The sequence below is a fragment of the Hemitrygon akajei genome, unplaced genomic scaffold (assembly GCF_048418815.1).
Source record: "Hemitrygon akajei unplaced genomic scaffold, sHemAka1.3 Scf000071, whole genome shotgun sequence".
Classification (NCBI taxonomy): Eukaryota; Metazoa; Chordata; class Chondrichthyes; order Myliobatiformes; family Dasyatidae; genus Hemitrygon; species Hemitrygon akajei.
The window spans coordinates 1,044,481-1,116,569 of record NW_027331957.1 but is presented as its reverse complement, the minus strand read 5'-3'; the positions used below and the strand labels follow the sequence as shown (position 1 = coordinate 1,116,569).

The 72,089-nt window shown below is 47.9% G+C and overlaps 2 protein-coding genes across 2 annotated transcripts in view; both read left to right on the top strand.

Annotated features, from left to right (window-relative positions):
• Window positions 1-3,608, top strand: part of LOC140722156 (C-type lectin domain family 17, member A-like) — a 10,703-nt gene extending 7,095 nt beyond the window's left edge. The window contains exon 4 of the mRNA XM_073036946.1: window positions 3,239-3,608. Within this exon, the coding sequence (XP_072893047.1) occupies window positions 3,239-3,431 (193 nt within the window). The 3' untranslated portion in view covers window positions 3,432-3,608. The remainder of the gene's footprint in view (window positions 1-3,238) is intronic.
• A 27,086-nt stretch (window positions 3,609-30,694) lies between these two features.
• On the top strand, window positions 30,695-64,840 carry LOC140722179 (oxidized low-density lipoprotein receptor 1-like). Its single transcript, XM_073036970.1, has 9 exons — window positions 30,695-30,752; window positions 33,388-33,477; window positions 34,216-34,287; window positions 35,547-35,666; window positions 39,514-39,630; window positions 55,745-55,888; window positions 62,053-62,195; window positions 62,536-62,600; window positions 63,880-64,840. Exons 2-9 carry the CDS (start codon window positions 33,411-33,413, stop codon window positions 64,058-64,060), a joined length of 909 nt encoding a protein of 302 aa, XP_072893071.1. The 5' UTR covers window positions 30,695-30,752; window positions 33,388-33,410; the 3' UTR covers window positions 64,061-64,840.
• The last annotated feature ends 7,249 nt before the right edge of the window (window positions 64,841-72,089 follow it).

The window sequence follows — 72,089 nt, the reverse complement described above, 5'->3', positions numbered from 1 at the left end:
GCTCTCTCAAACTTTTAAACTTTCCTTTCAACCTAACAGGAACATAAAACATTCTGTACCCTCAAATTTTCAACTTTAAATGACGTCCATTTCTCTATTACGATCGCCCCATAAAACAAATCGTCCCAATCCACTCCATCTAAATCCATTCGCATCTGCTCAAAGTTAGCCTTTCTCCAATCAAAGATCTCAACTCTGGGTCCAGTTCTTTCTCCATAATTATATTGAATCTAATGGTATTGTGATCACTGGACCCGAAGTGATCTCCGAATCATAGCTCGGTCACCAGACCTATCTCATTCCCTAACAGGAGATACAACACTGCCCCTTCTCCAGTTGGTACCTCTATGTCTTCCATTAAAAAAAAAATATCCAGCACACATTTTACAAACTCCAAACCATCCAGCCCTTTAACAGAATCGGCTTCCCAGGCTATGTGTGGAAAATTAAAATCTCCCACAATCACTACAAATATCTGTTATCTGCTTACAAATTTGTTGCTCCAATTCTGGATCCCCATTAGGTTGTCTGCAATTGTTACTACACCATTCCCATTCCTCAATTCCACACAGATAGTCTCCCTAGACGAACCCTCTAGTCTATCCTGCCTTGCCACCTCTGTAATATTTTCTTTGACAAGCAATGCCACACATCCCTCTCTTTCCCCTCCGATTCAGTCACACCAGAAGCAACGAAATCCACGAATATTTAGTTGCCAATCACACCCCTCCTGCAACCATTTTTCACTAATTGCTACATCATATTTCCAAGTATCAATCCGTACTATAAGCTCATCCACCTTTCTTACAATTCTGCTAGCATTAGAATAGACGCATTTAAGAAACTCTCCACCTCTTCCTCTCTGTTTATCCCTAACAGTGCAAACAACTTTATTATCTTTTTCTTCCTTCTCCCCTACATCTTTGGTCTGTGCGCTCCCCTTCTCTATCACCAGCTTATCCTCCCCACAGACTGTTTACTAGCTTTCTCTATTTGTGAACTAACCTCCTCTCTCCTATTTTCTGCAGATTGATTCCCATCCCCAGCCATTCTAGTTGAAAGTCTCCCCGGGAGCATTAGTAAAACTCCCGGCCAGGATTTTTGCCCCCTTAGGATTCAAGTGTAACCCATCCTTTTTGTACAGGTCACGCCTGCCCCAAAAGAGGTCCCAATAATCCAGAAACTTGAATCACTGTCCTCTCTCCAATACTTCCGCCACGCATTTATCCTCCAACTCATTCCATCCCTACTGTCACTGTCGCGTGGCACAGGCAGTTTTCCCGAGATTCCTGCGTTTGCGGTCCTTCTTCTCAACTCCCTTCCTTTCTCCCTATCTTCGCCTTTCAGGACAATTTCCCTTGTCCTACCTACGTCATTGGTACCGATATGTACCACAACTTCTGGTTACTCACTATCCCACTTCAGGATATCCTGGTCGCGATCAGAAACATCGCGGACCCTGTCACGTGGGAGGCAAACTATCATCCGGGTCTCCTGACAGCGTCCACAGAATCGCCTAAATGACCCTCTAACTATCGAGTCCCCTATTAATACTGCCTTCCTCTTCCTTTCCCTACCCTTCTGAACTACATGGCCAGACTCTTTGAGCCAATGGCAAGGCCACTGTCGTTTTCCCCAGGTAGGTTGCTTCCCCTCCCCCCCCCCCCAAACAGTACTCAAACTGGAGTACTTATTGTCAAGGGGTACAGCCACTGGGGTACTCTCTAGTACCTGACTCTTCCCCTTCCCTCCCCTAACCCTGACCCACCTGTCTGCCTCCCGTGGCCCTGGTGTGAACACCTGCCTGTAACTCCTCTCTATCATCTTCTTCCTCTCCCGGACCAGACGAAGATCATGGAGCGACATCTCCAGTTCCCCAACACGGTCCCTTAGGAGCTGCAGCTCAGCGCAGCTGACGCAGATGTACACGTCCCGGAGGCTGGGAGACTCCGGGACCTCCCACATCCGAACACCGGAACAACAAGCTGCCCTCACACTCATAATTCCCCCCTTTCCTCAAATAGCAGGGAAAATTAAAAACTGAACCTACTTTCCCTCGCCCGTTTCCGCCTAAGCCCGTTGAGGCAAAGCCCTTAAGCCTTCACTCTGCTCCTGGCTCACACCGCTGCCCGCAAAACGACGCTGCCCGCTGTATAAAGCTGTGTTCCTTTCAAATCTTCCCCGCCTCACTGCCCAATGACACACGCATGCGCAGTCCCGCCTCTCTTAACTCCGATGAGAAGAAGAATAAATCAAAATGGCTCCAGCCGCACTCCCGTTCTGATCCTCACACTTCCTTCTCCAAATGTGGAAACTGACATAGGCTGTGGGAAGAGAGGGCGAAGTCAGTCTTTTGGTGGTTGACACAGATTTTTAGGGAGAAGGCTAGGGATTGGGATTATGGTGGGGACTCGCACGGGAACTTGGGGTGAGAGTGGGAAGTGCAAGTATTTTGGGGACTAGCATGGGGCTGTGTGGAGAGAGTGGAGCTATGGAGATCTTTTTGGGAACTGACTCAGGATGTGGGAGAGAGTGAGGCAGTGGGAGTACTTTGGGGCCTGGCACATGTCTGTGGGGAGAGAATGAGGGAGGGGTGTACTTTGGGGACGGACACAGATCTGTGGGGAGAGAATGGTTCAGTGGAATACTCTGGGGACTGAGACACGTCCGTGGGGAGAGCATGAGAAGCGGGAAATGTTTTGGTGATTGACACAGGTCTATAAGAAGAGGGTTGAGCAGTGGGATTATTTCGGGGACCGGCACGGGGCTGTGGGGAGAGAGTCAGGCAGTGGATGTAGTTTGGACTGACACTGATCTGTGGGGTGGGAGTGGTGAGTGTGAGTACTTGGGGAGAAAACACAGGCCTGTGGGGAGACAGTAAAGAAGTGGGAGCATTTTGAGGACTGACATGGGGCCCTGGGAGACACTAGCGCTGTGGGAATATTTAGGGGACCGACACGGGCCTGTGAGGAGAAGGTTGGGTACTGTTATAATTCTGGTCTCTGACACCGATCTGTGGGTAGAGAGTGGGGCAAGGGATTACTTTGGTGACTGACACAAGGCTGCAGGCAGAGCGTGGGTCAGTGGGAGTATTCTGGAGACTGACACAGGGCTGTGCTGGGAAAGTGGGGTTGTGGAATATGTTGGGGTGCCACAGGTCATTTGCGAGGGAGGGTATCAGTGGTTTTGGAGACTGACTGCTGCAGGTGCGTTGACATTGTTTACCCCTCTTTGACAGGAAAGTGGCTTCAAATGTCGTGTACCGGATAAGCGGATTAGACCGCACGTGCGGTGTATGTACACAGAACACAGAGAATAAAACCTGCATTCAGGTTCGTTATCCCTTCATCTGTGAGAAGTCTGCCCCTTTGTGCACAGATATTTCTGAGAAGATCCAGGATCTCTGTCAACAACCACTGGGACCGACTTGAATATAATGATAAAACCCTCTTTCTCCCCATTTCTCTTAACCACTCCACTACCCCTTCCGCGCCGCTGCTCCTCACTCTTATCCTATTCTCCACTTTCCTTCTATCGCAATCTTACTCATTATCTTGCTCTCTCTTTACCCTCGTCCCTGTAAAGTCTCGCTCTGATCCCTCCCCATTCTCTCCTCCTCATCACCATTCATCTCCATTTTCCTTACCCCGCTTTCCTGCCTCTCTCTCCCCCGATTCCCCCTTCTGTTCCCGGTCTCTCCCTCAATTCTCTACTCTGTCTCTACCCACTCTCCCCATCCCACTGTGTCACTTTTATCTAACCCAACTCGCTCCCCGCTTCTTTCTTTAGCTACTGTCACCTCAATCAAGTGCGTTAATGTTCTCTATACCGCATTCCTGGGGAAATAGAGTGCTCGCATTCGCCTGATCTATGTCCCTCCTGGTTTTGTACACCTCTGTAAGGTCACCGAAAAAAGTCTCAGAATTCCCAACATCGCTCCATAACTCAGTCCCTCCTGTCCATGCAACATCCTCGGAAATCTCCCTCTGCAATCTTTCCAGTTCGTTGAGATTTTTCTTCGAGCAAGGCAAGCAGAACTGAACTCCATACTCCAAGTGCGGCCTGACCGACGTCATCTGCAACTGCAACGTGACCTCCGACCCCCGTACTCAGTGTCCTGACTGATGAAGGTCAGCGTGTCAAATGTCCTGTCCACCGCATCTAAGTCATCGCATCTTTTCTACCGGATTCACGGTCTGTTTCATTATCTATGACTTAGACCAACTGAGATTTGTTCTTTTGAAGAATCAGTCGGGCGCAAATATGTAAAATTATTGTCAAATGCAAAAAGCTAATAAATGCCACAAAAATGTGGAGGTGGTGCTGGTGCGTTCAAGAATATGCTGGCGGAGGGGAAGAAGGTGTTCCTGGTTCATTGAGTTTTCAGTCTCCTGTTCGTCGTCAGCCCTCCTTACCAGCCGACCATCCTCGTCACCGTCATCCACGACTTCCCCTGCAGCCCTTCCCGTTTCCGCCACCGCCATCTTCTTCTACATACCCTGTCTCCATCACCCCTCCTTCCCCTACACACAGTGCCTTCTCCGTTATCTCCTCCTTCCCCAACTCCTCTCCCCGTGTTCCTGTACCGCTCCATCCACTAAAGGTCCTCCACGGTACCATTAACCCTCTCCCTCCTCTACACGTCTCCCTCTCTCTCTGTTTATATGGAATTATGGGGAGAAAGGGGGAGAGGTGACGTCTGTTGTTAAACCACCCTGCCCCCTTCCACCGGATATCGATATCTCGGTTCTGAGCCTCTGCACTGTTCTGTGTGAACAAGCCGATCGTTTGTTTCGATACCACTTCAACCCAGTGACTAGCATTTCACCACCAATTCCGTGCTCCCACCAAAACAAGCCCCTCTTCCAATTCCATCCTGTTCCCTGCACATCCACTGAACAGAAACACACGCACATTCTCCGAGCCAGCACACAATTCAAGACTTCAGGAACGGCGGAGTTTTGGGGATTGGTGAGAGGGAAGGAGCTTCGGAACATCGGAGTTTCTGAAGGGACCCGGGGGAGTGAGCTTCAATTTGTGTCTAAATCCGGGTGTGTGCGATAGGACGGTCCGGAGAAAGTGTCACCCAGTGTCTAATGTCTAACTTCAGGAGTGCGTGACGGGACGGTGTGGAGAGATTTTCACTCACTGTTTTAATGTGTGTGTGTGTGTGTGTGTGTGTGTGTGTGTGTGTGTGTGTGTGTGTGTGTGTGTGTGTGTGTGTGTGTGTGTGTGTGTGTGTGTGTGTGTGTGTGTGTGTGTGTGATGAGCCGGACTCGAGGGAAAGATTGGCGGGAATTGGATTTGAGTGGAAATTAGAGAGTTTATCTGTTTATCTCTTTGAATCTTCAAAGAGGAGAGTCTTGAGTGAGGGAAGGCACATAAGTGTTGGTTCACTTGTTTTCAGTTTAATTTTTTTTTTATCATTATAATCGCAAAGTCAGAGCAGTAGCAATGTCTGGCAGGAGAGTTAAATACTCCTTTACGAGATGTGGGAAGGCATGGGGACCTCGAGAACCGCTGACAACTTCACCTGTAAGAAGGTCATCCAGCTGCACCTTCTAACACTCTGCGTTACAGAGTTGGAACTGGAAATGGATGAACTCGGGATCATTCGGGAAGCCAAGTGGAGATAAGGAGGACATATAGAGAGGTATTTACATACAATGTGCAGGACACAGGAAACTGGGTGACAGACAGGAAGGTGAAAGGTATTAATCAGCCCGACCCAGTGCAGAGACCCCTTGTGGCCAGCCCGCTCAATAACAGGTAGACCACTTTGGATACTTCTGGATGGGAGGAGAGATGTGCAAATGACCAAGCAAAGTCTCACCGGTCAGGTCTCTGGAACAGACTATGGTTCTGTGGCTGAGCAAGAAAGGGTTTAAAATGTGCCCAGCTGTATCGATAGGGTTATCTTTGTTAGGAGAACGGGAAAAAAATGGTACTGTGGACGAGAACGAGATTCCTCGATGGTATGCGGTCGTTATCGTCGCCAGTATTTAGGTAAGAAAAGGGAACGGGTTCTTCAAACTTATGTATGTGCATGTGTGGCCAAACTTAGAAAGAACATTCAGATTAAAATGTGGCTAACGAGTTAGGGTTGGAACGAGGACTTCAGATATGTGCATCACTGGGCTCTCTTCCTCGGAAAGTGCGGCCTCTACAGACGAGACGGTTTTATTTCATTTCAAGGCAATTCAATTTAAGTTTAATTTCAATTCCATCACACATGAATGCCCATGAATACAGCCAGGACCAAGCTGCAAAATACAATAGCAACTGTCACACGAGGCACAGAGCACACATGTGTGTAAAATTTAAAGATAGCAAGCATATGTAGGATATCAGAAAAAATACTTCAACGCATTATGTACACAGGCGAGCGCGCGCACACACACACACACACACACACACACACGCATACACGCGTGCACGCGCCCACGCGTACGCGTATATATAAGCAGCTTGAGGTTCTGCGCACTATGAAAGCAACCGTAATCTACAAACTACAACTGAGCTTGTCTTCTGCCGAGCGAACACCGGGGGGCAGTACAGAGTCCTGCCGGGAGGCCGCGCCACATCGCCCCACGTTGTGCAGCTCCTTCATTTTCCCCGCCATCGAGCAATTCTCTCAGTTTACACCTGAACCGGAGTGGAACTAATGCCCCAACGGGAAGGCTTGTCGTTAAAAAAGGGGTCGTTGTGGTTTTTTAAGCTAGAGTTGCAGGGGGATGATAACCAGAATGTTTGAACAGATAGTGGAGTCTTTGTTGGGGTAAATGTTGTCAAGACCTCAGACAAAGTCAGCAAGCAAAAGTTTGCGCCTGCTGGGACTTATGCTCTGAGCTGCGTACGTTTCAATGCAGGAAGTATTGTACGAAAGGCAGATGTGCTCAGGGTCGTGGCCAACGACCGGAAGCATGATAGTTTAGCCATTAGTAAGACTTGGTTGCAGGAGCGGCTGTTCTGTTAGCTCAACCTTCCAGTTTCCCGCTGTTTTATTCGTGCTAATGAATATATAATTTAGGCTGAGGAGAGGCTTTAAAGGTGGAAGTGGAAAATAAGAAGTTATGAACTCGTTCATGGGGCTACATTATCGAGCACCGAACAGTCCTGGGGAATTAGAGGAACAGATCGGTGGAGAGTTCGGTGTCTGTTGTAAGAGACATCAGTTTGTGACATTGGGTGATTTTAACATTCTTGGTATTGACTGTGAGCCTCACACTGTGAAAGGACCACTGGCATAGTCTTCTAAATCAGTTAAGAAAGTTTCCTGAATCAGTGGATAGAAATTCCCAATGAGAGAGTGCAATACCTGATCTCATCCTATCGAATAGGACAAGCCAGGGGACAGAAGTTTGTGTCGGTGATCACTTTGCATCTAGTGATGGTAATGCCGTTAGATACAGGGTAATTACGGAAAAGGATAGGTGCAACCTCGAGTTAAATTTCTTTTTGAGATGTATAACAATACGAGACGCAAGTTGACCAGCTAGCTTGTATCTGTTACCCCCAGGGTGGAAATGTCTTATATCACAGAACCTGCATTCACGTGAGATGACGTAGGTTCAAAGGAGATGATGGTGGCAAGTTTTAGTTTTCACAGAGATTGGGGGGGGGGGGTGATTGGAACGTGCTGGCAGCACTGGTGGTGGAAGCGTTTAAGTGGTTCTTTAACAGGCACGTGGGTGTGCAGGGAATGGAGGGAGACGGATGTTGTGTCGGCAGAAGGAATTCAGTTTAATTGGTATATCACAACTCTTGGACCGAAGAGTCTGCTGTGTTGTGTGATTTACGTTCTCTGCTGTGCAGAAAGAGCAGAGTGATTTCAGCTCATCGGGTGGGAATTGCTGGGGGTTGGGTAGAACAAGGAATTTGACGATTTGTCTACAATCAGAGGGAACGATCAATTCTCGGACGGCATAGGCCGTGAAAGTGTCTCACACCGACACCATCTTCAAAGGGACACTGAAAAACCCCTTACAGTGTTTCTGTGTCACCGACACAACCCTCGTCGTGATACCAACACGCCCCTTATCGTGACTCCCACACACTGGTAGACCCTGCACTGCAACAAGGAAACTTCCTCGCTGTGTGCATAACCACCTCCCTCCACAAAACCCCTCCCCGAATCCGTCAAACACTCCCTCTCCTACACTACTCCTCGACCCCGTCACACATTCCCTCCACTACATCACTCCCGTCTCCATCACCCGTCCTCCCTTACGAGCTGTCCCGTCTCCGTGACACAGTCTCTACCCTGACCACATTCTCCATCTGTGTCATCCCCAACATTCACTATGCTCCTCCCCGTCCGCCTGACCCACCCCATCACGTAAACCCCAACCCGTCTTCCTCACCCTCTCCTTCACCTGCACTACTCCCTGTCTCTGTCACACACTCCTCACACAACGCCGATTCACTTTCAGTCAGCCTCCCTCGCTTACAGGCTACCCCGTCTCCGTGACCCATTCGTTTTCCTGCATACGTCCCGTCTCCGTTATCCCCTAACTTCCTCGGGCACCTCCCACGTCTTTGTTCGTTCCTCAATCACCTAAAACTATCCCTACCTCTGTCACCGACCCATTAGCTTCCCTTACTGCGTTCACAGGCAATTGTGACTATGAGAGAGAAATAGTGTCTGTTACTACACTTCCCGCCTTCCACTGGATATCTATCACCAGGTCCTGAGCGTATCCACAACTCTGCCTGCATAGGCTGCCTTGTGGTTCCAACACCACTTGAATCAGTGACTGAAATCTCACCTCACTTACCCTGACCTCCCCTCTCCTCCCCTTCTTTCCTCTTCCATCAGCACTCCATCCAGTCACACACACACCACCTCCGAGAGTCACACATAATTCGGGAGTACTGGACCACCGAAGATCCGGGTTTTGGAGAGAGAGGAGACTGGGGTTTGGGGGGGGGGGATGGGATGGAGGGAGCTTCGCAGTCGTCTCCAGCAGCCCTCCGTCCCCTACAGACCATGCCATCTCCGTTATCTCCTCCTTCCCCATCTCCTCCCTCCATCACCCTGACCCGCTCCATCCCCTACACTCTCCACGTTTCAATCAACCCTGAAGCCCCTCTACACCCCTCGGTTCATCTGGAATTCTAGGGAGGAAGGGGGAGAGGTGATGTCTGGTGTTACAACACCCAACCCCCTCCTCCGGATGTCGATTTCTCGGTTCTGATCCCGTTCACTGCTCTGTGTGGACAGGCCAGTCTTGCGGTTCCACACTACTTTCTCCCAGTGACCACTATCTCAACACCACGTCCCTACTCCCTTCCCCTCAACCTCTTCCACTTCTCTGCTCTTCCCTGCTGACCATCTGAACTCAAACACACGCACAGTCTCCGAGACAGACACATAATGAGGGAAACTAGAACGGCGGAGTGCTGGGGATGGGGAGAGGAAAGCAGCTTCTGATCCCCGGAGTGTGTGAAGGGACCGGAGGGAGGGAGCTTCAGTCTGTGCCTGACCCCGGGTCTGGGTGATGGGACGGTGTGTGGTGAATTTCATTCATTGTTTGAATCTGTATCCGTGTGATGAACCGGAGCAGAGGAGGCATACCTCGGAGTAAAGAGGTGGGCAATCGCAGCAGCCATTGTTAGAGTAAACAGTATTTGACGTGAAAGATGGAGGGCTTATCAATTTAATGCCTTAAGGAGGAGAGACCCCGGTGCGAGAAGGCGCAAAACTGTTGGCAAATGTGTTTTTCATTTTATTAATTGTTTCGTTTATAATTGCAGTTAGAAAGAGCAGTAAGCATGTCTGACAGGAGAGTTGACTGCTTGCCTTGCGGGTTGTGGGACGGCATGGAGACCTCCAGAGTCCCTGACAAATTCACCTGTAAGAAGGTCATCCAGCTGCAACTTCAAACACTGTGCGTAACAGCGTTGAAACTAGAACTGGATGAACGCGGGATCATTCGGGAAGCTGAGCGGGTGATAGGGAGGACATATAGAGAGGTATTTACACAAGGTGTAGGGCGCAGGAGTCTAGGTGACAGACAGGAAGGTGAAAGGGGTTACACAGCCAAATCCAGTGCAGAGACCCCTTGTGGCCAAACTGATCAATAACAAGTAGACCAATTTGGATACTTCTGGATTGGAGGAGAGAGGTGCAAATGCCCAAGCAGGGGAAAGTCTCACCGGTCAGGTCTCTGGCACTGACTATAGTTCTATGGCTTCGAAAGGAGGGGATGAAATGTGTTGAGCTGTATCGATACGGTTGTCTTTGTTAGTGGAAGAGAAAGGAAGGATCTGTGGACGAGAAAGTGATTCCTTGATGGTATGCGGTCACGACAGATATTAGTGAGACTAGATTGCAAGTGGGACAGTACCGTTTGCATAAGCTATGAAAGAGACACACAACTCTCACTGTGACACGGGGATGTTCTTCGGGACACTCAGAGGGTTTCGATGTCGCTGCCACAACCCACATCTGACATGAACACGCCCCTCATCGTGACACTGACACACTGACAGGCTCTGCACCACAGCAGGATCTCACCACTCAACGATACCAACACAGAGTCAGGCCCTGCACTGTAACACGAATACAGTCCTCCCCGTATGCATAGCACCCTCCCTCTCCAAAACCACAACCCAACTCCATCACCCTACTCCTACACGATTCTCAGTCACTGTCACACAGATTGCATTACAACACTCCCGTCTCCGTCACCCATCCCTCGCCTACAAGCAACACCTTCTCAGTGACCCGCATCCACTCCTGCACAACCCACACAAAGTGCTGGTGGAACACAGCAGGCCAGGCAGCGTCGGTAAGGAGAAGCACTGTCGACGTTTCGGGCCGAGATCCTTCGTCAGGACTAACTGAAAGGAAAGATAGTAAGAGATTTGAAAGTAGTGGGGGGGGGGTGTGGAGAGGGGGAAATGCGAAACGATAGGAGAAGACCAGAGGGGTTGGGATGTAGCTAAGAGCTGGAAAGGTGATTGGCGAAAGTGATACAGAGCTGGAGAAGGGAAAGGATCATGAGACGGGAGGCCAAGGGCGAAAGAAAGTGGGAGGGGAGAACGAGAGGGAGATGGAGAACAGGCGAAGAGTGATGGGCAGAGAGAGAGAAAAACACAAACAACCAAATATGTCAAGGATGGGGTAAGAAGGGGAGGAGGGGCACTAACGGAAGTTAGAATAGTCAATGTTTATGCTACCAGGTTGGAGGCCACCCAGCCGGTATATAAGGTGTTGTTCCTCCAACCTGAGTGTGGCTTCATCTTGACAGTAGAGGAGGTCGTCGATAGACATATCAGAATGGGAATGGGACGTGGAATTAAAATGTGTGGCCACTGGGAGATCCTGCTTTCTCTGCCGGACAGAGTGTAGGTGTTCAGCGAAACGGTCTCCCAGTCTGTGTCGGGTCTCACCAATATATAGAAGGCAACACCGGGAGCACCGGACGAAGTATACCACACCAGCCGACTCACAGGTGAAGTGTCGCCTCACCTGCAGGTTAGTCCTGACGAAGGGTCTCGACCGGAAACGTCCACAGTGCTTCTCCTTAGAGATGCCGCCTGGCCTGCTGTGTTCCACCAGCATTTTGTGTGTGTTGTGCAGGAGTGGATGTTGTTTGAATTTCCAGCATCTGCAGCTTTCCTCCTGTTTGGTCCGTGGGTAAGTTAGGGACATGTTCAGCACAGATCTATGTTGCCTATGTTATAGACACCAGTATATAAGAACGAAGAGTGAGCCATTTCTGCAAACTTATGTATGTGCTGGTGTGGCCAAAAATAAAAAGAACTTTCAGTTTAACATTAGGGTTGGAATGAGAACTTCAGATATGTGTATCACTAGATTCTCTTCCACTGAAGGTGCGAAATCTACAGACGGAACAGTTTCATTTCATTTCAATTAATTTCAATTTAAGTTTCATTGTAATTCCATCACACGGGACTGCCCATGAATACAGCCCGGACCTGCTGTTAATTACAATACCAACAGTCCCACATGGCACAAAGCACACACAATACGTATAAAATAGAAAAATAGCAAGCATATGTAGGATATCAAGAAAACTCTTTCACGCATTACGTACACGCGCGCGCGCGCACACACACACACACACGCACACATACACACATACACACACACACACACACGCACACACGTACACATACACACATACACACACACACACACGCACACACGTACACACACACACACACACGTACACACACACACACACACACACACACACACACACACACACACACACACACACACACACACACACACACACACACGCACACACGTACACACACACACACACACATTTATGCAGCTTGAAGCCCCTGGGCAATTTGAATACACTGTGATCTACAATTGTTCACAAAGAGATTGTCTTCTGCCGAGCGAACAGTAGGGGGCAGCATAGACTCCTGCCTGAGGGCAGCGCCTCACCGCCTCCATCTTGCGCAGCGCCTTCATTTACTCTCCGATGAGCAACCCTCTCACTTTACATCCGAACTTTATTGGAACTAATGTACGAAAGACCGATGAGTTTAGGGCAGGGATCGATGGCTGGAATTATGATATTGTAGACATGAGTAAGACGTCGTTGCATGGCGGGCAGGAGCGTCAGCTCAAAATTCCCGGTTTCGGTTGTATTTGTCGTGATGAAGCGGGAAGCATTCAAATTTGAGGGCCGTCTTTACTAGTCACATGGGATTCATTGACAAACTCAGAGAGTGAGGGGTTCATATGCCTCTTTGACAGGGACGTTAAAGTGCAGGGAATACAGATAGATGGTTGTTGTGCAGTGAGAAGTGATTTAGCTCAATTGGCATATCACAACATTGTGGGCCGAAGGGTCTGGTCTGTTCGGTAATTTACGTTCACTGCTCTGCAGGAGAGGCAAAAAGACAGATTTAACTCATCGAGTGGGCAGATAAGTGGGTGAGGTAGATCAAGGACTTTGACGATAGATTGCGAAACACAGAGAACAACCACTTCACAGACAGCATAGGCAGTGAGCGAGCCACACACTGTGACACCTACACACCCCTCACCATGGCATGGACACAACCCCGAATGGACGCTAAACGACCCCATACCGTGACACCAACACGCATCTCGCCGTGACACTCTGCGGAACAGCGTTGGAACTTGAACTGAATGAACTCGGGATCGTTCGGGAAGCTGAGGGGGTGGTAGGGAAGACATATAGAAAGGCATTTGCACCCACCGTGTGGGGTACAGGAAACTGGGTGACGGATAGGAAGGGGTTAAACAGACAGAAGCAGTGCAGTGACCCCTTGAGGCCAACCCGCTCAATAACAGGTAGACCTCTTTGGATATTTCTGGATGGGAGGAGAGAGGTGCAAATGACCAAGCAGGGGAAAGTCTCACCGGTCAGGTCTCTGGCACTGACTATGATTCTGTGGCTCAGCAGGGAAAGGAGTGAAATATGGCGTGTTGTAGCGATAGGGTTGTCTTTGTTAGGGGAACGGAAAAGGGGTACTGTGGACGAGAACGAGATTCCTCGATGGTAAGCAGTCGTTACCGTCACCAGTATATTGGTAGAGAAAAGGAGCCGACTCTCCAAACTTATTTACGTGCAGGTGTGGAAAAAATTAGAAAACAGACATTCAGTTTATAATGTAGCTAAAGTGTTGTGGGTGGAGCGTACATAATATATATATAAAATATCAAGATAGCAAGCATATGCAGGATATCATTCACGCATTATTTACACACACACACACACACACACACACACACACACACACACACACACACACACACACACACACACACACTCACACACACACACACACACACACACACACACACACATCACATTTATGCAGCTTGATGTCACTGGGCATTTTGAATGCCACGGTAATCTACAATTGTTCACAATAGAGACTGTCCTCTGCCGAGCGAACACTAGGGGGCAGCACAGACTCCTGCCTGGAGGCCGCGCCACACCGCCCCCACCTTGCTCAGCTCCTTCATTTCCTCTCCCATGAGCAACTCTCTCAGTTTACAGCTGAACTGGACTCGAACTGATATCCCAGCGGTAATGTTTGCCATTAGAAGGGGAGAGTGGTGGTATAAACTAGAGTTGCAGTGACATGTAAACAAGAACGCCATTGCAGATAGTTGAGTGGTTGTTCTGACAGGTATTACTAAGACTTCTGAAAAATTCAGGAAGCAAAAGTTTGAGCCTGCTGGGACTCATGTTCTGAGCTGCGTACGTTTCAATACAGTAAGTATTGTTTGAAGGGCAGATGCGCTCAGGTCAGGGGTCAACGCCTCTAAGCCTGACACGGCAGATATTAGTGAGACTTGATTGCAGGCGGGACAGGACCGTTTGCATAAGCTATGAACCAGACACACAACCCTCACTGTGACACGGAGATGTTCTTCAATGGGACACTGAAAGTGCTTCGGTGTCACAGCCACAACCCACATCTGACATGAACACGCCCCTCATCGTGACACTGCCAGGCTCTGCACCACAGCAGGATCTCACCACTCAACGATACAAACACAGAGTCAGACTCTGTATTGTAAATCGAATACAGCCCTTCATAACATACAGTTATGTCCTCCATAACTATACAGTTATATACATTCCTCCACAACAGTCCTCATGCATAACACCCTCCCTCTCCAAAACCACACCTCCACTCCGTCACCCTCCTCCTACACGATTCCCAGTCACTGTCACAGAGATTGCATTACACCACTCCCGTCTCCGTCACCCATCCCTCGCCTACAAGCAACCCTGTCTCCGTGATCCACAACCTCTCCTACACAACACACACAAAATGCTGGTGGAACACAGCAGGCCAGGCAGCATCTATAAGCAGAAGCACTGTCGACGTTTCGGGCCAAAACCCTTCGTCAGGACTAACTGAAAGGAAAGTTTGTAAGAGATTTGAAAGTAAGGGGGGCGAGGGGGGAATGCGAAATGATAGAAGACCGGAAGGGGTGGAATGGAGCTAAGAGCCGGGAAGGTGATTGGCGAAAGTGATACAGAGCTGCAGAAGGGAAAGGATGATGGGACGGGAGGCCTCGGGAGAAAGAAAGGGAGAGGTGGGGGAGCGCCAGAGGGAGATGGAAAACAGGCAGTGTGATGCGCAGACAGAGAAAAAACAAACAAACAACTAAATATGTCAGGGATGGGGTAAGAAGGGGAAGAGGGGCATTAACGGAAGTTAGAGAAGTCAATGTTTATGCCATCAGGTTGGAGGCTACCCAGCCGTTAATGCCCCTCCCCTGCTTACTCCATCCCTGATACATTTAGTTGTTTTTTTCTCTCTCTCTGTATTACACCTCCCCGCGTTCCACCGGATATCGATCGCCAGGATCTGAGCCTCTCCACAACTCTGCATGCACAGGCCGGTCACGTGCTTCCACACCACTTGCATCAGTGTTTGCATTCTCACCACCCTTTCCTTGGCCTCCTCTCTCCTCCCCTTCCTTCCTCTAACGGCAGCACACAATCCGCTCACAGACACACACACACACCATCTCCGAGAGACACACACTACTCAAGACTTCTGGAAAGCCGAAAGGCTGGGTATTGGTGAGTGGGGAGACCGGAGGAGGGAGAGGGCTGCGCACTTTTGCTGACTCCGGTAGGGTGTGTTGCTGTGGTGCGGGAGGTATTTCACATGTCTGAGTACGGGAGTGTGATGGGATAATATTTAGGGAGCTTCGCTGGTTATCCGACCCAGGAACTGCGTGTTTGGACGGTGTGGACGAGCTTCACTCTGTGTGTGATCCCGGAGTGCGTGTTGAAACAATATGGAGAGAGTTGCACTCTGCGTATGATCCCGGAGTGTGTGTTGAAACAATATGGAGGGAGTTGCACTCTGTGTATGTTCCCGGTGGTGTGTGCTGGATCGTTGCGGAGGGAGCATTACTCAGTGTATGTTTCCAGGAGTGTGTGATGGGATTTTATGGAAGGTTTCTCACTCTGTCTGTGTCTCCTGGCCAAGGGTCAGTGGATTTCGGCGTTTAAACAGACTCAGATCAGAGATAGGGAGCAAGAAAATGGTGCCTCACACGTTCTGCTCCAACGGCTGCAAACTGAACACCCTTTCTGTGGCCCCACTCTCCTCCCCTTCCTTCCTCTTTTCTCTATGATTCTTTTTTATTTGTAATATATGTTATATTGAAGAAAGGTCACTGTACAGAATAATAATGGATTACATTTTCCTCCATTTTGCTTTTGTATCTGACCCCGAAACAAACCTCCCCTCACCCGCCCTCCCCGAACATACAATGACAGCTAATGTATTTACAATACAACACTTCACAAATACAAGTACGGACATTTCACAGCCATACCCCCACACTACTTCAAGACGAAGTCCTACACACATCTACAACATCTCAGATGATCCAGAATACACTCATATTACAATTCATCAACCACCCTGTGAGGTAAACCATATGCGTGTTAAAATGGAAGCAACTTCCCAAGTACAATCAAATGTCCTCAACTAGTAGGTAATTCCTTAAGACTCTCAAAGTAGGACAAGAAGGGACCCCATTTCGAATAGAACTTTCCCACAGACGCCTTCAGTGTGAATTTAATCTTTTCTATTTTTTGAAAAAAAACATTCCGTCCTCTAACCAAGCAGCGGCAGATTGGGGAGTGGCAGATTTCCAGACCAGCAAGATTCTCCTACGGGCCAAAAGCGATGTAAGTGAAATGATATCCAACTGGTTTGCATTTAAACACAAAACATCATCTGCCAGATCAAATAAAGCTATAAGCGGGCAAGGTCTCAGTGTCAGCCCCAAAACCTCCCTGATAATTTTACAAACCAGTGCCCAGTAGCCATCAAACCGAGGGCAAGACCAAAATGCATGCACTAAACCAGCCGGAGAGCAGGAACACCTGTCACAGCCAGCGTCTGTCCCAGGATATATGTCAGCACGCCTGGCTTTACTTAAGTGTACCCTGTGTAAAACTTTAAAATGTATGAGCCCGAGTCTAGCACATGAAGACGAGGAATGAACCCTATTCAGTACTTTTGCCCAATATCCCTCAGCCAGATCCACACCAAGGTCATCCTCCCACCTGGTCTTTGTAAGGTCAGGGATTTAGCTTCTAAATTAAAGGACAGGACCTCCACCCGTCCCAGTGTGCCCAGACCTAGGAAGACCATACAGTTTAGCACGTGGCTCAAGCTACGGTGCAGATGGGAGGGCGTCAAATTTCATTGTGTTTATTCCAAGGAACGTGAGATCTGTACAGAAGAGAACATAGTCAGTTTACATATAAACTGGAGTGCAACTGATATCCTAGCCAGAAGGTTTGACAGCACTGTGCATGAGAGTTTTTGGGAGAGTTGCTGAAGTCGAATTGCAGGGAGGATGGGATTCAGATTTCGAGAGCAGACAGCGGATATGTTTCTCAGCCCAGTTTTGCATCTATCAATGTCCCGGTGTAACTTCTGACAGCCCGCCACTCTATCCACAACACCTCCAAACTTTGTGTCATCAGCAATCTTAATAACCCATCCCTTCACTTCCTCACCCAGGTCATTTATAAAAGTCAGGAAGAGTGAAGGTCCCAGAACAGATCCCTGAGGCACACCGCTGATCTCCGTCCTCCATGCAGAATATGACCCGTCTACAGCCACGATGGGCGACCGCTTCTGTGGGCAAGCCAGTTCTGGATCCACAAAGTAAGTCCCCTTGGATCCCATGCTTCCTTAGTTTCTCAATATGCCTTGCTTGGAGTACTTTAACAAATGCTTTGCTGAAATCCATATACACTGCATCTACTGTTCTTCCTTCATCAATGGGAATGAGAAAATGAGGAATCAGAAATGCATTGGCATGACATTGGAGCTACATTGTAGACCTGCGAACAGTCTGCTGGAAGAGGAGTAACAGATCTTCAGAGAGATCGCAGTCTGTTAGAACCATAGAACCATAGAATATTACAGCAGAGAAACAGGCCTTTAGGCTCTTCCTGGCTGTGCTGAAACATTTCTCTGCCTAGTCCCACTGACCTGCAGCTGGACCATATCCCTCCATACACCTCTCATACATGTACCTGCCCAAGTTTTTCTTAAATGTTAAAAGTGAGCCCGCATTTAACAATTCATCTGGCAGCTCATTCCACACTCGCACCACTCTGTGTGAAGAAGTCCCCCCCCCATGTTCCATTTAAACTTTCCCCCCTTCACCCTTAAACCATGTCCTCTTTTTTTTCTCACCTAGCCTCAGTGGAAAAAACCTGCTTGCATTCACTCTATCTATACCCATCATAATTTTATATACCTCTATCAAATCACCCCTCATTCTCCTAAGCTCCAGGGAATAAAGTAATAACCTATTCAACTTTCTCTGCAACTCAGATTCTCAAGTCCCGGCAACATCCTTGTAAACCTTGACAGCCTTTCACCCTTATTAATATCCTTCCTGTAAGCTGGTGATCAAAACTTTACATAATACACCGAATTCGGTCTCACCAATGTCTTATGCAACCTCCCAATACCACTCCAAATCTTATACTTAATACTTTAATTGATAAAGGCCAAGGTACCTAAAGCTCTCTTCACGAACCTGGGTACCTGTGAAGGCACTTTTACGGAATTTTGTATCTGTATTCCTAGATCCCTCTGTTCTACTGCACTCTGCAGCGCCCTACCATTTACCTGGTATGTTCTACTTTGATTTGTCCTTCCAAAATGCAATACCTCACACTTGTCTGTATTAAGCTCCATCTGCCATTTTCAGTCATGTTTTCCATCTGGCCGAAATCCCTCTCCAATCGTTGATTCGTCAGCAAATTTGTTGATCCAATTTGCGACATTTTCATCAAGATCATTGATATAGATGACAAACAACAATGGCCCCAATACTGATCCTTTTGGCACACCACTAGTCACAGGCCTCCGCGCAGAGAAGCAATCCTCCACGACCACTCTCTGGCTTCTCCCTCTCCGTCAATGTCTAATCCAATTAACCACCTCATCGTGTATACCTAGCGACTGGATCTTCCTAACTTATCTCCCATGCGGGACATTGTCAAAGGCCTTACTGAAGTCTATGTAGACAACATCCAGTGCCTTCCCTTCATCTAATTTACTGGTAACCTCCTCGATAAACTCCAATAGACTTGTTAAACATGTCTTATCACAAACTAAGCCACTGTGACTCTGCCTAATAATTCCCTGTCTATCCAAAGACTTGCAGATGCTATCTCTTAGTACTCCATCCCATAATTTACCTACACAGACGTCAGACATTCCGGCCAATAATTTCCCGGATTACTTTTAGAGCCTTTTTAAACAACGGAACAACATGAGTTCTCCTCCAATCCTCCGGCACCTCAGCCGTAGATACCGACATTTTAAACATATCTGCCAGGGCCCCTGCAATTTCAACACCAGTCTCCTTTAATGTCCGAGGGAATACCCTGTCAGATCCTGCGGATTTATCTACTCTGATTTGCCTCAAGATAGCAAGCACCTTCTCCTTTTCAACCTGCATATGTTCCATGACTTCACTACTTGCTTTCCTTATTTCAATTGATGCCATGCCAGCTTCCTTAGTAAATGCACATTAAAGAACATTTAAAATCTTCCCCATTTATTTTTGTTCCAAACGTAGAGGACCACTATGATCTTTAAGAGGACCAATTTTATTCCTTACTATCCTTTTGCTCTTAACATACCTGTAGAAGCTCTTTGGATTATCCTTTACCTTGTCTGCCAAAGCAACCTCATGTTTTCTTTTAGCCCATCTGATTTATTTCATAAAGAATGTTTTTTTTCACTTTTTGTACTCGTCAAGTACCTTATTTGCTCCTTGTTTCCTATACATGATTTATATCTCTCACTTCTTCTTCATCAGAGTTCCAATTTCCATTGAGAACCAGGGTTCCTTATTCATATTCACTTTGACTTTATTCCTGACAGGAACATAGAAACTGAAAATTTCTCCTTTGAAGGCCTCCCACTTACCAATCACATTCTTGCCAGAGATCAATTGCCCCAATCCACGGTTTTGCATTCCTATTTCTTCAAATATAGCCTTTTTCCAGGTTAGAACTTCAGCCCGAGGACCAGATCTGCCTTGTACATGATCAAGTTCAAACTAAAGGCGTTATCATCACTTTAACCAAAGTGCCTCCCTATACACAATTTCGTCACCTGTCCAAACTTGTTTCCTAATAAGAGATCTAATATTGCATCCTCTCCAGTTGGTACCTCTATATAATGATTTAGGAAAATTTCCTGAACACATTTTACAAACTCTAACCCGTCTGGACCTATAATAGTATGGTAGCCCCAATGAATATGTGGAAAATTAAAATCTCTTGCTCTCACAACTTTTTATTTCCTGCTGTTGTCTGCTATCCCTCTGTAGATGTGCTCCTGTAATTCTCGCAGACGATCTGGTGGTCTATAATACAACCCATTTAATGCGGCCATAGCTTTCCTGTTTCTCAGCACCACCCATATGGCCTCGGTAGACAAACCCTCGAATCTGTCTTGCCTGAGCACTGAAGTAGCATGTTCCCTGACTGGCAATGCCACCGCCACACCCACCCTTCATTCCTCTGCCTCTATCACCTCTGAAACACCGGAACTCTGGAACATTGAGCTGCCAGTCCTGCCCCTCCTGTAGCCAAGTTTCAGTAATGTCTATAATGTAGTAATTCCATGTGACAATCCACGCCCTCAGCTCGTCATCCTTTCCCCCAATACTCATCGCATTGAAATAGACACACCTCAGAAGATTATTACCACCACACACAACCCTTCTATTTGGAACTTGTAATGAACTTTTAACATCATATATTTTTACCGCCGCTCTGCTACCTACCCTGGCACTCTATGTGCCATCCCCTTGGAAATCTGGTATAAACCTTCCCCAATAGCACTAAAAAACATTCCTGCAAGGATACTGGTCCCCTTGTAGTGTAACCCGTCTCTCTTGTACAGGTCCCACCTGCCCCAGAAGAGGGCACAATGATCCTGAAATCTAACCCTGCCGCTGGACTAGTTTCTCATTCACATATTCATCCTCCAGAGCATCCTACTCTTACATTGATTGGCACGTGGCATTGGTAGCAATCCTCGAGGTCCTGCTTTGTAACTTCCTACCAAGCTCTCTGTACTCAGTCCTCAGGGCCTCGTCACTCTTTCTTCCATTTTCATTGGTAACGAAGAGGAGCCTGACATCTGGCTGATCACCATCCCACTTCAGAATGCTGTGCACGCGATCGGAGACGTCCCTGACCCTGGCACCCGGGAGGCAACAAACCATCCGGGAGTCTCTGTCACAACCACTGAACCCCTGTCTGTACCTCTAACTATCGAGTCCCCTATCACTACCGCTCTCCTCTTCGTCCCCCCTCCCTTCTGCACTGCAGAGCCAGACTCAGTGCAGGAGATCCCGCTGCCGCAGCTCGTCCCAGGTAAGTCACCCCGCACAACAGTATCCAAATTGGTATATTTGTTGTTGAGGGCAATGACCACAGGGGAACACTGCTCTGTCTCATCTTTCCTCTTCCCTCGCCTGACGGTATCCCGATTACCTGTGCCCTGCTCCTTTGGGGTAACAACCTCCCTGAAACTACTATCTATAAACTCCCCATTCTCCCGAATGATCCGGAAGGATTCTTGCTCCAGATCCGGAAAGCGGATTGTGAAGAACTGCAGCTGGATGCACTTCCTGCCGGTGTCGTTGTCAGGGACACCAGAGGTCTCCCTGACTTCCTACAGCCTGCAAGACGAGCATTCCAACATCCTGCCTGGCACTCCCTCTGCTCTAAACGCACAAATCAAAATTTACCGGAACCTACCCTCACCTCTGGTTGTTCATGCCACTCTGTTCCTTCTCATTCCATTGCCCGCTCTCAACACTGCCAGCTGTATATGGCGGTCTTTAAAAAAAAACCCTTTGGCGCTCTACGTCACGCACCTACGCAGTTTAGTCTCATTTTCCCGAGCAGTAAAAAACAAGAATTCTCTCCGAGATGCCTTTACTCCTTCACTCTCAGCCTCTTGTTTCGGTTTATAAAAGGTTTTAGGCTTCATTGCTAGAGGGATTGAATTTAAGTACAGGGCAGTGATGAGGCCGCACCTGGAGTACTGCATGCAGTTCCTGTCTCCTTACTTGAGAAAGCATGTACTGATTTTGAAGGCGGTGCAGAGGAGTTTCAATAGACAATAGACAATAGGCAATAGGTGCAGAAATAGACCATTCGGCCCTTCGAGCATGCACCGCCATTTTGAGATCATGGCTGAGCAATTCCTATCAATACCCGGTTCCTGCCTTGTCCCCATATCCCTTGATTCCCTATCCATAAGATACCTATCTCGCTCCTTCTTGAAAGCATCCAGAGAATTGGCCTCCACTACCTTCCGAGGCAGTGCATTCCAGACCCACACAACTCTCTGGGAGAAGAAGTTTTTCCTTAACTCTGTCCTAAATGACCTACCCCTTATTCTCAAACCATGCCCTCTGGTACTGGACTCTCCCAGCATCTGGAACATATTTCCTGCCTCTATCTTGTCCAATCTCTTAATAATCTAATATGTTTCAATCAGATCCCCTCTCAATCTCCTTAATTCCAGCGTGTACAAGCCCAGTCTCTCTAACCTCTCTGCGTAAGACAGTCCAGACATCCCAGGAATTAACCTTGTGAATCTACGCTGCACTTCCTCTACTGCCAGGATGTCCTTCCTTAACACTGGAGACTAAAACTGTACACAATACTCCAGGTGTGGTCTCACCAGGGCTCTGTACAAATGCAAGAGGATTTCCATGCTCTTGTACGCAATTCCCTTTGTAATAATAGCCAACATTCCATTTGCCTTCTTCACTGCCTGCTGCACTTGCTCATTCACCTTCAATGACTGATGAATAAGGACTCCTAGATCTCTTTGTATTTCTCCCTTAGCTAACTCTACACCATTCAGATAATAATCTGCCTTCCTGTTCTTACTCCCAAAGTGGATAACCTCTCACTTATTCACATTAAACGCCATCTGCCAAGTATCTGCCCACTCACCCAGCCAATCCAAGTCACCCTGAATTCTCCTAACATCCTCATCACATGTCACACTGCCACCCAGCTTAGTATCATCAGCAAATTTGCTGATGTTATTTTCTATGCCTTCATCCAAATCGTTAACGTAAATGGTAAACAGCTGTGGTCCCAATACCGAGCCCTGTGGCACCCCACTAGTCACCACCTGCCATTCCGAGAAACACCCATTCACCGCCACCCTTTGCTTTCTATCTGCCAGCCAGTTTTCTATCCATGTCAATGCCTTCCCCCCGATGCGCTGAGCTTTGATTTTACCCACCAATCTTCTATATGGGACCTTATTAAATGCCTTCTGAAAATCGAGGTACACTACATCCACTCGATCTCCCCCGTCTAACTTCCTGGTTACATCCTTGAAAAACTCCAACAGATTAGTCAAGCATGATTTACCCTTGGTAAATCCATGCTGGCTCGGCCCAATCCTATCACTGATATCTAGATATGCCACTATTTCATTCTTAATAATGGACTCTAGCATCTTTCCCACCACCCATGTCAGGCTGACAGGTCGATAGTTCTCTGTTTTCTCCCTCCCTCCTTTCTTAAAAAGTGGGATAACATTAGCCATTCTCCAATCTTCAGGAACTGATCCTGAATCTAAGGAACATTGCAAAATGATTACCAATGCATCCGCAATTTCCAGGGCCACCTCCTTTAGTACCCTAGGGTGCAGACCATCTTGACCTGGGGATTTGTCTGCCTTCAATCCCATAAGTCTTCTCATCACCGTATCCTTCCGAATGTCAATCTGTTTCATTTCCTCTGTTACCCTATGTCCTTGGCCCATCCATACATCTGGGAGATTGCTTGTGTCTTGCTTAGTGAAAACAGATCTAAAGTACTCATTAAATTCTTCTGCCATTTCTCTGTTTCCCATAACAATTTCACCCAATTCATTCTTCAAGGGCCCAACATTGTTTTTAACTATCTTATTTCTCTTCACATACCTAAAAAAGCTTTTGCTATCTTCCTTTATATTCCTAGCTAGCTTGCGTTCGTATCTCATCTGTGGATGGTTCGAAGGCAGTAACTATTCCGGAACCTGGTGGTGTGGGTCCTGAGGCTCCTGTCCCTCATTCCTGATGGTTGATGTGTGCTAACCGTCCCTGAACCTGGTGGTGTGGGTCCTGAGGGGTGATAACTGTCCCTGAACCTGTGGCTCCTTCGCCAATTTCCTGATAGTTGAAGTTTAATAACATACCGTGAACCTGGTGGAGAGCGATTAGAGAATCCTATACCTTCTATCTGGTGGTTGGAGTATAATAACTGTTGCTTAACCTAGTGGTGAGGGTCCTGAAGGTCCTGTAACTGCGTCCTATTGCAGTGCAGCAGCTTTTACTGAACATGATGGTGTGGGTCTTGAGGCTCCAGATTGTTGAGGGATAGTAACCGTAATTGAATCTGGTGGTGTGGGTCCTGAGGCGCCTGTAGTCCCTTTCCGATGGTTGAGTTGTAATGACCTTTTTTGATCCTTATGGTGTAGGTCCTGAGGCACCTGTAACTCCCTACTGATGGATGACTATTTGTAACTCTTCCTGAACCTAGTGGTTTGGTTCCAGAGGCTCCTGGAGCTTCTTCCCGATGGTTGAAGTGTAATAACCGTTCCTGATCCTGCTGGTGTGGGTCCTGATGCTCGTGTTCCCCTCTCCTGATGATTGACTGTTTCTAACTGTTCCTGAAACTGGTGGTTTGGTTCCAGAGGCTGCTGGACCGCTTCCTGCTGTTTGAGGGGATATAACACTTCCGGAACATGCGGGTGATTGCTCTGAGGCTCCTGAAACTTCCTGATGGTTGCGAGTTAATATCTCCTGCTGGAGCGCGATCCGAGGATCCTGTACCTTCCACTGAAAGCTGAGTGCTAATAATTGTTTCTGAACCTGGTGGGGTGCCTCCTGAGGCTCCTCTACCTGCGTCCTGATGGTTGAAGGGAAATAACAGTTCCTCAACTTGGACTGTGTGTCTTCAGGCCAGTTATCTACAGTGAACGGTTCTGTTAAAAAATGGATTGTTGCAGGGTAATTTCTCTTCAGTGATGGTACCCGTGACTATTTATATCAGCAATGACATGACGACTTTCTGTGGGTTCAGAACATCTCTGTCAGCAAAACGCAGATCGTCACTCACTGTTCTCTGTTCCCCATTTACAGAACAATCTTGTAGACAGGGATGGATCAACAGGAAAGGCGCTTGTAATCACATCAAACCTCACGATGAGGCGAAGAAGGAATGTTCAAACAATGGTTCAAAGCTGCTGGAAATGAGCTCAATCGAGGAAGAGGTTTGTGCCAGACCATGTGAGGATGGCTCCACACTGTCCGGGGTCTGACAAAGTGAATCTCCCAACACACCGTCCCGTCACACACTCTCCGGGGCCTGACAAAGTGAATCTCCCAACACACCGTCCCGTCACACACTCTCGGGGTCAGACACAGAGTGAATCTCCCTCCACACCGTCCCATCACACACTCCCGGGGTCAGACACAGAGTGAATCTCCCTCCACACCGTCCCATCACAGACTTCCGTGGCAGATACAGAGAGAAGCTCCCACGCACCGTCCCATCACAAGCACCCGGGGACAGACACAGAATCATTCTCCCGCCATACCGTCCCATCACACAATCCCGGGGTCAGACACAGAGTGAATGTCCCTCCACACCGACCAATCACACAATCGCGGGAGTAAAGACAGAGTGAAGCTCCCTCCATATCACCCAGTCAGACGCTTCCCTGGTCGGACACAGAGTGAAGTCCCTACATAATGTCCCATCAAACACTCTTGGTGTCAGACACAGGGTGAAACCCCCTCCACAATGTCTCATCACAGACTTCTGAGGCCAGATTAGGAGAGATGCTCACTGCACACCTTCCGATCACACTCTCCCGGAATCACACATTGCCTGAATATCCATCCACATCATCCCAACAAACACATCCGGTGTCAGACACAATGTGAAGCATTGTACACACCGTCCCAGCACTGACTCCCGAAGCAGGCAATGAACGAAGATCCCACCACATTGTGCAATCACACACTCCCGGGGTCTTACTGACTGAAGCTCCCTGCACACCGTCACATTCACACACTTCCCGGGTAAGACACAGAGAGTAGCTCCCTCCGCACCGTCCCATCAAACACTCTCGGGGTCTTACTGAGTGAAGCTCTCACCGCACCGTGCAATCACACACTTCCGAGGTCATACAGAGTGAAACTCCTTCCACAACGTCACATTCACACACACCCGTGATCAGACAGTGAACGAAGCTTCCTCCGCACCGACCCATCACACACACCCGGAGTCATGCACGAACGAACGACCCTACACAACATCCCATCACACTTCTCATCGCACTTTAATGGGATCATACAGAGTGTGAAGCTCCTTCTGCACTGACCAATCACACCCGCCCGGGGTCCGACAAGAGTGATTCTACCTCCACACTGTCCCATCACTAAACTAGACTTGTTGGGAGGTGGAAAACGAACTGAAGTGACTAGGGAAGAGGAGGTTGTTTTACAGATAGAGAAAGCTTGGAGACAGTGCGAGATGGAGGACAGGCAGGTGATAGAGAAGTGACGCGCTCGGACCGAAGATTTGAGATACGTATATTTTAACGCAAGGAGTGTTGTGAACAAAGCGGATGAGCTTAGAGCGTGGATACGTACTTGGAAATATGATGCAGTGGCCATTACGGAGACTTTGATAGCTCAGGGACAGGATTTGTTAATTCAAGTGCCAGGTTTGAGATGTTTCAGAAAGGACAGGGAAGGAGAGAAAAAAGGTGGGGGCGTGGCACTGTTGATCAGAGTTAGTGTCACGGCTGCAGAAATGGTGGATACCATGGAATGATTGTTTACGGAGTCTCTGCAGGTACAGGTTAGGAAAACGAAGGGATCATTAACTTTACTGAGTGTTTATTTTCTGGCCGCCTAATAGTAAAAGGGATATCGAAGAGCAGAGAGGGGAACAAATCCTGTAAAGCTGTAATAATAACAGAGTTGTCGTGATGGGAGATTTTAATTTCCCAAATATCGATTGGCATCTCCCTAGAGCGAGGGGTTTAGATGGGGTGGAGTTTGTTAGGTGTGTTCAGGAAGGTTTCTTGATACAATATGTCGATAAGCCAACAAGAGGAGAAGCTGTACTTGATTTAATATCGGGAAATGAACCTGGTCAGGTGTCAGATCTCTCAGAGGGAGACAATTTTGGATATAATGATCATAATTCCATCTTCTTTACAATGCCAATGGAGAGAGATACGAACAGATAAGTTAGAAAAGCGTTTAATTGGATTATGGGAAATTATGAGGTTATCAGGCAGGACATTTGAGGCTTAAATTGGAAACAGATTTTCTCAAGAAAAAGTACGGATGAAATGTGGCAAATATTCAGGGGATATTTGTGTAGAGTTCAGTACTGGTACGTTGGAATGAGAGACATGGAAGTTATGGTAGGCTACTAGAACCATCGTGTACAAAGGCTGTATTAAATCTAATCAAGAAAGTAACGGAAAGCTTACAAAAGGTCTTCACATTCCCACATTCACATTCACATTCGGATATTTCCATGCATGGCCTCCTCTACTGCCACGAGGAGGCCAAAGTCAGGTTGGAGGAGCAACACCTCATATACCGTCTGGTTAGTCTCCAGCCCGTTGGTATGAGCATCGAATTCTCCAGTTTCCGGTAACTGCCTCCCTCTCCCGTCCACCATGCCACTTTCACTCTGCCTGCTCTTCCAGCTGCCTGTCACCTCTCTCATGGTTCTGCCTTCTTCTACTACCCATAGTGTTTCCCCCTTTCATTCATTCTTCACATCTCCGGCCTATCCCCTCTCTGCTTCCACTCCCCCACCACTTGATCTTTCCTCTGATTGGATTTTCACCTGACACCTTCCACACTCCCCCCACCACCTGTATAGGGTCCCTGTCCCCTCCGTCTTCAGTTCTGACGAATGGTCTCGACCCGAAACGTTGACTGCTTATTTCAACGGATGCTGCCCGACCTGCTGAGTACATCCAGCCTGTCTGTACGTCTTACAAAAGGTCTTATAATCTAGAAGATTATAAGGCTAACAGGAAGAGCTCTAAGAGAAAATTAGGAGAGACAGAAGTGGCCATGCGAAGGCCTTGGCGAGCAGGACTGAGGAAAACCCTAAGGCATTCTTCGAGTGTGTCAGAGGAAGGGGATAAAACGTTCACCATTGGGAAAGTTTGTATGGAACCGGAGGAAATAGCAGAGGTACTGAATGAATACTGTACTTCAGCATTCACAATGTATAAACATATTAGTGATTGTAGTGATAACTTGCAGCAGACTGAACAGCTTGATCATGTAGATATTATGACAGAGAATGTGCTGGAGCTTTTGGAAAGCTTTAAGTTCTATCGGTCGCCGAAACCGCACGAATTGCACCCCAGTCTACTGTGGAAGGCGAGGAAGGAGACTGGTGTGCCTCTGGCGATGATCTATGTATCATCAATGGGGACGGGGGAGGTTCGGGGGGATTGGACGGTTGCAGATGCTGTTCCTTTATTCAAGAAAGGTTTAGAGATAGCCCAGGAAATTATAGACCAGTGAGTCTTAACTCAGTGGTCGGTAGGTTGATCGAGAAGATCCTGAGAGGCAGTATTTATGAACATTTGGAGAGGCAAAATATGGTTAGGGATAATCAGCATGCCTTTGTCAAAGGCAGGTTGTGCCCTACAGATCCTGTGCTGCGCTGTAGATTTTTTTTTTCTTTTAATGTTTTCTTTTTTTTTCTATTTAATTAAACAATAACTGGGGGGCCCTGCCAAAAGTCTGACCATTAATACCATATTCTGCCATCATATTTGACCTGCGAAAATGAGCCACTTCACACTTATCTGGGTTGGACTTCTTCTGCCACTTCTCAGCCCTGTTCTCTACCCTATTAACGTCCCGCGGTGACCTCTGGGAGCCCTACACACTATCGAAAACACCTCCAACCTTAGTGTTATCAGCAAAATTGATAATCCATCCCTCCACCTGCTCGTCCAAGTCATATTTAATAGGGCAAACAAATTTACTGCCTCTAACTTATCTATCCCTTTTCATGGAGACAGGGGGCTTTATGTACACTTAGTAGATTCTGATGTACGGTCATGTCGGGCACAAATTTCTGAGCTGAAGGACCTATATTTTGCTGCTGGCTTTCTAATTGTTCTATATTTCTAAAGGAACTTATAAGCCAGTTAGACTAAGGTCAGTGATTGGGAAAGTTTTGGAGTCTATTAATAAAGTTGAGTTAAAAGTTGGGAGGCACTTGGTGACTCCAGCGTCATGGAGAGAGGAATATCTGACAGGCAGGAGCACATATCTGTAAATGATTGCGTGGAATAGATGGCTTTTTGGCAAAGTTTGCCGATGAAACGGAAATAGGCGTAGGGGTCAATACCATTAACAGCATCATAGTACAAAATTCCTATCTCAAGGTCTGTTAAAAGACCCCATTGAATCCGCGTCGACCACCATCACTGGAAATGTATTCTCGCTCTGTAGTAACCCACACTCTCTGTGTAAAAATACATTTCACTGACAACCCCTTCTACCATCATTAAAGCACCTTTAAACTATGAACCTACACATCCAGAAAAGATTTCTTTCAGTCGCAAACAACGTGAAACAACGGGAGGATGTCGAGGGAGTTTCACTCTGTGACTGACCCCAAGAGTGTGTGATGGGACGGTGTGGAGGGAGATTCACTCTCTGTTTGACCCCGGGAGTGTGTGTGAAGGGACGATGTGGAGGGAGTCTCACTCTGTATCTAACGCAGGGAATGTGTGTTATGATTGTCAGGAGGGAGATTCACTTTGTCTCTAACCATGGGAGTGTGCGATGGAACGGTGTGGAGGGAGATTCACTCTCTGTCTGACACCGGGAGTGGGTGATAGGACAGTTTGGAGGGAGATTCACTCTGTGTCTGTCCCCGGGAGTGTGTGATGGGACGGTGTGGAGAGAGATTCACTCTGTGTCTGACCCCGGGAGTGTGTGATGGAACGGTTTGGAGGGGGATTCACTCCGTGTCTGACACCGGGGGTGGGTGATGGGACGGTTTGGAAGGAGATACAATCTGTATCTCACCCTGGGAATTTGTGTCGCTGGACGGTGTGGAGGGAGGTTCACTCTGTGTCTCACCCCGGGAATGTGTGTGATGGGACGGTGATGTTGCAGCTATAGTGTAACCTTGTCAGCCACAACTTGCAGTACTCTGCTCAGTTCTGGTCACCTCACTACAGGAAGGATGTCGATACCATGGAAAGTGTGCAGAGGAGGTTTACGAGGATGTTTCCTGGATTGGGAAGCATGCCTTAAGACATAGCTTGAGTGAACTAGGCCTTTTCACCTTGGAGCGACAGATGATGAGAGGTGACCTGATAGAGGTGTACCAGATGATGAAAGACATTGATCATATGGATATTTTTTACCCCCAGGGCTGAAATGGCTGACACTAGATGGCACAGTTTTAATCTGCTGGGAAGCAGGTACAGATGAGATGACAGAGGTAAGCTGCAATTTTACACAGAGAGCTGTGAGTGTGTGGATTGGGCTGCCGGCAGCCGTTGTAGAGACGGATTCGATAGAATTCTTTGAGAGACTCCTGTGCATGTACATGGAGCTCAGAAAAATAGAGCGCTACGTGTCACCCTACATAATTTCTAAGGTAGGAATACGTTCTGAACAGCATTCTGGTCCGACATTCCTATACTACGCTGTCGGTTTTTTTTTCTTTTAATGTTTTCTGGTTTTGTTTTTCTGTTTATTGAAACTATAACTGGGGGAGAATGCCAAAAGTCGTTCCATTAATACTATATTCTGCCATGATATTTGATCTGCCAAAATGAACCACTTCACACTTATCTGGGTTGATCTTCATCTGCCACTTCTCAGCCCTGTTTTCTACCCTATCAACGTCATGCAGTAACCTCTGGGAGCCCTACACAATATCGAAAACACCTCCAACCTTAGTGTTGTCAGCAAACTTGCTAATCCTTCCAGGTCATCTTTAGTTGGACAAACAACTTTCCTGCCTCTGTCTTATCTATCCCCCTCCATGGTGGCAGAGGGCTTTATGGAAACATAGTAGTTTCTAATGTAGGGACATGTCGGCATAACTTTCTGAGCTGAAAGTATTTTGCTGTACGTTTTCTATTTTTCTATATTTTTACAGGAACTTATAAGCCAGTTAAACTAACGTCCATGATTGGGAAAGTTTTGGAGTCTATTAATAAAGTTAAGTGAGGTTGCGAGAAATTTGGTGACTCATGAGGAAATATGTCAGTCAGATTGGTTTCTGTCAAGTTGGCAGAATCAGTTATAGTTCTTTGAGGAAGTAACCAGCAGCTGGACAAAGGACAGTCAGTTGATGTCATTTACTAGACTTCCAGTAGGCGTTTGGTAAAGAGCCATGAATGAGTTTGTTTAACAAGATAAAATCCTATGACGTTACAGGAAAGATGCTGGCATGGAGAGAGGAATGTCTGAGCACATATCTGTAACTGAGTGAGTGGAATAGAGGGCTTTTTGTCAAAGTTTGCCGATGGAACGAAAATAGACGTAGTGGTCAATACGATTAACAACATCATAGAACAAAATTCCTATCTAAGGGTCTCTTAAAGGGCCGCATTGAATCCGCTTCGACCACCATCACTGGAAAGGGCCATAAGGATTAAGGAAACTTAATGAATACTTTGCGTCAGTATTCACTATGGAAAATAATCTTGGTGATTGTAGCGAATACTTGCAACTGACTGAAAAGCTTCAGCGTGTAGGTATTAAGAAAGACAATGAGCTGGAGCTTTTGGAAAGCATCAAGTTGGGGAGTCGTCGGGGCCGGAAGAGATGTACTCTAGGGTACTGTGGGAGGCGAAGGGGGAGATTGCTGAGGCTCTGGCGATGATCTTTGCATCATCAAGGGGGACGGGAAAGGTCCCGGAGTATTGGAGGGTTGCAGATGTTGTTCCTTTATTCAAGAAAGGGTTAGACATAGCTCAGGAAATTATTGACCAGTGGATGCAGAAGATCCTGAGAAGCAGGATTTATGAACATTTGGAGAGGTATAATATGATTAGGGATAGTCAGCATCGCTTTGTTAAGGACAGGTCTTACTTTACAAGCCTGATTGAATTTTTTGAGAATGTGACTAGACACATTGATGAAGGGACGCCGGTAGATGTAGTGCATATGAAGTTCAGCAAGGCATTTGATAAGGTATCCCATGGGAGGATTATTGAGACAGTAAGGAAGCACGGGATCCAAGAGGGCTAGTGAAGGGGTAAGTGAAGCGGGTGTGGAAATATGAGGGAAGAGGAGGAAAGAAAGCGGTTAAATCGTTAAAACAGTGATAGTGTAGAGGGGAGAGGAAGGGGAGCGGGAAGCTGCGTGATAGGGAAGCCGTGGAGGGGGGTGTGGTGAAGCCTGTGGGCGGCGATGGTGGGAGAAGGAAGTTAGCTACTGAGGGAGACGAAAGGAAGAAGAGGAGTTGGAAAGGAAAGGAGTAAGGTGTGGTGGGAGAGAACGGGAAGCCCGGAGGGAGGATGGGAGGAGGGGTGAAGACGGGGCGGGGAAGATGGGCCGAAGGAGAGGAAGGTGGACATTGGGAAGGATCGGGGGAATACAGAAAGCACCTGTGAGTGTGTAAGCACATCTGCGTGTCAGGGCGACAGGAGTGTTGGGGGAAGAATAATAAGAGAGGAGCAGATGGGGGAGAGTGTTGAATAAGATAATGCGGAAGAGGAGACAGTGGGGCAAAGGTGGGCGAGAGGAGGTAGAGATAAAAGACAGGGTAGAGGACGGGAGGAAGATGGGATAGAAAGTGAGAGAAAGAATGTTGGGAGGGAAAGTGCTGCCTTGTTCCATCCTGACCTCACTCTCTTACCTCCGTTCACCGACCCTCTCTCCCCAATCACTCTCCAACTCTCCGGCCTTCATTTCTCTAAGTCACACCCTCTCCGCTCACTTTTCCCCATCTCCATCACAACTTTCTCCCTATTCTCTCCACATGCAACTTCTCTCCATCCCTTCTCCCGAATCTGTCCATTGTCACCCACCTCTCTATCTTTACCCGACCCTGAATCCTCCCCGCTTTCTCCCCACTCTCATTACTCTTCGCTCAACCACTCTCATTTCTCACGACCACCCTCTGCAACACCCTCAATCTCTCTGCTCCCTGCACTTCCTCCCCCTGCTCTCGGTTCCTCAATTCACAGCTCTTCATCCGGCGTTGGTTGGTACCGGTCCAACCCACTTGTTAACACAGGCTTCCTCTGACAACGGTTGCTTCCCCTATCTGAGTTCAGAGACGCAGAGAATCCTCGGCAGGATGGACCGGAACGAGAGTCACATGAATGTGAAGTTGGGAAAAACGGACTCACGGTCTCCTTCCCGAGGTGAGTGCGGCAGAGAGACAGGAGACAGCTCTATTCTGCAGCTTATTCCCGGTGTGTGTGATCGGACGGGTGGAGGGAGTTTCACATTATGTCGGCCCGGGAGTGTATGATGAGTGAGTGTGGAGGGCACTTCACTCTGTGTCTGACTCTAAGAGTGTGTGACGTGACAGTGTGGACGGAGTTTCACACAATGTCTGACCACAGGAGTGCGTGGTGGGATGGTGTGGAGGGAGCTTCACTCTGTGGCTTACCCCGGGAGTGTGTGATGGGACGGTGTGGAGGGAGATTCACTCTGTGTCTGACCCCGGGAGTCTGTGATGGGACGGTGTGGAGGGAGATTCACTCTGTGTCTGACCCCGGGAGTCTGTGATGGGACGGTGTGGAGGGAGATTCACTCTGTGTCTGACCTGGGAGTGTGTGATGGGACGGTGTTGAGGGAGATTCACTCTGTGTCTGATCCCGGGGTTGTGTGATGGGACGGTGTGGAAGCTGATTCACTCTGTATCTGACCCCGGGAGTGTGTGATGGGACGGTGTGGAAGCTGATTCACTCTGTGTCTGACCCCGGGAGTGTGTGAAGGGACGGTGTGGAGGGAGATTCACACTGTGTCTGACCCCGGGAGTGTGTGATTGGACAGTGTGGAGGGAGATTCACTCTGTATCTGACCCCGGGAGTGTGTGATTGGACTGTGTGGAGGGAACTTCAGTCTGTCTCTGACCCTCCCTGTTCTGTCCCCAGCTGAACCTGATGTATCGTATGCGGAACTTAATTTCAAAACCCTCAAGGCGCCCCGGGTCCGGACAGATGGAGGTCAGTTTCATCTTTGTTAGTTTGACCCTGTTTAGCTGACGTGTCCAATCCTGTCGAGAGATCTCAGGGAAAACGTACAGTCACACTAATGATTACTTGTTTGAGCATAAGACGCGGAGGGAACGCGAGGGGGAGACGATGGGTGGGTGTACTTTGTGGGAGGGACGGTGGGGAGTGTGCCGTTAGGTGTGAGCGCCCAGGGAGGGACAGTTTAGAGGGAGCGCCGTAGGATGTTTTGAGGAGGGTGTGCTGAAGGGTCGGTGAGGAGAGCTAGCATTGGGTGTGCCGTGTGGGGGAAGGGGCGCTGAGGAGCGAGTGTTAAGGGGAAGGGTGTGCGGAGATGAGTCAGCGCCGCGTCCGTGTGGTGAGGAGGGACGCAGTGGGAGAAACGTTGAGGAGGCGCTGTATAAATCCATAATCGCTCTCTCACTTTCCTTATCCCCACTCTCTTTCCCCTCTTTCCCCTTCTCTCCGCTCCCTCACCTTCTCACATACTCTCCGCTCTCCGTTTCTCCCTTCCTCTCTCCCCGTTTTCCCTACTCTCTCCCACTGTCCCCATCTCTTCGCCCTCTCTCATTGGCCCCCTCCCTCCCGTCCCTCCTCTATCACAGTCACTGTCTCTACCACTCTCGGTCTCCCTCGCGTCCTTTCCATCTCTCTCCGCTCCCTCTCATCCTTCCCCGTCCGCCCCTCCGGTCTTCCAACCTGGCTCTGTCCCTAAGTTTGCCCCTGAAATCCCCTCACGCCCTCTCCTCCTGACTATCCATGGGTCATGCCCTTTCTCCTACGCTGCCTCCCCTCGCTCTTCGCTCTCTCTCTCTCAAGTTTTCTTCTTCTCGCTTCTCTATCCCTCTCCCACTTTTCTTCTCTCCTCACACTCTCTTCTCAATCCCCCTCTTTCGCCCTCTCTCACACCTCTCCCTGCCCTCTCACTGTTCCCGACTCTCTCCCCTGCCCCTCCCACTCTTTTTCCGCCTCTCTCACCCCGTTCTCCCTTCCCATTCTTTCTCTTACATCTTCTCGTCCAGCACCCCTGTCGCTACCTCCCCCTCTCTGTCCATCGCTCTCCTCTGCTGCCCCCGTGAGCCTCTCGACTCTCTACCACTCTCCCTGACCCTCTCGAAATCTCACCCATTCTCTCTCCCTCACTTGCTTCTCTCTCTCTTCTCTCACCCCTCTCCTCTCTCTTCCAGACAACCTCCCCCACTCTCTACCGCTCTCACTCTCTTGCTTATCTGCTCTCTCTCTCTCTCCCCCAGACGGTCTGAACTCCACCTACTCAGATCTGAAATTTCGGAAAGAGGAACCCCGCATTGATGAGGATGTAAATCCTCCCATTGCCTCGGGACCAGGCGGGTTGTTAACCACTGCACAAACAGGTCAGTGATGACGTCAGCCTGGAGGGATCACGTGTCATACTCGCAATTGTCCACGTTTCTAATGCATCTGCTCTCGACCACTTCCTCTGTCTCCCATAGACTGACCACCATCTGGGTAATAAAACGTTGTCACTCGGCTCCCCAATTAATCCCTGTCTGTGAGGTATATCAATGATCTGGATGAAATTGTAGATGGGTGTGTCAGAAACATAGAAACATAGAAAACATACGTCACAATACAGGCCCTTCGGCCCACAAAACTGAACGCTCATGTCCCTACCTTAGATCAACCTAGGCTTTACCCATAGCCCTCTATTTTTCTAAGTTCCATGCAGCCATTAGGAAGTCTCTTTAAAGACCCTCTCGTTTTCGCTTCCACCACCGCCTCCGGCAGCCCATTCCACACTCTCACCACTCGCTGCGTAAAAAACTTACCCCTGACATCTCCTCTGCATTTACTTCCAAGCACCTTAAAACCATGCCCTCTCTTGCTAGCCATTTCAGCCCCGGGGAACGCCTCTGACTATCCACACAATCAATGCCTCTCATAACATTATACATCTCTATCAGGTCACCTCTCATCTTCCGTCGCTCCAAACAGTAAAGGCGAGATACACTCAAATCTCCTGATGAAGGGTTCCGGCCCGAAACTTCGTCACTACCTCCTCCCATAGATGCTGACTGGCCTGTTGAGTTCTGCTAGCAATTTGTGTTTTTATTCACTCAACCTATTCTCATCAGGCATTCTGTCCAATCCGGGAAACATTCTTCTAAATGTCCTCTGAACCCTTTGTATGGTTTCGACGTCTTTCCAAGGCGAGCAGAACTGAGCATAGTACTCCAAATGGGGTCTGAACAGGATCGTATAGAACTGCAAAATTACCACTCGGCTCTTAAATGTATGTAAATACACTGCATGAAATTGCAGAAGGGTGGGTTAGTCGCTTTGCCGATGATACGGCCAGAGGTGGCGCTGTGGAGAGAGGAGAAGACCGGCAAAGTATTCAGTGTGACACAGATCAGTTACAGCTATGGTTTGGAGACCTGGAGTTGAATGGAGTTTAAACAGGGACAAGCCTAAAATGTTGCACCTTGCTAACTCTAATGAAAGAAATGACACACTATCAAAACCAAGACCCTAAACGGTGCTGCAACATAGAAATATAGAGAAACGGCCCTTCGGAGTACAATGCTGTGCTGAACATGTCCTTACTTTAGATGGGCAGAGGAACTTCGGGTCCATGTTCATAGCTTTCTGAACGTGGCTGCACAGTTTGATGGGATGGTGAAGAGGTCCGATGGCATTCTTGCCTTTATTAGTCGGGACATTGAATACAAATGTCAGGGAGTTACGTTGCAACTTTATAAAAATCACCATCTAGGATGAATCAGGCGTGTTGTATACAGTTCTGGTCTCCCCATTATCGGAAGGATGTCAGGGCGTTGGGGAGCCTCCGGAGAGGTTTAACAGGACTCTGCCGGGATTCTATGGCATGTGTTACAACGAGAGGTCGGAAACCTGGGTCGCTTCCTCTGGAGCGGAGGAGGCTCAGGGGAGATCTGACTGATCTCTGGAATCCGTCAGACACCTGTCAGCCTTTGCCAAGTCAAGGAATTTGGAATTTGTTGAGCTACCAAAAGGCACTCGTGAGAACACACTTAGAGTATTGTGTTCAGTTCTGGGCTCCTCATATATTCTGACATTAGAGAGGGTTCAGAGATGATTCATGAGAATGATTCCAGGAATGAGAGGTTTGCTGTATTAGGAACATCCGGCAGCTCTTGGTCTGTTTTCCCTGGGGTTCAGTACAATAAGCGAAGATCTCACAGAAATTTACGAATGCAGAAAGACTTGAACTGAGTAGATATGGAAAAGTTCCTTCCGTTGGTAAGGAATTCTAGGACAAGAGGTCAAATCTTTAGGATTGAAGGACGTCCCTTTAGAACTGAGGTGCGGAGAAATTACATCAGTCAGAGGGTGGTAAATTTGTTGCCACGAGAAGCTGTGGAACCCAAGTCATCGAGCGCATTTAAGGCAGAGAAAGATAGGTTCTTGATTAGCCAGCGTTTCAGAGGGTCTGGGCAAAAGGCAATGGAGTGTGGATGACAGAAATAATTAGATCAGCCCATGATTGAACAGCGGACCAGTCTCGATGGCCCGAACGGACTACTTCTGCTACTATCTCTTATGAAACATAGAAAACCTACAGCGCAATACAAGCCTCTTAAAATACCCTGTCTTATCCGGCTTTACCACAGTTGCCGGCCGCTAATTCCACGCACTGACCACTCTCTGAGTAAAACACTTACCCCTAACATCTCCTGTGTACCTACTCCCCAGCACCTTAAACCTGTGTCTTCTTGTGGCAACCATTTCAGCCCTGGGCGAAAAGCCTCCGATTATCCACACGATCAATGCGTCTCATCATCTGGTACACCTCTATCAGGTCACCTCTCATCATCCGTCGTTCCAAGGAGGAAAGGCCGAGTTCTCTAAGCCTATTCTCACAAGGCATGCTCCACAATCCTGGAAACATCCTCGTAAATATCCTCTGCACACTTTCTATGGCTTCCACATTATTCCTGTAGTGAGGCGACCAGAACTGAGCACAGTACTCCAAGTGGGGTCTGACCAGGGTCCTATATAGCTGCAACATTACCTCTGTGCTCCTAAATTCAATTTCACTATTGATGAAGGCCAATACACCATATGTCTTCTTAACCACAGAGTCAACCTGTGCAGCTGCTTTGAGCTTCCTATGCACTCCGACCCAAAGAACCCTCTGATCCTCCACACTGCCAAGAGTCTTACCATTAATACGACATTCTGCAATGATATTTGATCTACCAAAATGAACCACTTCACACTTATTGGGTTGAACTCCATCTGCCGCTTCTCAGCCCTGTTTTGTATCCTTTCAATATCCCGCTGCAACCTCTGACAACCCTCCACACTATCCACAACATCTCCAAACTATGTGTCATCAGCAAACATACTAACCCATCCCTCCACTTCTTCATCCAGGTCATTTATGAAAATCACGAAGAATAAGGGTCACAGAACAGATCCCTGAGGTACTCCACTGAGGACCACCATGTACAATGTGATCCGTCTAAAATCACTCTTTGTCTTCAGTATGCAAGCGAGTTCTGGATCCACTAAGCAATATCCCATTGGATCCCATGCCTCCTTATTGTCTCAATTGGCCTTGAGACCAATGGGTACGTGGGGTACCTTATCAAAAGCCTTGCTGTAATCCATATACACTAGATCTACTGTTCTTCCTTCATCAAAGTGTTTAGCCGAATCCTCACAGAAAATTAATCAGGGACGTATGGCCCGACCTGGCCTTGACACAGCCATGCTGACTATTCCTAAATATTTTATACCTCTCCAAACGTTCATAAGTCTTGCCTCTCAGGATCTTCTCCATCAACTTACCAACCACTGAGGTAAGACTCACTGGTCCATAATTCCCTGCGCTGTCTCTACTCACTTTGTGTAATAATGGAAGAACATTCGCAACCCTCAAATCCTCGGGAACATCTCCCGTCCCTATTGATGATGCAGAGATCATAGCCAGAGGCTCAGCAATCTGCTCCCTCGCCTCCCACAGTAGCCTCCTTTACATTTCGTCCGCTCCAAGCGACTTATCCAACTTGAAGTTCTCCTAAAGCTCCAGCACATCCTCTTTCTGAATATCTACATCGTCAAGCTTTTCAGTCTGCAGCAAGTATCACTACAGTCACTAAGTTACTGAAGTGAAGTATTCATTGAGTAGTTCCTATGGATTTAAAAAGTATATACTATATATCACGGTCTTATGGTTGTATGGTCTCTCCGCAGCGGAGCAAGAACAGGAGTCGAAAGTGAAGATCGGAAATAGACCGTACCGTCTGATCTGCCTAGTCTGCCTAGTTACATCCGCCTTCATCGTGATAGTGGCCGGTCTCTCGATTCATGGTGAGTGGAACGGTCTCCGGTTGGAGTCAGAGCATACATAGAGAGAGTGGAATATATTGTTATTGTAAAGCACAACAGTGAAACCATCCCCCCCCCCCTTACGGTAACACCGATTAAAAACAGCTCACCTTAGGGAAGTGGGATGAGGTCCTGAATTGTGAGTTTAGGGCAATAGGCAGAATGCTGAAGCACAGGACCTCAAGGGTGGTGTTCTCTGGATTGCTGCCTCTGTTGCGTGATAGTGATGGTAAGAACTGGAGGAGATGGCCGTTCAATGTGTGGCTGTGGGGTTGGTGCAGGGGGCAAGGTTTTAGATTTTTGGATCATTGGGATCCCTTTTGGTGAAGGTGGGAACTGTACAGATTAGATGGTTGCACCTGAACTCGAGGGGTTGCAATATCCTTGCTGGTAGGTTTGCTAGCATGGTTCGTGAGGATTTAAACTAATTTGCAAGGGGGATGGGACCCGGAGTGATAGAGCAGTGAATGAAGTGCATGGAATAAAGCCAGATCTAATATATAGAGAGACTTTGAGGAAAGTGAAGAAGAATAAAGGGTGTAAAGGTAGTAAGGAAGAAGGGCGAAAGTGCGTCTACTTCAATTCAAGAAGCATCAAGAACAAAGGTGATGAATTGAGAGCTTGGATACATACATGGAATTACGATGTAGTGGTTATTCCGGAGACTTGGCTGGCACCAGGGCAGGAATGGATTCTCAATATTTCTGGAAGGGGAGGAGGAGTGGCATGACTGGTCAGCTGCAGAAAGGGTGGGTAATGTAGCACTGTCCTCTTTTGTGTCAGTATGGGTGGAATTCTGGAACAGGAAGGGAGAAGCTGCTCTATTGGGAGTATTCAATATGCCCCCTAGTAGCAGTAGGGACAGCGAGGAGCAGATTGGAAGGCAGATTTTGGAAAGGTGCAAAATTAAGTGGGTTGTTATCATGGATGACTTTAACTTCTCTAATGTTGATTGGGAATTGATTAGTTTCAACGGTTTAGACGGGGCAGAGTTAGATAAGTGTGTCCAGAACGGATTCCTGTCACAGTGTGTTGAGAGGCCGACTGGGGGAATGCCTAGTAGATCTAGTATTACAAAACGAACTGGGTCAGGTCACAGATCTCACAATAGGGGAACATCTGGGGGACAGTAACCACCGCTCCCTGCTCTTTAGAATTATCATGGAAAAGGCTAGAATCAGAGAGGACAGGAAATATTTCAATTCGGGAAGGGAAAATATGAAGCTAGCAGACAAGAATTTGCGGGTGTGAATTGGGATAATAATTTTCAGGGAAATGTACTATGGACATAGAACCATAGAACCACAGAACATTGCGGCACAGAAACTGGTCTATTGTCCCTTTTTGGCTGTGCCTAAACATTTTTCTGGCCAGTCACACTGACCTGCACCTGGACCATATACCTCCATATCCCTCTCACCCATGTACCTGGCCGGGATATTCTTAAATGTTAAAAGTGAACTTTTCCCCCTTCACCCTTAACCCATGTCCTCTGTTTTTTTTTCCTTCCCTAGCCTCAGTGGAAAAAGCCCGCTTGCATTCACTCTATCTATACCCATTATAATTTTATATACCTCTATCAAATCTCCCCTCGTTCTTCTACGCTCCAGGGAATAAACTCCTAATCTAAACTATATAACCATAAAACAATTACAGCAAGGAAAAAGGCCAGCTCGGTCATTCTAGTCCGTGCCGAACGCTTACTCTCACCTAGAAACACCAACCTGCACTCATCCCATAACCTTCCATTTCTTTTCTGTCCATATACCTCTGTAATTTTACTTCAAATGACAATATCGAACCTGCCTCTAGCACTTCTACTGGAAGCTCGTTACACACAGCTAAGACTCTCTGAGTAAAGAAGTTCCCCCTGGTGTTTCCCCTAAACTTTTACCACTTAAATCTCAACTGATGTCCTCTTGTTTCAATCTCCCCTACTCTCAATGGAAAAAGCCTATCCACGTCAACTCTACCTATCCGCCGCTTAATTTTAAATACCTCTATCAAGGCCCCACTCAACCTTCTACGCTCCAACGAACAAAGGTCTAACTTGGTCAACCATTCTCAGTAAGTTAGGTGCTGAAACCCAGGTAACATTCCAGTAAATTTTCTCTGTACTCTCTCTATTTTGTTGATATCTTTCCTATAATTTGGTGACCAAAACTGTACACAATACTCCTAATAAGGCCTTACAATGCCTTGTACATTTTTAACCATACATCTCAACTCCTATACTCAATGCTCTGATTTATAAAGGACAGCATAACAACAGTTTTCTTTACCACCCTATCCACTTGAGATTCCATCCTCAAGGAACTATGCACCATTATTCCTAGATCACTCTGTTCTACTTCATTCTTCAATGGCCTACCATTTAACATGTTAGTCCTATTTTGATTAGTCCTACCAAAATGTAGCACCTCACACTTATCAACATTAAACTCCATCTGCCGTCGTTCAGCCCACTCTTCTAACTGGGCTAAACCCCTGTGCAAGCATTGAAAACCTACTTCATTATCCACGACGCCACATATCTTAGTATCATCTGCATACTTACTAATCCAATTTACCACCCCATCATCCACATCATTAATGCATATGACAAATAACATTAGACCCCGTACAGATCCCTGAGGCACAGCACTAGTCACCGGCCTCCAACCTGACAAACAGTTATCCACCACTACTCTCTGGCATCTCCCACCTCGCCACTGTTGAATCTATTTTACTACTTCAATGTTAATACCTAACGATTGAAACTTCCTTACTAACCTTCCGTGTGGAAACTTGTCAAATCTATTCAACCTTTCTTTGTAACTCAGTTTCTCAAGTCCTGGCAACATCCATGTAAACCTTCACAGCATTCTTACCTTATTAATATCTTTCCTGTAATTCGATGACCAATCCGCCACACAATACTCCAAATTCGGCCTCACAAATGCCTTATAAAGCCTCATCATAACGTTCCAATTCTTATACTCAATACTTATATACATGGCCAATGTACCAATAGCTCTCGTTACTACCCTATCGACCTGTGACGCCACATTTAGGGAATTTTCAATCTGTATTCCCAGATCCCTCTGTTCTACTGCATACCTCAGTGCCCTACCATTTACCTTGCATGTTCTACCTTGGTTTGCCCTTCCAAAGTGCAATACCTGACTCTTGCCTGTATTAAACTCCGTCTGCCGCTTTTCAGCCTATTTTACCAGCTGGTACAAATGCCTTTGCAAGCTTTGAAAATCTTCCTCACTGTCTACTACTCCTCCAATCTTTTTTATCATCAGCACATTTGCTGATCCAATTTACCACATTATCATCCAGCTCATTGATATAGATGACAAATAAAAATGGACCTAGCACTGATCCCTGTGGCACACCACTAGTCACAGACACACAAGTAGTCACAGGACATATGGTCGATGTTTAGGGATCTCTTGCAGGATGTTAGGGATAAATTTGTCTCGATGAGGAAGATAAAGAATGGTAGGGTGAAGGAACAATGGTTAACAAGTGAGGTGGAAAATCTAGCAGGTGGAAGAAGGCAGCATACATGTTGTTTAGGAAGCAAGGAACAGATGGGTCTATTGAGGAATATAAGATAGCAAGAAAGGAGCTTAAGAGGGGTCTCAGGAGAGCCAGAGGCGGACATGAGAAGGCCTTGGCGAGTAGGGTAAGGCATTCCTCCGTTCTGTGAAGTATAAAAGGAAGACAGGAGTGAAGGAAGGACCAATTAGAGATAAAGGTGGGATAAAGTTGTGCCTGGAGACTGCGGAAGGGAGCGAGGTCTTCAATGAATACTTATCATTGGTATTCACCAATGAGAGAGAACTTGATGACGGTGAGGACAATATGATGGACACTGATGTTCTGGAGCATGAGAGATGAGGAGATGAGGTGTTGGAGTTGTTAAAATTCATTAGAACGCGTAAGTCCAAGGGTCCTGATGGAATATTCCCCAGGCTATTCCACGAGGTGAGGGTAAAGATTGCTGAGCCTCTGGTTAGGATCGTTATGTCCTGTTGTCCACCGAAAAGTTACCGCAGAATTGGGGGGAGGCGAAAGTTGTCCGCTTGTTCATAAAAGGTAGTAGGGATTGTCCGGGTAAATATAGACCAGTGAGCCTTACTTCGGTGGCGGGAGAGCTGTTGGAAAATATTCTTTGACATATGATCGATGGGCATTTAGAGAATAATGGTCTGATCAGGGACCATCAGCATGGCTTTATGAAAGACAGATCTTGTCTAACAAGCCTGATAGATTTATTTGAGGAGTTGACCGGGCTTATAGATGAGGGTAGTGAAGTGGATATGATATACATGGATTTTAGTAAGGCATTTGACAAGTTACCACACGGTAGGCTTATTCAGAATGACAGAAGGCATGGAATCCAGGGACGTTTGGCCAGGTGGATTCCGAATTGGCTTGCCTGCTGAAGGCATAGGGTTGTGGCGGAGGGAGTACCTGCAGATTGGAGGGTTGTGACCAGCGGTGTCCCACAAGGATCTGTTCTGGGACCTCTACTTCTCGTGAATTTTATTATCGACCTGGAAGTGTGAGTAGAACGGTGGGTTGGCAAGTTTGCAGACGACACAAAGGTTGTTGATGTTGTAGATAACTGTAGAGGATTGTGGAAAATTGCAGAGAGACATTGATTGGATGCAGAAGTTGGCTGAGAAGTAGCAGTTGGTGTTCAAACCGGGGAAGTGTGAGATGATACACTTTGTAAGGACAATCTCCAAGGCAATGTAAAAAGTAAATGGCAGGACACATGGTAGTGTGGAGGAGCAGAGGGATCTGGGTGTACATATACACCGATCCCAAAAAGTTGCCTCAAAGGTAGATAGGGGACTTAAGAAAGCTTATGGGGTGTTAGCTTTCAGAAGTCGAGGGATAGAGTTTAAAAGTTCTAAGAACATAGAATAGTACAGCACATTACAGGCCCTTTGGCCCACAATGTTGTGCCGACCCTCAAACCCTGCCTCCCATATAACCCCTCACCTTAAATTCCTCCATATTACTGTCCGGTAGTCTTTTGAACTTCTCTCGTGTATCTGTCTCAACCACTCAGTGAGTGAAAAACCTTCCTCTAATATCCCTCCTGAAATTCTCTCCCCTTACCTTAAAGTCATGTCCTCTTGAACTGAGCAGTGGTGCCCTGGGGAAGAGGTGCTGACAGTCCATTCTGTCTATTCCTCTTAATATCTTGTACACCTCTATCATGTCTCCTCTCATTCTCCTTCTCTTCAAAGAGTAATGCCCGAGCTCCCTTAATCTCTGATCATAATCCATACTCTCTAAACCAGGCAGAATCCTGGTAAATCTCCTCTGTACCCTTTCCAGTGCTTCCACATCCTTCCTGGAGTGAGGTGACCGGAACTGGACACGGTACTCCAAGTGTGGCCTAAGCAGTATTTTATATCCCTACTACCTTATCTCTGCCCCTACTACTTTTTTTTAAAAAAGGAAACAACATTAGCCTCCCTCCAATCCTCTGGTACCATTCCCATGGACAACGAGGACATAAAGATCCTAGCCACAGGCTCGGCAATCTCTTCCCTCGCCTCGTGGAGCAGCCTGAGGAATATTCCGTCATTCCCCGGGGACTTCTCCGTCCTAATACATTTTAACAACTCCAACACCTCTTCTCCCTTAATAAAAACATGCTCTAGAACATCAACCTCACTCATATTGTCCTCTCCATCATCGGTCCTATCTTCACTCTATCACTCTTTTTTTGTTCACATAATTGAAGAATGCCTTGGTGTTTTCCTTTACGCTACTCGCCAAGGCCTTCTCATGCCCCCTTCTTGCCCTTCTCAGCCCCTTCTTAAACTCCTTTCTTGCTACCCTATATTCCTCAATGGACACATCTGAACCTTGCTTCCTAAACCTCATGTATGCTGCCTTCTTCCACCTGTCTAGATTTTCCACTTCACTTGTCACCCATGGTTCCTTCACGCTACCATTCTTTATCTTCCTCACCGGGAGAAAATTATCACTAACATGCTGCAAGAGATCTCTAAACATCGACCACATGTCCACAGTATATTTCCGTGCAAAAACATCATCACAGTTCACACTGGAAAGATCTACCTTAAAGCCTCATAATTTGCTCTTCACTAATTAAAAATGTTTCTGTCCTCTCTGATTCTATACTTTTCCATGATAATGCTAAAGGCCAGTGAGCGGTGATCAATGTCCCCCAGATGCTCACCCACTGACAGATCTGTGACCTGACCCGGTTCGTTACCTAATACTAGATATAGTATGGCATTCCCCCTAGTCGGCCCGTCAACATACTGTGACAAGAATCCATCCAGGGCACACTTAACAAACTCTGCCCCATCCAAGCCCTTGGAACTAATCAGGTGCCAATCAATATTAGGGAAGTTAAAGTCACCCATGATAACAACATTGTTATGTTTGCACCTTTCCAAAATCTTCCCCCAATCTGCTCCTCTGTATTTCTGCTGCTACCAGGGGCCTATTAAATACCTCCAGTAGAGTACCCGCGCCCTTCCTGTTCCTGACTTTTACCCAAACTGACTCAAAAGAGGATCCTGTTACATTACCCACCCTTTCTGCAGCGCTAATAGCATCCCTGACCACTAATGCCACCCGTCCTCCCCTTTGATCCCCCTCTATCCCTTTTAAAGTACTGAGTTCCAGGAATATTGAGAATCCATTTCTGCCCTGGTGCCAGCCAAGTCTCTGTCATGGTCACTAGATCATAATTCCATGTATGTATTCAAGCTCTCAGTTCATCTCCTTTCTTCCTGATGATTCCTGCATTGAAGTACACGCACTTTTGCCCTTCTACCTTAAAATCTTTAGACCCTTTATTCTGCTTCTCTTTCATCAATGCCTCTCTATATGGTAGATCTGGCTTTACTCCATGCACTTCTTTCGCTGCTCTGTTGCTCCGGGTCCCATCCCCCTTGCAAATTGGTTTAAACCCTCCCGAACCATGGTAGCAAACCTACCTGCAAGGATATTGTTCCCCGCCGAGTTCAGGTTCAACCCATACAATCTGTAAACGTTCTACCTTCCCCAGAATAGATCCCAATGATTCAAAAATCTAAAATCCTACTCCCTGCACCAACCCCTCATCGACGCATTCAACTGCCATCTCCTCCAATTCTTACCATCACTATCACGTAGCACTGGCAGCAATCCTGAGAACGCCACCCTTGAGGTCCTGTTCTTCAGCCTTCTGCCTAGTTTCCGAAACTCACACTTCAGGACCTCATCCTTCTTCCTGCCAATGTCGTTGTTACCAACATGTATCACGACTTCTGGTTGTTTTCCCTATTGTACCAGAATGTCATGCACCCGGTCAGAGACATCCCGGACCCTGGAACCCGGGAGGCAACAAACCTGGCGGGTGTCCTTCTCACGTCCACAAAATCTCCTGTCTCCTCCCCTGACTATAGAGTCTCCAATGACGACAGCTCTCCTCTTCTCCGTCCCATCTTTCTGCACCACAGGGTCAGACTCAGTGCCAGAGGCCCTGCCAATGTGGCTCACACCTGGTCGGTCTTCCTCACCAACAGCATCCAGGACGGTAAACTTATTATTCAGGGGAATGGCTACAGGGATGCTCTGCACTACCTGTCTACTCTCCTTCACTTTCCTCCCTCAGACTGTCACCCACCGACCTGCTTCCTGCAGCCTAGGTGGGACTATTTCCCTGTAGCTCTCATCTATGACTGCCTAATTTTCTCTTATGAGTCGAAGGCATCCAGCTGCTGCTCCAGATACCTCACACGGTCTTCCAGATCGGCCAGCAGCAAGCACCTCTGGTAGATGTGACTCTGCAGGAGACGGGAGATCCCCCAAGACTGCCACATCTCATAGGAGAGGTACATCACTGTCTCAGGAGGCATTGCTAAGATTAACTGGGAACAAGCTCGTCCACCGCCTCTTCCAGCCGAAGTCTCTCAGGTCAAGCCTCAAATCTTGACTCCTTCACTGGCCCACTCACTCACTGGCCACTTTCCACAGGAAAGTGAGGTAATGGTGTAGCTCTATAAAACTCAAGTTAGGCCACACTTGGAGTACTGTGCCCAGTTCTGGTCGCCTCACTATAGGAAGTAGGTGGAAGCATTGGAAAGTGTACAAAGAAGATTTACCAGGATGCTGCCTGGTTTAGAGAGTCTGAATTATGATCAGAGATTAAGGGAGCTAGGGCTTTACTCTATGGAGAGATGGAGGATGAGAGGAGACATGATAGGGGTATACAAGATATTAAGAGGAATAGACAGAGTGGACGGCTAGCGCTTCTTTGCCAAGGCCGCACTGCTCAATATAACAGGACCTGGCTTTAACGTAAGGGGTAGGAAGTTGAAGGGGGATATTAGAGGAAGATTTGTTTTTTTTAAAATATGTATTCAGAGAGTGGTTCGTGCGTGGAATGCACTGCCTCAGTCAGTAGTGGAGGGAAATTCATCAGTAAAATTTAAGAGGCTGCTGGACAGGTATGTGGGGCAGGGTTTATGGGTCGGCTTAACATTGTGGGCCGAAATGCCTGTACTGTGCTGTACAATTCTATGCTCTATCATCTATAACACGGACACACCCCTAACCGTAATAAAAACACGGCCCTGACCGTAACACAATCAGGACTCATGCTGACTCCGACACGCCATTCACGATAACACCAACAAACCTCTTACCGTTTAACGATCACGACCGTCAAAGAGACGCAGATACACTCCTAACCGCGACACCGACACGACCATCGCCGTGACACGCACATGGCTGTCAGCCTGACCGCAGGGTACCCTTCAGTAACAACGAAATGCCCCTGACGGTGTTACTGATAAATTGCTCAAGCGACACCGAAACACACCTCACAGTGACACCTCACCCTGACACAGGCAAACCCCTTAGCGTGATACCGACAGCTAAATTCACAATAACACCGACACGCTCATCACCGTGACACCGAGGAACCGTACACCGTGACACCTTCACGCTCGTCAGCGTGATCCGCTCCGCACCGCATCGTGAAGGAGGCCTGGGAAGGAGGGAAGATATAAAAAGGAGAGAAGGAGTGAGGCAGTTCTCTTTTGGAAGAGGACAGCGAGGCTGAGAAGAAGTGCGGCGGCGGCCATTTTCAAATTGCTTCTCAGATCGGAGTTCTGAGAGGCGGGACTGCGCAGGCGCGTGAAGGAGGCCTGGGAAGGAGGGAAGATATAAAAAGGAGAGAAGGAGTGAGGCAGTTCTCTTTTGGAAGAGGACAGCGAGGCTGAGAAGAAGTGCGGCGGCGGCCATTTTCAAATTGCTTCTCAGATCGGAGTTCTGAGAGGCGGGACTGCGCAGGCGCGTGAAGGAGGCCTGGGAAGGAGGGAAGATATAAAAAGAACGCAGCCTTAAGCAGCGGGCAGCTTCGTTTGCGGGCAGCGGAGTGAGTCGGGAGCAGAGTGTAGGGCTTGGGCTCAGAGGGCTTAGGCGGAAGAGGGCACAGTAGGCTTATCTTTTAGTTCTTGTTATTTTCAGTTATTCGGGAGGTATGAGTGTGAGGGCAGCTTGTTGTTCTCGGTGTCGGATGTGGGAGATCCTGGAGTCTCCGAGCCTCCCGGACGTCCACATCTGCGCCAGGTGCGCCGAACTGCAGCTCCTGAGGGACCGAATTAGGGAACTGGAGCTGCAGCTCGATGACCTTCGCCTGGTCAGGGAGAGTGAGGAGGTGATAGAGAGGAGTTACAGGCAGGTGGTCACTCCGGGGCCACGGGAGGCAGATAGGTGGGTCACGATCAGGAAGGGGAAGGGGCAGGTACTAGAGAGTACCCCAGTGGCTGTACCCCTTGACAATAAGTACTCCAGCACAGAGGACGGCCCTGTAGCTCAGAAGGGTAGGGATAGAAGAAAGAGGACCATAGTAATAGGGGACTCGATAGTCAGGGGTTCAGACAGGCGGTTCTGTGGAGGTGATCGGGAGTCCCGGATGGTTGTTTGCCTCCCTGGTGCCAGGGTCCGGGACGTTTCTGATCGCGTCCAAGATATCCTGAAGTGGGAGGGTGAGGAGCCAGAGGTCGTGGTACATGTAGGTACCAATGACATAGGTAGGAAAGGGGAAGAGGTCCTGAAACGAGAGTATAGGGAGTTAGGAAGGCAGTTAAGAAGAAGGACCGCAAAGGTAGTAATCTCGGGATTACTGCCTGTACCACGCGACAGTGAGAGTAGGAATGGAATTAGGTGGAGGATGAATGCGTGGTTGAGGGATTGGAGCAGGGGGCAGGGATTCAAGTTTCTGGATCATTGGGACCTCTTCTGGGGCAGGCGTGACCTGTTCAAGAAGGACGGGTTACACTTGAATCCTGGGGGGACCAATATCCTAGCGGGGAGGTTTGCTAGGGCTACGGGGCAGACTTTAAACTAGTAAGATGGGGGGGCGGAAATCAATTTGAGGAAACTATGGGAGAGGAGGATAGTTCACCAGTAGAGCAAGTAAGTAGACCGTGTGTGAGGGAGGACAGGCAGGTGATGGAGGAGGGATGCGCTCAGCCCGAAGTTGTAGGGGAGAAGAAAGAAAAGGATAATAAATTTGAATGCATTGCTAGGGATGAAAAGAGAGGAGGAGGTGGAGAGTATCTTAAATGTATCTATTTTAATGCTAGGAGCATTGTAAGAAAGGTGGATGAGCTTAAAGTGTGGATTGATACATGGAATTATGATGTTGTAGCTATTAGTGAAACATGGTTGCAGGAAGGGTGTGATTGGCAACTAAATATTCCTGGATTTAGTTGCTTCAGGTGTGATAGAGTAGGAGGGGCCAGAGGAGGAGGTGTTGCATTGCTTGTCCGAGAAAATCTTATGGCGGTGCTTTGGAAGGATAGATTACAGAGCTCCTCTAGGGAGGCTATTTGGGTGGAATTGAGGAATGGGAAAGGTGTAGTAACACTGATAGGAGTGTATTATAGGCCACCTAATGGGGAGCGTGAGTTGGAAGAGCAAATGTGTAAGGAGATAGCAGATATTTGTAGTAAACACAAGGTGGTGATTGTGGGAGATTTTAATTTTCCACACATAGATTGGGAAGCTCATTCTGTAAAAGGGCTGGATGGTTTAGAGTTTGTGAAATGTGTGCAGGATAGCTTTTTGCAACAATACATAGAAGTACCGACTAGAGATGGGGCAGTGTTGGATCTCCTGTTAGGGAATGCGATAGGTCAGCTGACAGATGTATGTGTTGGGGAGCACTTCGGGTCCAGTGATCACAATAGCATTAGCTTCAATATAATTATGGAGAAGGACAGGACTGGACCTAGAGTTGAGATTTTTGATTGGAGAAAGGCTAACTTTGAGGAGATGCGCAGGGATTTAGAGAGAGTGGAATGGGTCAAGTTGTTTTATGGGAAGGATGTAATAGAGAAATGGAGGTCATTTAAGGGTGAAATTATGAGGGTACAGAATCTTTATGTTCCTGTTCGGTTGAAAGGAAAGATTAAAGGTTTGAAAGCGCCATGGTTTTCAAGGGATATTAGAAACTTGGTTCGAAAAAAGAGGGATGTCTACAATAGATATAGGCAGCATGGAGTAAAGGAATTGCTCGAGGAATATAAAGAATGTAAAAGGAAACTTAAGAAAGAGATTAGAAAAGCTAAAAGAAGTTACGAGTTTGGTTTGGCAAATAAGGTGGAAGTAAATCCGAAAGGCTTCTACAGTTATATTAAAAGCAAGAGGATAGTGAGGGATAAAATTGGTCCCTTAGAGAATCAGGGTGGTCAGCTATGTGTGGAGCCGAGGGAGATGGGAGAGATTTTGAACGATTTCTTCTCTTCGGTATTCACTAAGGAGAAGGATATCGAATGGTGTAAGGTGTGGGAAACAAGTAAGGAAGTTATGGAACCTATGACAATTAAAGAGGTGGAAGTACTGGCGCTTTTAAGAAATTTAAAAGTGGATAAATCTCCGGGTCCTGACCGGATATTCCCCAGGACCTTGAGGGAAGTTTGTGTAGAGATAGCAGGAGCTCTGACGGAGATCTTTCAGATGTCATTAGAAACAGGGATTGTGCCGGAGGATTGGCGTATTGCTCATGTGGTTCCATTGTTTAAAAAGGGTTCTAGAAGTAAGCCTGGCAATTATAGACCTGTCAGTTTGACATCAGTGGTGGGTAAATTAATGGAAAGTATTCTTAGAGATAGTATTTATAATTATCTGGATAGACAGGATCTGATTAGGAGTAGCCAGCATGGATTTGTGCGTGGAAGGTCATGTTTGACAAACCTTATTGAATTTTTTGAAGTAGTTACGAGGAATGTTGACGAGGGTAAGGCAGTGGATGTAGTCTATATGGACTTCAGCAAGGCCTTTGACAAAGTTCCACATGGAAGGTTAGTTAAGAAGGTTCAGTCGTTAGGTATTAGTGCTGGAGTAATAAAATGGATTCAACAGTGGCTAGATGGGAGATGCCAGAGAGTAGTGGTGGATAATTGTTTATCGGGATGGAGGCCGGTGACTAGCGGGGTGCCTCAGGGATCTGTTTTGGGCCCAATGTTGTTTGTAATATACATAAATGATCTGGATGATGGGGTGGTAAATTGGATTAGTAAGTATGCTGATGATACTAAGGTAGGAGGTGTTGTGGATAATGAGGTGGGTTTTCAAAGCTTGCAGGGAGATTTATGCCGGTTAGAAGAATGGGCTGAACGTTGGCAGATGGAGTTTAATGCTGAGAAGTGTGAGGTTCTACATTTTGGCAGGAATAATCCAAATAGAACATACAGGGTAAATGGTAGGGCATTGAGGAATGCAGTGGAACAGAGAGATCTAGGAATAACAGTGCATAGTTCCCTGAAGGTGGAGTCTCATGTAGATAGGGTGGTGAAGAAGGCTTTTGGAACGCTGGCCTTTATAAATCAGAGCATTGAGTACAGAAGTTGGGATGTAATGTTAAAATTGTACAAGGCATTGGTAAGGCCAAATTTGGAATATTGTGTACAGTTCTGGTCACCGAATTATAGGAAAGATATCAATAAATTAGAGAGAGTGCAGAGACGATTTACTAGGATGTTACCAGGGTTTCAGCACTTAAGTTACAGAGAAAGGTTGAACAAGTTAGGTCTCTATTCATTGGAGCGTAGAAGGTTGAGGGGGGATTTGATCGAGGTATTTAAAATGTTGAGAGGGATAGATAGAGTTGACGTGAATAGGCTGTTTCCATTGAGAGTAGGGGAGATTCAAACGAGAGGACATGATTTGAGAGTTAGGGGGCAAACGTTTAAGGGAAACACGAGGGGGTATTTCTTTACTCAGAGAGTGATAGCTGTGTGGAATGAGCTTCCTGTAGAAGTAGTAGAGGCCAGATCAGTTGTGTCATTTAAGGTAAAATTGGATAGGTATATGGATAGGAAAGGAGTGGAGGGTTATGGGCTGAGTGCGGGTAGGTGGGACTAGGTGCGATTAAGAGTTCGGCACGGACTAGGAGGGCCGGAATGGCCTGTTTCCGTGCTGTGATTGTTATATGGTTATATGGTTAAAAGGACTCAGAAGTCACTTTAACACGCCTTAGTGTGTCAGCATCGCTCCTCAACATAAAAACCGATGCACCGCTCGCTAAGGCAATTACCCACACCTCACCCTGACACAGGCAAACCCCTTAACGTGATACCGACACCTAAATTCACAATGACACCGCCATACTACTCTCTGTGACACCGACACTCACCTCAGCGTGACCGTCTCACACACACCGTGGCCATGACACGTCTCTCACCGTGACACTGACGTACCCCGCTCTGTGAGACCAGCGCACCCCACACCATGACACAGATACTCCACCCCCGGTGACACCACAAGGCCGCCCACACGGACAATTTCCTCGACTTGACATCGAGATACACTTCATTGTGATCCGGCTCACCTCTCGCCGGGGCACAGAATCTCCTCACAGTTTCCTCACACGCCCCTCACAGCAAATCGGACATGTCCAGCATGATACTGACGCAGACCCCCATTGTAACATCAACATCTTCATCGGGACATTGATATACACCATAGTGTGACACAGACACGTCCAGCATGATACTGACGCAGACCCCCATTGTAACATGAACATCTTCATCGGGACATTGATATACACCATAGTGTGACACAGACACGTCCCTCACAGCAAATCGGACATGTCCAGCATGATACTGACGCAGACCCCCATTGTAACATCAACATCTTCACCGGGACATTGATATACACCATAGTGTGACACAGACACGCCCCTCACAGCAAATCGGACATGTCCAGCATGATACTGACGCAGACCCCCATTGTAACATCAACATCTTCACCGGGACATTGATATACACCCTAGTGTGACACAGACACGTCATCACAGCAAATCGGACATGTCCAGCATCATACTGACGCAGACCCCATTGTAACATCAACAACATCTTCATCGGGACGCTGATATACATCATAGTGTGACACAGACACGTCCCTCACAGCAAATCGGACATGGCCAGCATGATACTGACGCAGACCCCATTGTAACATCAACATCTTCACCGGGACATTGATATAGACCATAGTGTGACACAGACACGTCCCTCACAGCAAATCGGACATGTCCAGCATGATACTGACGCAGACTCCCATTGTAACATCAACATCTTCACCGGGACATTGATATACACCATAGTGTGACACAGACACGACCCTCACAGCAAATCGGACATGTCCAGCATGATACTGACGCAGACCCCCATTGTAACATCAACAACATCTTCATCGGGACACTGATATACACCATAGTGTGACACAGACACGCCCCTCACAGCAAATCGGACATGTCCAGCATGATACTGACGCAGACCCCCATTGTAACATCAACATCTTCACCGGGACATTGATATACACCCTAGTGTGACACAGACACGTCATCACAGCAAATCGGACATGTCCAGCATCATACTGACGCAGACCCCATTGTAACATCAACAACATCTTCATCGGGACGCTGATATACATCATAGTGTGACACAGACACGTCCCTCACAGCAAATCGGACATGGCCAGCATGATACTGACGCAGACCCCATTGTAACATCAACAACATCTTCATCGGGACATTGATATACACCATAGTGTGACACAGACACGCCCCTCACAGCAAATCGGACATGACCAACATGATACTGACGCAGACCCCCATTGTAACATCAACATCTTCACCGGGACATTGATATACACCATAGTGTGACACAGACACGCCCCTCAAGGTGGCGCCGACGCCTCTCTCTATGCCCTCAGCACATCCTTCACTGTGGCACCGTTCACCGCGACACTGACACAACAAAATAATAATGGTGCATAGTTCCCTGAAGGTGGAATCTCACGTGGATAGCGTGGTCAAGAAAGTTGTTGTTATACTGGCCTTTATAAATCAGAGAATTGAATATAGGAGTTGGGATGTAATGTTAAAATTGTACAAGGCATTGGTGACTCCAAATTTGGAGTATTGTGCACATTTCTGGTCACCGAATTATAGGAAAGATAACAACAAAATCGAAATACTACAGAGGAGATTTACTAGAATGTTTCTTGGGTTTCAGCACCTAAGTTACAGGGAAAGGCTAAACAAGTTAGGACTATATCCTTTGGAGCATAGAAGGTTGAGGGGAGCCTTGACAGAGGTATTTAAATTTATGAGGGGGATGGATAGAGTTGACGTGAGTAGCCTTTTTCCATTGAGAGTATGGTAGATTCAAACAAGAGGACATGAGTTGAGAGTTCCGGGGCAAATGTGTAAGGGTAACACGAGGGGGAATTTCTTTACACAGAGAGTGGTAGCTGTGTGGAACGAGCTTCCAGTAGAAGTGGTAGAGGCAGGTTCGGTATTGTCATTTAAAGTAAAATTGGATAGGTAAATGGACAGGAAAGGAGTGGACGGTTATGGGCTGAGTGTGGGTCAGTGGGACTTGGTGAGAGTAATCGGTCGGCACAGACCAGAAGGGCCGAGATAGCCTGTGTCCATGCTGTAATTGTTATATTGTCACATAGTTATGATCTCCGTGACCCGTTCGGTAGCGTGATGCTGACTCACGTGTGACTGTAAACGCTAAACATCCTTCACCATCTCTCTCAGTATCACAGATTCGTCAGTCTAAGGAAACCTGCCACCGAAACTACCATGAGTTAAACTCAACCCTTCAATCCAAGCTTTCTGCGCTCAACTCTAATCTGTCCGATCTCCGTCACCAGATCTGTGATTTGTTGACCAAAAGCAGAGGTGAGGCATCATCACCCTCTTTCACCCGCTCCTCATCACAGGGCATGCATGGAGAGAGGAAGCGTCTCTCTGTGCTTACTGTTGGGAGTGTGTGAAGAGAAGGTATGGAGCATGATTTACTCTGTGTTTGACCCGGTAAGTGTGTGATGGAGTTGCGTAGAGGAAATTTCACTCTGTCACTGAAATCCAGGGGAGTGTGATGGGACGTTGTGGAGGTGGATTCACTCTGTGTCTGACCACTGGATTGTGAGAAGTAAAAGTACAGGTTCCCTGTATGTCCCACTCCGGGAATGTCTGATGGGACAGTATGGATCCAGCTTCACTCAGTGACTAACAAAGCGGGATTGCGTGATGGGACAGTACCCAGAGAGATTTACCCCATGTCTGACCCCTGAAGTGCGTTATTGCACCGTGGAGAAAGCGTTTCACTCTGAATCCGGGAGTATGTGATGGGATCGTGGAGACAGCTTAAGTCTGTGTCGGAATCCGGGAGTGACTGAAGGACGTTGCAGAGGGGGATTCATTCTGTGTCTGACTCCCGGAGTGTGTAATGGGATCGTACAGAGAGAGCGTTTGTATTTGATTCCGGGACTGTGTGTTGGGACTGCGCAGAGGGACGTTTATTCTATGTGACACCGGATTGTGCGATTGGATATTGTGGAGGGAGTCTGACCCTGAGAGTGTGCAATGGGAGGGTGTGGGCGGAGCTTCGCTTTGTGTAAAAACACAGGTGGGTGTGATGGAACGGTTCAGAGAGAGCCTCACTCTGTGACCCGCCAGGAAATGTGCGATGGGACGTAAGGATAGAGATTCACACAGTGTTAGACTCGGGGGTGTGAGATGACACTCTGTGTCTGAAATTTGCTATGTGGTGCGTTGAGAAGCAGCCGATGGAGAATCACTCTCACTCCAATATTCGTCGTGTGCGCTGACGGAGTTTCTTTCTATGACTGACCGCTGAAGAGTGTGATGGGGCTGTGGAGAGCGAGAATCACACTGTGTCTGATCAAGCTGTGTGTGATTGGACTTTGTGGGGGATCTAAATTATGTTCTCTGATCCAGGGAGCGTGTGAGGGGCGGTGTTGAGGGAGCCTTACTCTGTGTCTGACCCCGGGAGTGTGTGAGGGGCGGTGTTGAGGGAGCGTTACTCTGTGTCGGACCCCGGGAGTGTGTGAGGGGCGGTGTACAAGGAGGAACACTCAGAATCTGACCTGGGAAGAGTGTGACCGGCCGGTGTGCAAGAAACTTCACATCAAGTCTGACCGCTGGAATGAGTGTCTGTGTCTGTCTGCGAGAGTGTTTGATAGGACAATGTGGGCGGAAACTTCACTCCACGTCTGACCCCGGGCGTTTATAAAAGGCAGTGTGCATGGAGCTTCACTCCACATCTGACCCCGGGTGTTTATAAAAGGCAGTGTGCAGGGAGCTTCACTCCACGTCTGACACCGGGCGTTTATAAAAGGCAGTGTGCACGGAGCTTCACTCCACGTCTGACACCGGGCGTTTATAAAAGGCAGTGTGCACGGAGATTCACTCCACGTCTGACACCGTGCGTTTATAAAAGGCAGTGTGCACGGAGCTTCACTCCACGTCTGACACCGGGCGTTTATAAAAGGCAGTGTGCACGGAGATTCACTCCACGTCTGACCCCGGGCGTTTATAAAAGGCAGTGTGCACGGAGCTTCACTCCACGTCTGACCCCGGGCGTTTATAAAAGGCAGTGTGCACGGAGATTCACTCCACGCCTGACCCCGGGCGTTTATAAAAGGCAGTGTGCAGGCAGCTTCACTCCACGTCTGACCCCGGGTGTTTATAAAAGGCAGTGTGCAGGGAGCTTCACTCCACGTCTGACACCGGGCGTTTATAAAAGGCAGTGTGCACGGAGCTTCACTCCACGTCTGACCCCGGGCGTTTATAAAAGGCAGTGTGCACGGAGATTCACTCCACGTCTGACCCCGGGCGTTTATAAAAGGCAGTGTGCATGGAGCTTCACTCCACGTCTGACCCCGGGCGTTTATAAAAGGCAGTGTGCACGGAGCTTCACTCCACGTCCGACCCCGGGCGTTTATAAAAGGCAGTGTGCACGGAGCTTCACTCCACGTCTGACCCCGGGCGTTTATAAAAGGCAGTGTGCAGGGAGCTTCACTCCACGTCTGATCCCAGTCGATTATAAAAGGCAGTGTGCACGGAGCCTCACTCCACGTCTGACCCCGGGCGTTTATAAAAGGCAGTGTGCATGGAGCTTCACTCCACGTCTGACCCCGTACGTTTATAAAAGGCAGTGTGCACGGAGCTTCACTCCACGTCTGACCCCTGTCGTTTATAAAAGGCAGTGTGCACGGAGCTTCACTCCACGTCTGACCCCGGGCGTTTATAAAAGGCAGTGTGCACGGAGCTTCACTCCACGTCTGACCCCGGGCGTTTATAAAAGACAGTGTGCACGGAGCTTCACTCCACTTCTGACCCCGGGCGTTTATAAAAGACAGTGTGCACGGAGCTTCACTCCACGTCTGACCCCGGGCGTTTATAAAAGGCAGTGTTCACGGAGCTTCACTCCACGTCTGACCCCTGTCGTTTATAAAAGACAGTGTGCACGGAGCTTCACTACACGTCTGACCCCTGTCGTTTATAAAAGGCAGTGTGCACGGAGCTTCACTCCACGTCTGACCCCGGGCGTTTATAAAAGGCAGTGTGCACGGAGCTTCACACCACGTCTGACCCCTGTCGTTTATAAAAGGCAGTGTTCACGGAGCTTCACTCCACGTCTGACCCCTGTCGTTTATAAAAGACAGTGTGCACGGAGCTTCACTCCACGTCTGACCCCTGTCGTTTATAAAAGGCAGTGTGCACGGAGCTTCACACCACGTCTGACCCCGGGCGTTTATAAAAGGCAGTGTGCACGGAGCTTCACTCCACGTCTGACACCGGGCGTTTATAAAAGGCAGTGTGTATGGAGCTTCACTCCACGTCTGACCCCGGGCGTTTATAAAAGGCAGTGTGCACGGAGCTTCACTCCACGTCTGACCCCGGGCGTTTATAAAAGGCAGTGTGCACGGAGCTTCACTCCACGTCTGACCCCGGGCGTTTATAAAAGGCAGTGTGCACGGAGCTTCACTCCACGTCTGACCCCGGGCGTTTATAAAAGACAGTGTGCACGGAGCTTCACTCCACGTCTGCCCCGGGCGTTTATAAAAGGCAGTGTGTATGGAGCTTCACTCCACGTCTGACCACGGGCGTTTATAAAAGGCAGTTTGTATGGAGCTTCACTCCACGTCTGCCCCGGGCGTTTATAAAAGGCAGTGTGTATGGAGCTTCACTCCACGTCTGACCACGGGCGTTTATAAAAGACAGTGTGCACGGAGCTTCACTCCACTTCTGCCCCGGGCGTTTATAAAAGGCAGTGTGTATGGAGCTTCACTCCACATCTGACACCGGGCGTTTATAAAATGCAGTGTGCACGGAGCTTCACTCCACGTCTGACCCCGGGCGTTTATAAAAGGCAGTGTGCACGGAGCTTCACTCCACGTCTGACCCCGGGCGTTTATAAAATGCAGTGTGCACGGAGCTTCACTCCACGTCTGACCCCGGGCGTTTATAAAAGGCAGTGTGCACGGAGCTTCACTCCACGTCTGACCCCAGGCGTATATAAAAGGCAGTGTGCACGGAGCTTCACTCCACGTCTGACCCCGGGCGTTTATAAAAGACAGTGTGAACGGAGCTTCACTCCACGTCTGACCCCGGGCGTTTATAAAAGGCAGTGTGCACGGAGCTTCACTCCAGGTCTGTCCCCGGGCGTTTATAAAAGGCAGTGTGCACGGAGCTTCACTCCACGTCTGACCCCGGGCTTTTATAAAAGGCAGTGTGCACGGAGCTTCACTCCACGTCTGACCCCGGGCGTTTATAAAAGACAGTGTGCACGGAGCATCACTCCACGTCTGACCCCGGGAGTTTATAAAAGGCAGTGTGCACGGAGCTTCACTCCACGTCTGACACCGGGCGTTTATAAAAGGCAGTGTGCACGGAGCTTCACTGCACGTCTGACCCCGGGCGTTTATAAAAGGCAGTGTGCACGGAGCTTCACTCCACGTCTGACCCCGGGCGTTTATAAAAGGCAGTGTGCACGGAGATTCACTCCACGTCTGACCCCGGGCGTTTATAAAAGGCAGTGTGCACGGAGCTTCACTCCACGTCTGACCCCGGGCGTTTATAAAAGGCAGTGTGCACGGAGCTTCACTCCACGTCTGACCCCGGGCGTTTATAAAAGGCAGTGTGCACGGAGCTTCACTCCACGTCTTACCCCGGGCGTTTATAAAATGCAGTGTGCAGGGAGCTTCACTCCACGTCTGACCCCGGGCGTTTATAAAATGCAGTGTGCACGGAGCTTCACTCCACGTCTGACCCCGGGCGTTTATAAAAGGCAGTGTACACGGAGCTTCACTCCACGTCTGACCCCGGGCGTTTGTAAAAGGCAGTGTGCAGGGAGCTTCACTCCACGTCTGACCCCTGGCGTTTATAAAAGGCAGTGTGCACGGAGCTTCACTCCACGTCTGACCCCGGGCGTTTATAAAAGGCAGTGTGCTCGGAGCTTCACTCCACTTCTGACCCCGGGCGTTTATAAAAGGCAGTGTGCACGGAGCATCACTCCACGTCTGACCCCGGGCGTTTATAAAAGGCAGTGTGCACGGCCATTCACTCCACGTCTGACCCCGGGCGTTTATAAAAGTCAGTGTACGCGTAGTTTCACTCCACGTCTGACCCCGGGCGTTTATAAAAGGCAGTGTGCACGGAGCTTCACACCACGTCTGACGCCTGGAGTTTCTGATGGGTCCGTTGAGAGGGAGATTCAATCTGCGTCTGACCGTGTTAGTGTGTGATCGGAAGGTGCAGGTATCTTAAAACTGTGTCTCACCCCGTGTATGTACGATGGGACTCTGTGTTTGACACAGTGCGCGTGTGATGAGTAGCTATGTCGGGAATGGGGGTGGGTGAGAGGTTTTGGGTTTGGGGTCATGCGTGTGTCTGACACAGGGAACAGTGACGCATGCCTGGAGAGGAGACATGACAGAGGTATACAAGATATTAAGTGGAATAGATAGTGGACAGCCAGCGCCTCTTTCTCAGGGCACCACTGTTCAACACAAGATGACATGGCTTTAAGGTAAGGGGAAGAAAGTTCACCGGGGCTATTAGAGGCAGGTATTTCACTCACTGAGTCAGTGGTGGAGACAGATACACCAGTGAAGTTTAATAAACTACTAGACAAGTATATGTAGGAATTTAAGGTAGGGGGTAATATGGGATGTAAAGTTTGAGGGTCGGCATAACATTGTGGGCCGAAGGACCTGTAATGTACTGTGCTATTCTATGTTCTATGTTTAAGAGTCGCGAGGTAATGATGCTGCTCTAGAAAAGTCTGGTTAGGCCACACTTGGAGTACTGTGTCCAGTTCTGGTCGCTTCACTATAGAAAGGATGTGGAAGCATTGGAAAGGGTACAGAGGAGATTTACCAGGATGCTGCCTGGTTTAGAGAGTATGGATTATGATCAGAGATTAAGGGAGCTAGGGCTTTACCAAAAGAGAAGGAGGATGAGAGGAGACATGTCGGAGGTGTATAAGATATTAAGAGGAATGTATAGAGTGGATAGCCAGCGCCTCTTCTGCAGGGCACCACTGATCAGTACAAGAGGACATCGCTTTAAGGTAAGGGGTGGGAAGTTCAAGGGGGATATTAGAGGAAGGTTTTTTTACTCAGAGAGTGGTTGGCGTGTGGAATGCACTGCCTGAGTCAGTGGTGGAGACAGATATACTAGTGAAATTTAAGAGACTACTAGACAGGTATATGGAGGAAATTAAGGTAGGCGAATATATGGGAGGAAGGGTTAAAGTGTAGGCACAACATTGTGGGCCACACGGCCTGTACTGTGCTGTATTATTCTATGTCCCATGTTCTATTCACCCTGTGTCTTGATCCCGCAAGAGTGTGATGGATGGTGTGTAGAGAAATTCATTGTGTCTGATGCTTGTTAATTTACGATGAGACGTTGTGCGGGATGGTACCCCGTGGAGGGAATTTCACTTTGTGTGTCTCCCCGGGTGTGTGTGACAGGAAAGTTTGAAGGGAGATTCACTCTGTGTCTCACTGTTTCTTGTTCCTGATTTCCAGAGCAAACGTGTTCCAAGGACTGGCTCACAAATAAAGACCGGTGTTATTACGTATCCACGTTTCATACATCTTTCCAAAATGCGAAGCAAGAATGTTCAAACCGTGATTCAAGGCTGCTGGAAATCAATTCAAGGGATGAAGCGGTATGTGTCACTGCACTAGAAGATCCCACAGTAACACGAGAATCATCACACTCTCCCGGGGTCAGACACAGCGTGAATCTCCCTCCACACCGTCCCACCACAAACTGCCGGGGTCAGATTCAGAGTGAATCTCCCTCCACACTTACCCATCACACACTCCCGGGGTCAGACACAGAGTGAATCTCCCTCCACACCGTCCCACAACACACTGCCGGGGTCAGACTCAGAGTGAATCTCCTTCCAGGCAGACCCATCCCAGATTTCTGTTGTAATCAGCTGAGAGAAGCTCAGTACATATTTTTCGATTCTAGGCATTAATCAAGTAAATTTAACTTCCCAGCGCTTTGTATCCCACAATCTTCCGGACAACAACCTTGTTTACTGGATTGAAAAATGCGAAAACGGGTGAGATTATCACTAATCTGTGGGGTGAATATTGGTTATTGAGATAGTCCTGACGGGAGAAAATGGGATTAGTTTACGGACTGAAGTAGTTTCTTGGGAAAGGGGAGGGGCATTGGGATTTGTTTGTAGACTGTACGTGGGTAGGGGCTAGCGTGGTACAATGGGAACATTTTGGGTCCGACACGTGTCTGTCGGGGAAGGACAGGGCAGTGGGAATATTTCGGAAACTGCCAGGAGGCCGTGGGGAGAGATCAGTACACAGGGATTATTGTGGTACTGACGCAAGTAGGTGAGGACAGCGCGGTGCAGTGGGATCATTTTGGAGATCGTCGCCGGGCTGTGGGGAGAGGGATCAACAGTGGGATTAGTTTGATGAATGACACGGATCTGAGGGGCGAGAGTAGGACACCTGGAGTAGTGTGGAGACCGATACAGGGCGGTGGCAGTCAGTGGGTTAACGGAATTAGTTTGCGAATAGAGGCAAGGATGTGGGAGAGAGGGTGCCAGTGGTATAAGTCTGGAGGCGGACCAGAGGCGGTGGGGAGAGCGCGGTGTAGTGGGATATGTCGGGAGACAGACACGAAGCTCCGGGTAGAGGAAGGGACAACGAGATGAACCTGGAGCCACACAGGGCTGAGGGAAGAGTGTGGAACAGTGGGTTCATTTCGGGACAGACATAGGTCTGTGGGGAGACTGGGACAGTGGGGTTTGTTCGGGGACTGAAACAGATCAGAGGGGGGAGGGTGGGCCTGTTCGATTCGTATGGGGACTGAAAGGGGTCTGTGGCGGGGAAGCGGTTCGGTAGGATTAGTTTGGGGGTTACGGGGCTGTGGGGAGACATTGGGTCAGTACGATTAGTTTGGGAACTGACATAGGATTGTGGGGAGACATTGGGACCGTGGTATTTTTCTGGGTGCCGGCACGGGACTGTGGGGAGAGAGTGGTTGACTGGGATGAGTTTGGGGACTGAAAGGGAACTGTGATGGGAAAGCGGTTCGGTGGGATCAGTTTGGGGGATACGGGGCTATGGGGAGACATTGGGTCAGTACGATTAGTTTGGGGACTGACACAGGATTGTGGGGAGACATTGGGACCGTGGTGTCTGCCTCGGTACTGACACTGCCGTGGGGGGAGAGTAGTTGAATGGGATGAGTTTGGGGACTCACACAGGCAATTAGGAGAGATCGAATTCATGGGATTAGCTTAGGGACGGTCTCGGCTCGGGTCCTCCACTGAAGCTGTTTTGTCTCTGTTGAAATTTATTAACCCTCCTGGTTAGGACTGTGGGCTGGAGTCTCCTGTACAAGGCGTCCCCGGGAACGCCCGAATGCATTCAGTGCGGAACGAGTAACACTTGTGTTGGTGATCGAAATTTCATCTGCGAGAGGTCGGCACCTTTGTTCCCGGACGTTCCTGAAAAGATCCAGGGTCTCTGTCAACAGCCAGTGGAGTCAACATGAATCAAGTGACTACCCCAATTTTCTCCTCCTTCTGTCCCCTTCACTCTCCCTCCTAAATCCTTTCAAATTCGCTCCCCACCCTCTCTGTCCCTCCGTCCTACTCCATCTCCTCCTTTTGTCACCATCATATTATCCCCAGCAGACACCGACAAACCCCTCTCGCCGTCTATCCCCTTCGTTCTCGCCACTGCCCCCGTACCGCTCTTCCTAGTTTCCTCTACTTCCTCTCTACCCCTCAGCTCCCCTTATTCCCTCGAACATTCACCGCCTGCACTTTCTGTGCTCCCTCTGCACTCCTCTTACACCTCTCTCCCCTTCCCTCCTCAGGAACTCTCTACCTCCACTCCCCGTTCTCTCTATACCCTCCGTCTCCCTGATCTCTCTCTCTCTCTTTCTCCTTTCCACTCACTCTCACCTCAATCCTGTCCCCTCTGGTGCTCGATAACCCAACCCTGAGTGAAAGTCTGTGCGCATTCCCACTGGCTGTGCCCCTCCCGGGTTTATGGAACTCTGTGAAGGTTATAACTACGCTCCAGTGAATAAAGTCCCAACCTTCCTTCCCTCCAACCATAAATCAGTCCTTCGAGTTTCGGCAATATCCCCGTAGAACTCCCTGTACAATAAATCCAGTTCACTGACATTTTTCCTAAAGCAGGGCGGCCTCACCGACGTCTTGTACCACGGGAACGTGACCTCCCGACTCCTGTACTCAGTGTGACTGGTAAAGACCAGCGTGCTAAGTGCCCTGTCCACCCTATCGGATGTTTTCCACCGGAAGCGCTATTTCAATTTTTATCTGAAGCTTATAACCCCTGGAATTTGTTCTTTTGAAGCATCAGTACGGAGCAAAGATGTACAATTAATGTAAATTTGATATATTAATAAACACCGCAGAAATGTCGACTTCTTACTGATGCATTGAAAGATGTGATGGGGCAGGGGAAGAAGCGGTTCCTGAATCGCTGTGTGTGGGTGTTCTGTCTCCCGGAGCTGTCAAATACTCCCCCTGTAATACCACGTCCAATCCCGTTATCATTCCTGTGAACCTTCTCTAATGTCTCACATCCCCTGTGAGATAAGCGATCGAGACCTGTCCACAAAACTCCAAATGTGACCTCAACAGTGACGTATTAAGCCTGAGAATGACGTCCTTGCTTTGACGTTCCAGTCCTCTCGAAATGAATGCTGTCATCGCATTTGCCTTCATCACCGCCGGCTCAAGCTGCAGGTTAAACTTCTGGGAAGCTGCACGAAGTCTCCCAAATCCCTCTGCACCGCAGACTGTTTTTAACCCTTACACACAGTGCCGGTCATGTTTGACCCGTTTTGACATTTGACAACAGTAAAAACACCCTGAAGGTTTATACTTTTGTGCAGGTGCTACAAATGTTTGTACATTGAGGCTGCTTCGGGTCGGATTTGACCCGTATCTATTGAAATGGATTTTAGATCTCTGGAAAATTAATTACATATTCATCACCCATTTATTAACGTCAGATAGGCTATTTATACATACGAAATAGATCTGCGGTTCAAACTTTGTATAGACACATGTTATGAGGGGATTCTTGGGCCGGTTCAAAATTGACCCAGACCATTCTGTGAAGGTATAGAATATGAACAGGCTGCCTGGGTTTAAAAAAAAATCCCTCACTTTAGAAAATATTCTACGATTTCTTTTTGAATGACCATACGATTCCCAGCACTGTATTCATTCTGCCACGTCTATTTTCATTCTCCTAATCACTCTGAGGTCTTCTGCAGCCCCCCTGCTTCCTCAGCACAACCTGTCTCTCGGTAACGTTGCTACCGTCTGTGGTTTCCGGATGAGGGAGTCTATCATCCAGTTGCAGAGGGACGGACCCCAGCCCGGGATTTGGAGTCGCTGATTAAAACCGGGAGCACGTGCGCGCTGAATAATCCACATCCTGTCACGCGCACTCACAGTATCCGGGACAGAATTCCAGACGACTGGGATGGCGGAGCGCTGGGGATTGCTGAGAGGGGAGAGTGGAGGACGGAGGGGGTTTAGCTCTCCTATTGACCTGGGTAGTGTGTGATGCTATTGTGCGGGTTTTGAGCTGGGGAGTTGCTGATGAACTAAACAATATCTGAACGGTGAGTGTGTGAAGGGAGGGGGAACAGGGAATTCACTCTGTGTCTGTACCAGAAAGAATGTGATGGGACAGTGTCGAGGGATCATCACGTGTTTGATGCCGGGGATCTGCCATGGGACGGTGTGCAGGGAGCTGTACTCTGTGTCTGCTCCGGAAAGTGTGTGATGGGACGGTGTGGAGGGATCTTCACACTGTGTCTGATCCCGGGAGTGTGTTTTAGCACGGCGTGCGGGGAGACGCACTCTGTGTCTGAGCCCAGCAGTGTGTGATGGGACAGTGTGGAGGGAGATTCAGTCTCTCTCTGATTCCGGAAATACGTTATACGACTGTGAGTGGGAGCTTCACTCCTTGTCTGACCCCGAACTTGTGTGATGTAATGTTGGTGAGGGAGCTTCACTCAGCGTCTGACTCCGGGTTCGGGAGCGAGGAAATGTGTGCATTATAAACCAGTGCCTCGCGTTTGTTTCAACAACAACCGATCCGCAAGGCGGGTTCATCAGCAAGAGAAAATAAAGATAGAAACATAGGAACATAGAAAACCTACAGCACAATGCAGGCCCTTCGGCCCACAATGTTGTGCCGAACACGTCCCTACCTTAAAAAAATTACTAGTCTTACCTATAACCCTCTATTTTTCTAAGCTCCATGTACCTATCCAAAAGCCTCTTAAAAGGCCCTAACGAATCCGCCTCCACCACTGTTACCGACAGCCCATTCCACGCACTCACCACTCTCTGAGTAAAAGACTTACCCCTGACATCGCCTCTGTACCTACTCCCCAGCACTTTAAACCTGTGTTTTCTAGTGGCAACTATTTCAGTCCCGGGAAAAAGCCTCTGACTATCCACACGATCAATGCCTCTCATCATCTTGTCGTTATACGATGACTCTCTGTCAGGTCATATTGGGAGGAAAATAGACCGAATGTTCAGTTCTTAGGAAACTGGGTGACGGTCCGGAGATTCAATGGGTTAAATAATCCAGGCCCAGTACAGCGTCTCCCTGTGGCCAAGCGGCTCAATAACAGGTACACCAGTTTGTATACTTCTGGTCGGGATAGACGGGTTAAAATGGCCAAGTGGAGATATATCTCACAGGTCAGGACGACACAAGAACATCCATGAATACAGCCAAAGGTGACAGCGTTACTCCAGAAACAAGGTGCAAAACACATTGTCAGCATTCAGACACGGCAGAAAACACAAAAAAAATGTATAAAATAGAAAAAAATTCCAACGCAGTTTGAGGCCTTGGGTCAACTGAATACCACTGATATCTGCAGTCGCCTTCAACAGAGGCTGTCTTCTGCCGAGCGAACATTGGGGGGCAGCATAGGCTCCTGCCTGGAGGCCACGCCACACCGCCCTACCGTGCGCAGCTCCTTCAATTCCTCTGCCAGCGAGCAACTCTCTCAGTTTACACAGCAACTTAAGTTGAAATAATATCTCAGCGGCAATTCCTGGCATAAAAGAGGGCATAAAACTAGAGTTACAGGGGGGTGAAAACCGTAATGCCATCACAGATAGAAGAAAGGTTGTTGGAACAGATGCAGTTAAGGACGCAGACGAAGTCAGGAAGTAAAAGGTTGAGCCTGCTGGGGTTCATCTTCTGAGCTGCCTACGTTTCAATGCAGTAAGTATTCCACGAAAAGCAGATGAGCTCAGGGAGGGGGGTCAAAGTCTGGAAGTATGGCATTGTAGCTAGTAGTGAGACTTTGTTGCAGGAGAGGTAGGACCGTTAGCTTAATATTCTGAGATTCGGCTGTTTTAGTCGTGCTAACGCGCAAACAATGCAAACATGAGGGGCAGCTTTACAGTCAGGGAAAATGTCACGGCGGTGCTCAGTCAGGGCAGACTGGGGAACCCGTCCCGATGAGGTTTTTTGGGAGGAACTGAGGAGTAAGGAAGGTATGAACTCGATCATGGGGCCATATTATCAATCACCTAATAGTCCCGGGGACTCAGAGGAACAAACCTGTAGCGAAACATTAGGTTGTGATATTGGGTAATTGTAACAGGTATTATCTGTGAGCTCCATACCGGGAAAGGACCAGTGGAGTAGTTTCTCAAATGTTTTCAAGAAAGTTTCCTTAATCAGTAGGTAGATAATTCCAAAAACAGAGTGCAATACTGGATCTCCTCCTCCGGAATGGAACAAGGCAGGTGACAAACGTTTGTGCAGGTGACAAATTTGCATCACGTGATGATATTGCCATTAGATTCAAGGTGATTATGGAAAAGGGTATTTATGTCCTCGGGTTTAGTTCTAAATTGAATGAAGGCTGGCTTCTTTGGCGGCAGGAATGATCTGGCAAGTGTCGATTCGGCCAGGCTGTTTTCTGGCAAAGATGTACCTTGTAAGTTGGAGCCCAAGCGCTGTTTCATAAGAATACTGGGAGGTGTCGGATCACAACCAACAGTGCTGGAAATGGATCTCCTACGGTTGAGCACTGAGTGTTCAGCACGAGCTCTTGAATTACACACTTTCCAGGAAGGAATGCGACAGACAATAATTGGCAGTCCGAGTTTTAAATTGAAAGTGACAGCTACGCACACTCCAAATGAGGACACACCAGAGCCTTAAAATTAAATCCTTGCCTGGGAAATGAAGGCGAACCTTTTATTTGCCTTCCTCACCACCGAGTCCTTGAACAATCCAGCCTGTTGGTGGCAAAGGTTTTCAGTGCCCTACCAGGTACACATTCGGAACCCGGTGACCTGCGAGGGTTCACCCACCTGAGGGATGATTCTTACATCGGCCTTCGAGACAGACGCCACAGAAGAGAAGGGGCGAGCAGAGCCGAACTTGGTGCCCCTCTCGAACGTCTTTTTCAACAGCAAGGAGACTTCTCAACTCGAATACTTACTCAACTACAACCTTCTTCGTCTCCGTTATCGCCACTCTCTCCGACATCCGAACAGTTTTATGTTACCCCATCCATCCGCTAAAACCTTCCCCGACTCCGTGACTCCCCCTTACTGTGCACCACTACCCATTTCAGTTGTTCCTACTTCTCCTGCTATTCCTCTCCTCTGTCTCGGTCAATCTCTCCCTATCCCCCACTCTCGGTTGGTCCCAGGACAGATCCACTGAGATGCTGACACCCGGCAACACAGGAACCTAAAATCAGACCATGAGATATAGGAGCAGAATTAGGCCATCGAGTCTGCTGCGCCATTTCATCCTGTCTGATCCAGGTCCCCCTCAGCCCCAATCTCCTGCATTTTCACCATATTCCTTCATGGTCTGAGTAATCAACAATCTGTACACCTCTGACTTCAATATATCTAAAGTCAGACTCCACAGCCGCCCGTGTAACCTGTTCTACATATTTACCATACTGTGAGGAAATAAATTCCTCCTGTGATGGGATCTTAAGTTTCATTCGCTATTGACTGTGCCTTTAAGGAGAGAGAGAGAGAGAGAGAGAGAGAGAGAGAGAGAGAGAGAGAGAGAGAGAGAGAGAGAGAGAGAGAGAGAGAGAGAGAGAGAGAGAGAGAGAGAGAGAGAGAGAGAGAGAGAGACGGAATACAGTGTTACGAAAAGCAGCTGTCTTCTACTGCTAACCGAGTTGCTATGGAGAGAGAGGAGGAGTTACATGATGGACAGCTGATGTTCAACGTGTGTAAGGTCTACTGTCTTTCTGGCAGACAAACAGAAGAGACTCACAGAGGCTGGTGACGACGGAGTCACTGGATGAACTCTTCGAGTGCGCACGAGGGTGGTTTGAGGATCGATCAAGTGAGATTGATCAGAGGCCGTCACAGTGAGTGCAAGGGTGACGCTGTGCAAACTACCGGTATGTTTAACCCTGGACTGGGTTAGTAGATTTTCCACTTGAAGACGGTACCCTTAGGGGAGTCACATTTGACTAACTTGAAGAATTCAGAGGAGAACGGCAAGACCGACGACCCCTGTTTATTCAGATTACAAATACCTCTCTCTCAGCTCAGTTCTGTGGAATCAACTGAACTTTCTTACAGACCATCGTCAGACTGTAACTCTTGCCAGCCGAACTTGAATGAGTTTGGGAACTTTATTTTATTCGCCTATATCAGCATAACTCTGCTAACTTTCGATTTACCAGGTTTAAGACGCTATATTAAGTGGTTGCTAATTGAATAGTGTTTGCTAAGAGCAAAACCATACACCAGGTCTGTTCTATTGCTGCTGATGGTTTTATCACACACATTTACGTGTACCTAACTCTCCCAATCTCCGTTCTGAAAGGACGGACCTCCATTCCGATGTGGGTCCGCTGGTATTGACTGTCCCGCCACGGGGAACCTTCTCTCCACATCTACTTTATCGATGCCTTTAAACATTCGATCATTTCCAACAACAACATCCGTCCCCGACTATTTTGCCTTAACTCTGTGTAATGTTCAATTCAATTGGCATCGCAAACCCGCTGACACCCCTACACTTCCCATACAGTGTCACAGGGCAAGAATAATCTCGAACAGTTCACAAAATGCCTGCCTCCAGCATAAAGTTACAAGAATACTGGTGAAAAGTTCAAGGAGCATTGGTTCTGAAATTATCTCTGAATGAAACAACCTTCAGATATCTAACAACTCCAAATCACTAAATCTGTTCTCATCCTCAGATTAGTGTGTGAGGACATATTTGCCGAAACCTGTAAACATTCACATACTGGCCTGCACGCTCCTCGCTCATCAATGAGCATCTCTATATTGTCGGACACATCACTAAATCTGTTCGCATCCCCAGACTGGTGTGTGAGAGCATATGTGCCGACACCACCCTAAATCTGCGTAATCCCAAAAATCAGTGCTCTCTCCATACACCCTGACTCCCCAACATGCATAATAGATTATCTCAGAGCGGGAATCATTTCAAATCGATCAGAAAATGACTGCTTCGACATTAAAATCAGCACGCATCCCGAAATGCATCTGCAATTCCAGATCGTTTGACACACACAGATCTGGGTGTAACCTGTGCACCTCCATATTAGACAACAGACGCCTAAATCTGCGCACATTCCCAAGTCCGTATTCAACCATAAATCTGTGCGCATGAACGAGTAAGAGCTCGCCCTAAATCCATATGCACCCCAATCCTGACGACAAACCCACATGCACGCTGGGTGATCCGAAATCACGAGTCAGGTCAAACAGTTCACAAAATATCTTCGCTTTCAAAAATCTAAAACAAACTTCCAAGTTCTATTATTAAAGTATCTATAAGTGAAACAACCTTGTAATTCGTCACGCCCCCCAATCCACCGACACACCCAAATCTGTGTGTACCCAAACTCGCCGCGCACATGTCACAATCTCTGAGAACCCCCAAATCCGAGTCCGCCCCTACATGTACAATTGTTTATCCTTGAGAGAGAAACATTTCAAACATTTCACAAGATAGCTTAATCCACTTTAAAAAATAGCAAGAACAAGGCTCAACGTTAAAGTGCATTATTTATCCGAGTATCTGTAAAATAAACAGTTTGAATTTTGGCATTTTACCCAATTCCTCCGACAACCAAAATCCACGTGCATTCCCGAATCCGTATGCACACCCAAATGGGTGCGCACTCCGAACCTGTCAACACCTCCCACTTACAGATTATCCGAGAGGAGAAATAATTTCAAATAGTTCAGAAAGTAGTAACTTCCAACTTAAAAATCACAGCAAGAGCAGAGTAGAAAACTATTTTCTTTCAGAGTAGAAAAAGTGTATTTATTAACAAAGTACCTATCAATGAAACAACCGTGAGATTTGTCACGACCCCAAATCCGGGAGCATCTAAGATCGTGTACATCACCAAACCTGTTGATACTCACGTGTACACATTTGATTTTTCCAAAGGAAGAGTCACCTTAAAGAAATCGCGAGGGCATAGTGCAGCTATTATTAAAGACACTATAAATGAAATGACTTTGAGA

What these genes read in the sequence shown, in the direction of transcription:
- LOC140722179 (XM_073036970.1), top strand. Translation starts at nt 33,411, where the DNA reads ATGGACCGGAACGAGAGTCACATGAATGTGAAGTTGGGAAAAACGGAC. An exon ending in CTCACGGTCTCCTTCCCGAG is followed by an intron (nt 33,478 to 34,215) that starts GTGAGTGCGGCA and finishes TTCTGTCCCCAG; the next exon opens with CTGAACCTGATGTATCGTAT. An exon ending in GGCCGGTCTCTCGATTCATG is followed by an intron (nt 39,631 to 55,744) that starts GTGAGTGGAACG and finishes CATCTCTCTCAG; the next exon opens with TATCACAGATTCGTCAGTCT.